We start from the raw sequence: 51,310 nt of genomic DNA, 5'->3' as shown, positions 1-51,310 counted from the left end.
TGAATCTTTCCCACAAAGAACATTGTATGTTTCTCCATTCATTTATCCAAGTGGTAGAGACAGAATGAAGGGACAAAATAGGTGATTAAACAGTTAATCCCACTAGGGGTTTGTAAGTAGAAAAATATGGGAGACTTCCATAAGCTAATGATTATTCGAGAAAGCAGGTTTGCTTAACAACAGAACCACGCAACAGAAGCACGGGACATGCCCCAAAACAATAAAACAATGGTTGCATAAGACCTACTTAGTGAGTGCCCAGTGAACTCAGTCAGTTAATGATCTCTAGTACATGTTCTCTGAATGTACAAAAAACAATAATTTGTAGGCCTAGCTTGACCACACAGGGACAGGGCAACTCCCCTGCTCAACCAGGAGGAGGAGCTGATGATGGAAGCATGACGTCTACTCAAGAAAGACAAAGAAGGGTTCTCCCTTCCACTACTTTCCCTTTGATTAAAAAACTGCAGCCCACTAAGTTTTCAGGGTGCAGCATTTCTCGCCTACCCACTTCTAGGCCCCTAAGTATCCTAGTCTAATAAATAGCTTATCTACCACTTTGATCTTGCTGAATTCTTCTCTGCACCAAGACATAAAGGACTACGATACTGGAGCTCTTTGGAGCCTGCCTGACACCAATTGGTTTCACAAGTATTTACCCACCCATTTAAAAATATTTATTGGGTGTTAATAAAAGAAAGTGTCATATATGGAGGTATGGGAAAGTAATTCTGGCTTTTTCATGAGCTAATTTGAATTTTATGCCAAGTTATGACAGTGTGTTTGTGAACTATCAAATACATTGTGCATTCACTTTAATTATTTACAGGGAAGAACACACTGACCAGAAGTAAAGAATGTCCATGTCAAAAATAAAGATGAAATTCTCCTTTTCCTGGGATGCCAATGCTGTTCCTCCTTTGACCATAAGAATCCCTTCCCAGGTGCCAAAGCCATGCTTACTGTGTATGTTTTGGTCTGGTTGTTTTTAAAATCTGGAAGAAACATATTTCTGAATTATTTAATGTTCTAACACAATAGAAAACTGTGCTGAAACTCCGGACCAGATAATTTCTCAGAGAAATCTGAGAAGTTGGCTTCAGGGCTATAGTCCTCAGATGGGCTCAAACAGAATTCTTTTCTATTCTTATTATGGTTTATTGATTATTTTCATCAACAGTGTCTACAATATGTCAGGCCCCCTCCTTCAGAAGAGACATCCTGCAGAAGTAAACAAACAGATAAGAAAGGACCTGGTCACAGAGCTTATATTCTAGTGGGTAGCAGATAAACAGAATAAGTGAGTAAAACACATATAATGTCACACAGTGATAAATGCTAAGGAAGACAATATAGCAAGGAGGTGGGTACAATAAGGTCAATTTTTAACAGGCTGTCAAGACTAGGATGTCAAGAACAACCTAACTGAGGGACTTCCCTGGTGGTCCAATGGTTAAGAATCCACCTTCCAAGGCAGGGAACACGGGTTCAATCCCTGGTGGGGGAACTAAGATCCCACATGCCTTGGGGGGGCAGCTAAGCCAGCAGCAACAAACCATCCCGATGCAATAAAACATAATTTTTTTTTTTCTTTCAAAAGAATAATCTTAGTGAGAAGTTTATATCCGAGCAAAAGCCCAAAGGAGGTAAGGGAGAAGTAGATGAGACTCGGCTAGGAAACCTGGAGCTCCAACTCTTCAGGGCCTGTAGGCTATTGTCACAGATTTGACTTAGAGGGGCAGGCTTTGTGGGGGTGAGAGCAGAGGAGTAAGTGAGCTGATTTACATTTTAACTGTGACAATGTGACTCTTGCGAATTTTGTGAAAAGGGACCAGAGTCGGGTGGGGAGGGGAGAGATGAGAGATAAATTAGGAGCTTGGGACAAGCATATATACACACTGCTACATAGTGGCTCAGCTGGTAAAGAATCTGCCTCCAATGTGGGAGACCTGGATTCGATCCCTGGGTTGGGAGGATCCCCTGGAGAAGGAAAAGGATACCCACTCCGATATTCTGACCTGGAGAATTCCATGGACTGTATAGACCATGGGGGTTGCAAAGAGCTGGACACAACTGAGCGACTTTCATTTTCACATATAAAATAGATAACTAAAAAGAACTTCCAGTGTCACACAGGAAACTACTCAACATTCTGTAATAACCTATATGGGTAACAAATCTGAAAAAGAATGAATATATATACAGTATATGTATGATTGAATCACTTCTCTGTATACCTGAAACTAACACAACATAAATCAACTAGACTGCAATAAAATTAAGAAAAAACTATTGTAATATCTGGGTGAGAGATGATGGTGGTTTGTGCATGGTGCTGGTGAAAAACATTTTGATTCTGAACACATTGTGAAGGTAGAATTGATGGGATTTTTTTGCTGATAAACTGTATGTGGATATCACACACACATGAAACTGTTCTCCTTCTATGCCTCTAAATAAATGAAACTTTGAGCATTTTCCATAAGTTGCTAACTCTCTAGGAAAAACAATTTTCCCCCTGGCTATGCAATGCTGATGTCTTAAGATCTGTCATGACATTTTGTGAATAGGATAATCATTGAGAGAAGTTCTGTTCTGCCATCAGGAGCAGACTGATAAAAATTTGCTAAATCTGGTAATTGTGCAGAATTTTTCTTTGGATATGTGGTGTGATTTACTTGATAAAATTGTCCTACCAAAGTCTGATTCCCTTACAATTTTTTTTTTTTTTTTTAGTTTCAGCACAGCAGTTTAATTTACTGCTCATTCCTTGAGTAAGTAAATGAGTAATTTACTTACTCATTCCTTGTAAATATATTTATTATCCACATTGCTATTTAATTTTTCTCAAAAACTGTTACACAGAGGCTTGTATTGTTTACATATCAATCATGACACAGGTCTGAAACAGACACTTGTCTCTGTCCTCCTGGGAACCCACACATAAAAGAATCAACAAATGAGAACTTAGTCAAATATGCTGTTGAAACTGTTTACCTCAGACTGGGACTCAAACCCAGCCAAAACCCAGTCTGGGACTCAAACCCACGTGGCTGGGACTCAAGCCCAGCCAAAACTCTGCTTGAGACTTGAACCCATATGGCTGGACTCAAACATAGCCAAAATCCACGGTACCTGGTTTCAGGACCTAATGAAGCTTGGGTTCTTGATGTCTCACCATAGAAAGAATTCAGTGAGAGACAAAGTGATAGGTAATAAGTGGATTTATTCAGATACAGAGAGAAGCACACTCCACAGAGTGCGGGCCATCCCAGAGGGCGAGTGCGGTGAGGAAATGCAGCATGGTTAGTTTTTATAGGCTGGGTAATTTCATATGCTAATGAGCCAATCCTAGATCAGATCAGATCAGATCAGTCGCTCAGTCGTGTCCGACTCTTTGCGACCCCATGAATCGCAGCACGCCAGGCCTCCCTGTCCATCACCAACTCCCGGAGTTCACCCAGACTCACGTCCATCGAGTCAGTGATGCCATCCAGCCATCTCATCCTCTGTCATCCCCTTCTCCCCTTGCCCCCAATCCCTCCCAGCATCAGAGTCTTTTCCAATGAGTCAGCTCTTCACATGAGGTGGCCAAAGTACTGGAGTTTCAGCTTTAGCATCATTCCTTCCAAAGAAATCCCAGGGATGATCTCCTTCAGAACGGACTGGTTGGATCTCCTTGCAGTCCAAGGGACTCTCAAGAGTCTTCTCCAACACCACAGTTCAAAAGCATCAATTCTTCGGCACTCAGCCTTCTTCACAGTCCAACTCTCACATCCATACATGACCACAGGAAAAACCATAGCCTTGACTAGACGAACCTTTGTTGGGAAAGTAATGTCTCTGCTTTTGAATATGCTATCTAGGTTGGTCATAACTTTCCTTCCAAGGAGTAAGCGTCTTTTAATTTCATGGCTGCAATCACCATCTGCAGTGATTTTGGAGCCGAGAAAAATAAACTCTGACACTGTTTCCACTGTTTCCCCATCTATTTCCCATGAAGTGATGGGACTGGATGCCATGATCTTCATTTTCTGAATGTTGAGCTTTAAGCCAACTTTTTCACTCTCCTCTTTCACTTTCATCAAGAGGATTTTGAGTTCCTCTTCACTTTCTGCCATAATGGTGGTGTCATCTGCATATCTGAGGTTATTGAGATTTCTCCTGGCAATCTTGATTCCAGCTTGTGTTTCTTCCAGTCCAGCGTTTCTCATGATGTACTCTGCATATAAGTTAAATAAACAGGGTGACAATATACAGCCTTGAAGTACTCCTTTTCCTATTTGGAACCAGTCTGTTGTTCCATGTCCAGTTCTAACTGTTGCTTCCTGACCTGCATACAAATTTCTCAAGAGGCAGATCAGGTGGTCTGGTATTCCCATCTCTTTCAGAATTTTCCACAGTTGATTGTGATCCACACAGTCACAGGCTTTGGCATAGTCAATAAAGCAGAAATAGAAGCTTTTCTGAAACTCTCTTGCTTTTTCCATGATCCAGCAGATGTTGGCAATTTGATCTCTGGTTCCTCTGCCTTTTCTAAAACCACCTTGAACATCAGGAAGTTCACGGTTCACATATTGCTGAAGCCTGGCTTGAAGAATTTTGAGCATTACTTTACTAGCATGTGAGATGAGTGCAATTGTGTGGTAGTTTGAGCATTCTTTGGCATTGCCTTTCTTTGGGATTGGAATGAAAACTGACCTTTTCCAGTCCTGTGGCCACTGCTGAGTTTTTCAAATTTGCTGGCATATTGAGCGCAGCACTTTCACAGCATCCTCTTTCAGGATTTGTAATAGCTCAACTGGAATTCCATCACCTCCACTAGCTTTGTTCGTAGTGATGCTTTCTAAGGCCCACTTGACTTCACATTCCAAGATGTCTGGCTCTAGGTCAGTGATGACACCATCGTGATTATCTGGGTCATGAAGATCTTTTTTGTACAGTTCTTCTGTGTATTCTTGCCACCTCTTCTTGATATCTTCTGCTTCTGTTAGGTCCATACCATTTCTGTCCTTTATCAAGCCCATCTTCGCATGAAATGTGCCTTTGGTATCTCTGATTTTCTTGAAGAGATCCCTAGTCTTTCCCATTCTGTTGTTTTCCTCTATTTCTTTGCATTGATCGCTGAGAAAGGCTTTCTTATCTCTTCTTGCTATTCTTTGGAACTCTGCATCCAGATGTTTATATCTTTCCTTTTCTCCTTTGCTTTTTGCTTCTCTTCTTTTCGCAGCTATTTGTAAGGCCTCCCCAGACAGCCATTTTGCTTTTTGCATTTCTTTTCCATGGGGATGGCCTTGATCCCTGTCTCCTGTACAGTGTCACGAACCTCATTCCATAGTTCATCAGGCACTCTATCTATCAGATCTAGGCCCTTAAATCTATTTCTCACTTCCACTGTATAATCATAAGGGATTTGATTTAGGTCATACCTGAATGGTCTAGTGGTTTTCTCTACTTTCTTCAATTTAAGTCTGAATTTGGCAATAAGGAGTTCATGGTCTGAGCCACAGTCAGCTCCTGGTCTTGTTTTTGCTGACTGTATAGAGCTTCTCCATCTTTGGCTGCAAAGGAAATAATCAATCTGATTTCGGTGTTGACCATCTGGTGATGTCCATGTGTAGAGTCTTCTCTTGTGTTGTTGGAAGAGGGTGTTTGTTATAACCAGTGCATTTTCTTGGCAAAACTCTATTAGTCTCTGCCCTGCTTCATTCCGTATTCCAAGGCCAAACTTGCCTGTTACTCCAGGTGTTTCTTGACTTCCTACTTTTGCATTCCAGTCCCCTATGATGAAAAGGACATCTTTTTTGGGTGTTAGTTCTAAAAGGTCTTGTAGGTCTTCATAGAACCGTTCAACTTCAGCTTCTTCAGCATTACTGGTTGGGGCATAGACTTGGATTACTGTGATATTGAATGGTTTGCCTTGGAAACGAACAGAGATCATTCCGTCATTTTTGAGATTGCATCCAAGTACTGCATTTCGGACTCTTTTGTTGACCATGATGGCCACTCCATTTCTTCTGAGGGATTCCTGCCCTCAGTAGTAGATATAATGGTCATCTGAGTTAAATTCACCCATTCCAGTCCATTTCAGTTCGCTGATTCCTAGAATGTCGACATTCACTCTTGCCATCTCTTGTTTGGCCACTTCCAATTTGCCTTGATTCATGGACCTGACATTCCAGGTTCCTATGCAATATTGCTCTTTACAGCGTCGGACCTTGCTTCTATCACCAGTCACATCCACAGCTGGGTATTCTTTTTGCTTTGGCTCCATCCCTTCATTCTTTCTGGAGTTATTTCTCCACTCATCTCTAGTAGCATATTGGGCACCTACTGACCTGGGGAGTTTCTCTTTCAGTATCCTATCATTTTGGCTTTTCATACTGTTCATGGGGTTCTCAAGGCAAGAATACTGAAGTGGTTTGCCATTCCCTTCTCCAGTGGACCACATTCTGTCAGATCTCTCCACCATGACCCGCCCGTCTTGGGTTGCCCCACGGGCATGGCTTAGTTTCATTGAGTTAGACAAGGCTGTGGTCCTAGTGTGATTAGATTGACTAGCTTTCTGTGAATATGGTTTCAGTGTGTTTGCCCTCTGATGCCCTCTTGCAACACCTACCGTCTTACTTGGGTTTCTCTTACCTTGGGCGTGGGGTATCTCTTCAGGGCTGCTCCAGCAAAGCGCAGCCATTGCTCCTTACCTTGGACGAGGGTTATCTCCTCACCGGCGCCCTTCCTGACCTTCAACGTGGGATAGCTCCTCTAGGCCCTCCTGCGCCCGCGTCAATTGATAAGGAAATCAGTCCTGACTATTCATTGGAAGGACTGATGCTAAAGCTGAAATCCCAATACTTTGGCCACCTGATTCGTAGAACTGACTCATTGGAAAAGACCCTGATGCTGAGAAAGATTGAAGGTGGGAGGAGAAGGGGACCACAGAGGATGAGATGGTTGGATGGCATCACCGACTTGATGGATATGAGTGTGAGTAAACTCCAGTAGTTGGTGATGGACAGGGATGCTTGGTGTGCTGCAGTCCATGGGGTCTCAGAGAGTCGGACATGACTGAGTGATTGAACTGAATGAGTGGGAGGATTATTCCAACTATTTTGGGGAAGGGGTGGAGATTTCCAGGATTTGGGCCACTGACCACTCCTTGGTCTTTTAACAGTGGTCAGGGGACCTCTGAGTGTGTCATTTCACTTGCTGATTGAGGATCAAGGTCTAGTCTTATCTGCCATCTTGATCCCATTTGATTCTAATCAGTTTATGTTGTGTCCTTGGTCTATGTCATTCTTTCAAAAGTTGTGCCCTGCCCCTTTCCCTCCTGTTACACTTTCAGTTATCTAGATAATGTTCTTTCTTTGATCTGAGGTGGGATTTAATTTTTTTAGAGTAAGAAAAGATTAAGTATAGGGACTTCCTTGGTAGTCCAGTGGCTAAGACTTTTCTCACAATGCAGGGGGGATGAATATGATTCCTGATCAGGGAACTAGACCCCACGTGGCACAATTAAGAGTTCGACAGCCACAACTAAAGACCCCACATATTGCGATGTTAGGCAAGTTAAGAGGGAGGAAGTCTTGTCCAGGCTTCAGAAACAGGAGAGCAGGCCCTTGACCTTGCTTCTGATCTGCCTGGACACTGTCCAGATACTGCCTGGATTCCATGCCTTCCCTCAAGCGCGGCACTTGAGATAAGAAAAGGAGTGGGTCTTGGAATTCTAGGGCTCCTGGAGTCTGGCCAGCCGCTCAGGGTTTAATGAAATCCTAAGACTCACAAGATAAAACACACCGCATTGTAACAAGGTTAAAGTGAAACCAGTACTACATTTTTGCGCACAAACTGCTGATGATACCAGTTTGCGGCCTGGGATTACAAGCGGGAGCCCCTGAAACTGCAATCTGAAGTCTCAACCCATGGAGTGGACGCACTGCCTGGGACCTTTTCCCAATTAGGATTCCAGATTGCTGTTACTCGGGACTTCTCAGAGCTGTTACTCCGAAATTTGAAATTCATAAGAGCACATCCACAGCCTCCCTGCAATTTTCTTGCCTCCCTCAAATAGCACTCCAGGATCCCAACAAAGTTTGCAGCTTAACTATGGGCTTCCCAGGTGGCTCAGTGGTAAAGAACCTGTTTGCAGTGCAGGAGACGCAGGAGACTTGGGTTCAGACTCTGGGTTAGGAAAATCCCCTGGAGAAGGAAATGGCAATCCATTCCAGTATTCTTGCCAGGAATATCCCATGGACAAAGGAGCCTGACAGGCTACCATCCATGGGGTTGCAAAGAGTTGGACATGACTGAAGCAACTGAGCACATTGGGCTAAGAGGAGGTGAAGAAACAGTCTTCTCCCCTGTATGACTGTCTGGCTACATGCATGAATTCCCTCGAAATCATCTCAACTCCCTACTTTTCACTTACAGAGTCTGGGAAAGAGAATGGTTTCTTTTTTATCACCTCTTAGTAAGTCCTGCGGAGAAGGCAATGGCACCCCATTCCAGTACTCTTGCCTGGAAAATCCCATGGATGGAGGACCCTGGTAGGCTGCAGTCCATGGGGTCGCTAAGAGTCAGACACAACTGAGCGACTTCACTTTCACTTTTCACTTTCATGCATTGGAGAAGGAAATGGCAACCCACTCCAGTATTCTTGCCTGGAGGATCCCAGGGACGGGGGAGCCTGTTGGGCTGCCGTCTATGGGGTTGCACAGAGATGGACACGACTGAAGAGACTTAGCAGCAGCAGCAGTAAGTCCTGACTCCATGTCTCCTGCTCCTCTCTGAGTTTCTTCTCCAGGTTTATTGAGATATAATTGACATGTAACATTTGTAAGTTTAAGGCATACAATGTGTTGATTTGATATATTTATAAGTTGTAAAATGACTGTCTCCACAGTATTACCTACCACTTCCAGCTCATTTCATATTTACCATTTCTTTTTTTTTTGGTGGTGAGAATATTTAAGAACTCCTCTATTAGCAACATTCAGGTATATGAATAAAATATCGTTAGATATGATTGCCATGCTGTACATTAGATTCCCCAAACTTGTGAATCTTATCATGGAAGTTTGTGCCCTTTGCCTATATCTCCCCATTTCCCCCATTCCTCAGTTCTTCTTGGCTTTAAATGTATTAATTGAAGCATTTGTCAACAATCATTCTCACTTTGCAGAATTCAACCAAAGTTCTATCAAAACAGGAAAAGCATCACTTAACTTCCTATTTCAAATGGCCTTGCCATGTCTCTCATTTCCTTAATTGGGCTTGGCAAATTTTTATTTATCCCATTAGTCTTTTCAGAAGTGAGATTTTGGGAATTACCTGGTGGTCCAGTGGCTAAGACTCTGCACTCCTAATAACGGGGACCTGGGTTCGATCTCTGGTCAGGGAACTAGATCCCACGTGCCACAACTAAGACCCTATGCAGCCAAAAAAAAAGCCTTCATCAAGAGGCTTTTTAGTTCCTCTTCACTTTCTGCCATAAGGGTGGTGTCATCTGCATATCTGAGGTTATTGAGATTTCTCCTGGCAATCTTGATTCTAGCTTGTGCTTCTTCCAGCCCAGTGTTTCTCATGATGTACTCTGCATATAAGTTAAATAAGCAGGGTGACAATATACAGCCTTGACATACTCCTTTTTCTATTTGGAACCAGTCTGTTGTTCCATGTCCAGTTCTAACTGTTGCTTCCTGACCTGCATACAAATTTCTCAAGAGGCAGATCAGGTGGTCTGGTATTCCCATCTCTTTCAGAATTTTCTAGTTTATTGTAACCCACACAGTCACAGGCTTTGGCATAGTCAATAAAGCAGAAATAGATGTTTTTCTGGAACTCACTTCCTTTTTCCATGATCCAGCAGATGTTGGCAATTTGATCTCTGGTTCCTCTGCCTTTTCTAAAACTACCTTGAACATCAGGAAGTTCACAGTTCACATATTGCTGAAGCCTGGCTTGAAGAATTTTGAGCATTACTTTACTAGCATGTGAGATGAGTGCAATTGTGTGGTAGTTTGAGCATTCTTTGGCATTGCCTTTCTTTGAGATTGGAATGAAAACTGACCTTTTCCAGTCCTGTGGCCACTGCTGAGTTTTCCAAATTTGCTGGCATATTGAGTGCAGCACTTTCACAGCATCATCTTCCAGGATTTGAAATAGCTCAACTGGAATTCCATCACCTCCACTAGCTTTGTTCATAGTGATGGTTTCTAAGGCCCACTTGACTTCACATTCCAGGATGCCTGGCTCTAGGAGAGTGATGACACCAGCGTGATTATCTGGGTCATGAAGATTTTTTTGTACAGTTCTTCTGTGTATTCTTGCCACCTCTTCTTGATATCTTCTGCTTCTGTTAGGTCCCTACCATTTCTGTCCTTTATCGAGCCCATCTTTGCATGAAATGTTCCCTTGGTATCTCTAGTTTTCTTGACAAGATCTCTAGTCTTTCCCATTCTGTTGTTTTCCTCTATTTCTTTGCATTCATCGCTGAAGAAGGCTTTCTTATCTCTTCTTGCTATTCTTTGGAACTGAGTTCAGATGCTTATATCTTTCCTTTTCTCCTTTGCTTTTCGCCTCTCTTCTTTTCACATCTATTTGTAAGGCCTCCCCAGACAGCCATTTTGCTTTTTGCATTTCTTTTCCATGGGGATGGTCTTGATCCCTGTCTCCTGTACAATGTCACGAACCTCATTCCATAGTTCATCAGGCACTCTATCTATCAGATCTAGTCCCTTTAAATCTATTTCTCACTTCCACTGTATAATCATAAGGAATTTGATTTAGGTCATACCTGAATGGTCATACCTAAAGTGGTTTTCCCTACTTTCTTCAATTTAAGTCTGAATTTGGCAATAAGGAGTTCATGGTCTGAGCCACAGTCAGCTCCTGGTCTTGTTTTTGCTGACTGAATAGAGATTCTCCATCTTTGACTACAAAGAATATAATCAATCTGATTTCGGTGTTGACCATTTCGTGATGTCCATGTGTCGAGTCTTCTCTTGTGTTGTTGGAAGTGGGTGTTTGCTATGACCAGTGCATTCTCGTGAAAAAACTCTATTAGCCTTTGCCCTGCTTCATTCTGTATTCCAAGGCCAAATTTGCCTGTTACCCCAGGTGTTCCTTGACTTCCTACTTTTGAATTCTAGTCCCCTATAATGAAATTAGCCATCAGAGAATTGCAAATTAAAACCACAGTAATATATTACCTCACACCTATCAGAATGGTTAAAATTCTTTTTAAAAATAGTGTGTGCATGCTAAGTTACTTCAGTTGTGTCTGACTGTGTGACCCCATGGATTGTAGCTCATGAGGCTCCTCTGTCTATGGGATTCTCCAGGCAAGAATATTGGATTGGGTTGCCATTTCCTTCTTCAGGGGATCTTCCAGACCCCAGGATCGAATCCACATCTTTTAAATCTCCTGCATTGGCAGACAGGTTCTTTACCACTAGCACCACCTGGAAAGCTCAAAGCAATGAACACCTCTGGAGGTACCACTGGGATTAAAAAATAGTGATAGCAACCAAATGCAGGTGGGGATGTGGACAAACCTCTCTGGAGGTTTCCATAGGAACCCCAAGGGCAATGGGCAAGGCAGAACACAGCATGGGACACAGGAGCAGAACTCGAGCAAATAGCATCAGTACCTTCATGATGGCCCCAAGGACCACCAAGCGCCTGGCTCTCAGCCACGCATCCCTTACACCATATCTTTCCTCCCTCCCAGATGAAAGAAGCCTGGAGAGAGCTAAGTGTAATGACTGTGAGCCCCCCAACTGAGGCTTCAGTGGTGATTTTCAGACCTGTGAGATAAAGGGAACATCACAAAGTTGGGGAGGAATTTCCTGTCCAAGAGATCAGGCCTAGAATAGGGTCAGCTCTCGCTGCAGCTCATTGCAAATGGAAAACGTGGGAAATGGTGACAGATCATTTTCAACCTAGAATTCCATATTTCCACAAATGATCAATCCTTCTATCCCAAAAGAGTCCATTCCTTTCCCAGGAAGCTACTGGAGGGGATGCTTCAACAGAATGAAGGAATAAACCAAGAAAGAACACATGGATCCAGGGAAGAGAGGATCCAGCCCAAAAGAAAGAGGTGGTCCAGGGATTTCTCAGGAGGAGTGGGAAGTCCCAAGAAAACTGCTGGCAGGGGGAGGGGAGCGGAAGGGGGAGCCAAAGTTACAGAAGTGGATCAACAGGAAGTCTATGGGAGCTTGAATTCAAGGGGCCAGCTATAGGCCCCTTACAACGTCTCTGAGGTCATGATTACAATTTTTTTTTATATAATTATGAAAACAACTAACTGACTATTGACTTAGCCACTGAACAACCACAACAACATATATAATAGTCAGTTCTTTGCAACCCCATGGACTACAGCACACCAGGCTTCCCTGTCCTTCATTATCTCCCAGAGTTTGCTCAAACTCATGTCCATTGAGTCAGTGATGCTATCCAACCATCTCATCCTCTGTTGCCCCCTTTTCCTCTTGCCCTCAATCTTTCCCAACATCAGGGTCTTTTCCAGTGAGTCAACTCTTTGCATCAGGTGGCCAAAGGATTGGAGCTTCAGCTTCAGCATCCATCCTTCCAATGAAGATTCAGGGTTGATTTCCTTTAGGATTGACTGGTTTGATCTCCTTGCTGTCCAAAGGACAATATAATATATATAATAATGTATATTATATATATAATATAATTGGTTAGGATGACCACCATCACTTTCCACTTCAGTTTCCCCTCCTTCACATCTTCCTCTGTGTCAGGTGGCATTTTTTTTAATCCAACCAAGAAATTGGGTTGGAAAAACAGGTTTGGCTTGAAAGGAGAGGGACCCTGTTATTTGCTTTAGAGTCAATTTATCCTTAGGGTTGGCCCACCTACCCAGTCATGGCTTTTGGGGGTACTGTTGGCACCCATTGTGTAGACTCCCTTAGGGGTGAATGAAAGTGGGCCATGAGCCTCCCTCAAGCACTGGCATCAGTAGTAAAGAAGAAATATGCTGGAGGAAACCCTCAATGATCTTTCTCTTCTGAAAGTCTTACAATACCTTTGTCACAGGCAGAAGGAAATAATAAGTATGCAGCCAAAAAGCAGGGGAGGGGGGGGAGAATGGATTTCACAGGTGTATTGGAAGGTTATTAAAAATGTTATATCAGTTGTCTGGATTTTGTGATGTTTGTAGTAGCTTTCAGCTTTTGGGCCTTCTTTTCTTTATGCTTAATTTTGTATCCACAATTTTGCATCTTTTCCTAAGGAGGGCGCCCCAAATCGTGTACATTTCATGCCCTGTAAAACTTGGATTCACCCTGATGGCTCTTGGAAAAGAGTACAACGGAAGTGCTGGTGACGTGACCAGATCACATGTGCAGAATATTACATTGTCAGGCTTTTTACAGTTAAGGAAGACTTAGTAATTGATTCACAGAATCTGATGCAAAATTTTCAAGTATTCACTTCAGAAGAAACAAAAGTTGTTCAAAAAAGGAAATGTAAGCATATTATACTACTTGGCTCAGCAATTAACAATATTGCCACAGCCCTAACCAGCACAGATTCTGAATTAGGATTCAAGTAAAAACTGTTACAGACTAAAGTGGAAAATTATACCCATCTACAAGATAAAAAGTGATTGAATAATGTCTACAATTGATAAATAAAGAGATATCAATTTGTGTGTGTGTTTTGAAAGTACAAATGTCTAAGGGAAATAGCTAAAATACTGAAAGTGGTGTCCCAGAACAGCAGGAATGGCTGAAGGAAAAAAACAGGGTTTGCTAACTGCTTCTAGCCCTATAAGACTTTAAATTGTATGTATTATTTGTGTCATAAGTGTTTAAATTCAATGCCAATTATATACATTTTGAAGGAGAAGTCCTAGAAAAATTTGCAACTGAAAACTGGGAAGTCTTGACCCAAAACAAGCTTAGACGCAAAAATTGCTTGAAGTATTAGATGTGAAAACAAAAACAGCAACTACTTGCCCACCACAGAGGATGATTTAATAACATCTGGCACATCTATTGGAGAACGCAATGGCACCCCACTCCAGTACTCTTGCCTGGAAAATCCCATGGACGGAGGAGCCTGGTGGGCTGCAGTCCATGGGGTCACTAAGAGTCGGATACGACTGAGTGACTTCACTTTCACTTTTCACTTTCATGCATTGGAGAAGGAAATGGCAACCCACTCCAGTGTTCTTGCCTGGAGAATCCCAGGGACGGGGGAGCCTGGTGGGCTGCCGTCTATGGGGTTGCACAGGGTCGGACACTACTGAAGTGACTTAGCAGCAGCAGCAGCGGAACATCTATATTTTGGAATTCTCTACTCCGGCTAAATTCAATGAATTAAAACCTCTCAGGCAACAGCATAGACTGGATCAATGTCCATAGGACATGGGAAAGTGAAAAAAGCTAACTACATCATGATACACGGTATTGCATATGGGCACATACACAGGAAACTTCCTACAGAAACCCTGAAATGGTTCATTTTTATGTGTCAGCTTGACTGGGACACAGATGGTGGGTCCAACATTATTCTGGGTGTGTCTGTGAGGGTGTTTGGGGATGAGATGAACATTTGAATTGGGAAAGCAGATTGCTCTCCCTAACATGGGCTGGCCTCCTCCACACCATTGAAGCCCTGAATAGATCCAGAAGGCCGGTCCTCTTAAGGTAAGAGAGAGTTCTTCCTGCCTGGCCCTCTCCAAACTGGGACAACGGTTGTTTTCCTACCTGCAGACTCAGGTGGAGACATTGACTCTTCCTGGGTCTGGAGCCTTTAGACTCAGACTGCATCTTACTCTGATGGATTTTGGGGGTTTCCAGATCACCGACTCATCTGTGGAACTTATCCATACTCCCATGAGCCAATATATCTCCTATTGATACACACAGATCCCATTGGTTCTGTTTCTGTGGAGACCCTTGACTAATACAATATCCATGAAATGGTTAACTCTGGGTAAAAGTAGGAGTGGTGAGGGGAGGACACGCAGTGTGTGTGTGCGTGTGTGCAAAACATTTTTTACTATTAGTTTATACTACTTTTGTAAATAAAAATAAAACCAAAAAACCTAATTGCTTCAAGACTCGTTTAAGGTTGGTCGTAGTGATCTTGGAAGGTGCAGTTTACCCACTGTGGAGGCTATTGGAGACACCCTTTACTGGAGAGCTGTCTAGGTCAGTCTGGGGTCTTTTTAATCCTGCTTCTCTTAGCAAACTTTTTCACTGGCCTTTGCCAGCCCAGTTCACAGTTCACAGACTGACAGGGTGTTCTTTGGAACAGGGATGTTCAGTGGAGCAGGGGTGTTCTTTGAAACCTCTTTTGCAGTGAAGCCCTCAGGGCAGACTCTGTGGCCCCAGCCACGCTGGCTCCACCCCCACCCCATGCCAGCCCACCAGTGCCATCCAGGGGCCCCTCTGTGCCCATCTCTGGCCTGTGTGCTTTAAGATTAGGTGTTAAACACAGAGCGCTGGTTACCAGGGGTTGGCGGGGGAGGGGGTGACGATGATCAAAGGGTACATGCTTCCAGTTTTAAGAGGAATAAGTTCTGGGAATCTAATGTAGAGCACGATTATTATAGTTAATAATACTATATATGTAGTTGAAGGTTGCTAAGACAGTAACTGTTAAATGTCCACACTGCAATAAATGGTAACTGTTTAACATGAAGGAGGTGTTAAATAAAGCTATGGTGGTTAAAAAAAAAAAAAAGATAGGTATCAAGCCTTATTTTATATCCCTGGATACATTCCAGTGTCTCCTGGTCTACAGCCTATGGGAACTTGAATGGAATTTGCATACTACTGTTGCGTGAAAACTGTATAAATATTAATTATGTTAAATTGGTTCATAGTGCTTTTCAGGTCTGCTAGAGCCTTTTACTTTTCTGTCTATTCAGTTTATTAATTTTTGAGAGTTTGATATTGAAACTCCAATTAAAAATCTTTAAATACTTAAAAAAATAATTTGTAATATATAGTGAAACTATATATAACTTTGTTCTGTATTTTCCAAGTCTCTTATAAATGTGTTATCATACTTCCATAATTCAAAAAATAAAATATTAAAAAAAAAAACAGCAAATTACCAAGCAAATAAGCAAATAAAAATATAAAACTTCATAGGTAGGGGAATATAAAAAAAAAGATTAAGTGTCAGGGACAGCTGTCCAACGCTTGAGCTCTCTCTTCGAGACCCTCTCCCTCCCTCTTCTTTGAATCCTACACTTCCCAGTTCCAAATAACCAGTCCACACAAAGTTTCAAGTATTTGTCCTTTTCCTACTCCCTGATGGCTCAGCAGGTAAAGAATCTGCCTTCCATGCAGGAGACACAGGAAATGTGGGATCGATCCTTGGGTTGGGGAGAACCCCCTGGAGAAGGAAATGGCAAACCACTCCAGTATTCTTGCCTGGGAAATCCGATGGACAGAAGAGCCTGCCAGGCTACCGTCCAATGGGTCGTAAAGAGTCGCACATGACTAAGTGACTAAGCACAAGTTACACACTACTCCACTGAGGAAGCTGAAAATTATAATAATAATAATTACAGTGAATTTCAGAAGAAGGCAGGAGCTGTCTCCCCAGGGTCAGAGCTTCTTCAGCCCCTCGCTTCTATCCCTCTTCAAGCTTTCCCCATGCTTCTGAAGACTCTCCTCTCCTTCCTTTCTTCAAAATGCCCAGGCAGGAGGGTTTGCGGATCAGAGGTCTGCTGGAGGCTGGGGGAGGTGGGCGGCTACATGGTGATGTTCCGCTTTGTCTCACACACCCAGCGTTTCACTTGCTGGCAGAAATCGTCATTCCAGCGCCCATCCCATCTGATCTCTGCACAGTCCTCGCTGGCCCCCAGTTCGTGCCCCCGCCAGTCATCAGGCTGAGCGGGATCCCAGTTCCTAGGAAGGCAGGACAAAGCTCCGCTCCAGATGGCCCCCCCATCCCAACAACCCTCACCCCCTACCTCAGAAATGCATGGCTTTTGGGGGTTCAGGGAGCCATGACTGCAGTCTTGGGAGCTGAGAATCTGGGTGAGGGGGGAGATGGTGGGAGAATTTGGTCCCTGAGGGACGAGTGGGAGTGTACCGGGAGCAGAGACCAGATGGCCATCCCCAGGACAAATTAATGGGGAGAGACAAGGAGAAGCCACTTACTTGTAGCTGTGCTTGTAGTCTGTGCCGTCCACCCATTTCCAGGAGCCATCGCTGTCGGTGAGACCTATCCAGACTCTAAAGGGGTTTGTGTGTTGTACAATGAACTTCTGGAAAACAGGTGGAGGGAAGTTTCTAGTCCCTTGTGCCTCCATGCAGGCCTTAGCTGTGGCTCCCTCACCCCACCCCCAGTCTGATCTGTCCCCACCTTGAAGCAACAGCTCCCAATACAAGTTCCTGGCTTTTTCTTCTGCAACCATATCTATTATTTAGTGAACATTACTGGGCTAAACATTGTACTAATTGCTTTACAAGATTATCTTATTTCATCCCCATAACGCTCTGTAAATTGGACACCCTAATGGTTTACACTTTACACGTGAGATTAAGGAACTGAGGGTATCTGTGGAGCTCAGGGTAACAACCCAGGGCCTGAGTTGGTGACCCTTGTCCCCTGACCTGGCCTCCCACTTCATTCCTAACTCACGGCTGCTAGACCCCTATTCTAATTTTTTCCCTGTCTTCTGCCCACAACCTCAAACTCTGGGATCCTGACCCCTGCCACCCTCAGGGTGACCCAGTGACCCAGTAAAGATCTGGGTTTCACTTGCCTCTCACGTACATTTATCTGCTCCTACTTCTACATACAGGTTTCCCTGGTGGCTCAGATGGTAAAGAATCTGCCTGTAATGTGGGAGACCTGGGTTAAATCCCTGTCTTGGAATCATCCCCTGGAGAAAGCAACAGCTACCCACTTCAGTATTCTTGCCTGGAGAATCCCATGGACAGAGGAGCATAGCAGGCTACAGTCCACAGGGTTGCAAAGAGTCAGACGCAACCGAGCAACTTTCACTTTCACTTCACTTCTACATACAGCTGTCATGTCTGTTGTTCTCCAGGCCCTACAGCTTCTAAGCTCGGACCCACTGCTCAGAGCTCTGTTATGACTTGGCTACAGGGGCTCTGGCAGTCTGGCTGAAAATAAGAAGATGCCCTATATGTGAGGGGCAGCCAAGCTGTCCAGCTGGTGGGGGTGGGACAAAAGTGGTCTTTGAGATAGCTTCCCAGGATCCATGCATACCTCCTAAGAGGAAGTGGCTTTCTCTTAAGAGATATGGCTCTTTCTGAGGCCTTAAGAGGGAGGCGTGGCATGCTGCAATTCATGGGGTCGCAAAGAGTGGGACACGACTGAGCAACTGAACTAAACTGAGGCCTTAAGCCCCCTGGCTTGGGAGGGCAGCAGCATAGAGTGTGGTCACCTTGTTTTATGAAGGAAGCAGAGGGGGTCGGTTCACCAACATGCATATGTAGCAGTTTCCTTTGATAGCATATGAAGGGTCTCCAACTGCATCTGGAGGAAAATTTCCTAATTCCACTCTCCCTTCCTAGACACCTAACTAAAACTGCAGTTAGTCACTTCATCTGAAGGCAGATACAGTAGCATTCTTGAATTCTAGACTCCTGCAAATAGGTCGATATCCTGTGCATGAAGGGACAGCTCTCAAGGCCTCCTAGGGCTATTCCCCAAATTCAGGAGGGTCAATGAAGCTGGAGGGAAAATGCCTGGAGGCAAGATATTATCTTTGCTGCTGCCCACTGCCCCAGTCCCCTCTTCCCATCACCACAAGAAGTTGAATAACTGAATGAACAATACAAAGCATCAATATCCAGCCCCCTGTGTTGAAGACTGAGTGTGTGTGCGCATGTGTCTGCTCAGTCATGTCCGACTCTTGGTGACCTCATGGTCTGTAACCCACTAGGCTCCTCTGTCCATGGAATTTTCCAGGCAAGAGTACTGGAGTAGGTTGCCATTTCCTACTCCAGAAGATCTTCCCAACCCAGGGATTGAACCCACATCTCCTGTATTGTCAGGCAGATTCTTTACCACTGTGCCACCTGGGAAACCCAGGTGAAGACTGAGGGGAGGGATGAAATAGTGTCAGATGATCAGAAAAGACAGTCCATGAGAACACGTCTGCCCTATTCATGAGTAAATAACAGGCAAGAAAGAATTCAGCCCATTCAAAGAAGGAGCATGGGGGAGTTTTATCATGGAAACTGAGAAAAAATAAAGAGGATGGAAAGGAAGAGGAGGAAGAAAAAAGCACTGTGGTATCAAGAAGAGAAGTGAAAAATATACTTTGTAAAGAAAGCATGTTTCTAAACCTAAGAAGCTATTGGAGAATAGCTTATATCCTCAGAAACATTAAAGAGGAGATGAATGACATAAAACTACAAAAGAAGAATCAAAGAAGAAAGATAACAATGATAAATAAAGAGAAGAAAGGGAAAATTTTGAGCTACATTAAAAAAAAAAAAAACTCAACAAAAAATCAAGTCTGAGATACAAAAGACAGTCATGAAAAAAGAGCCCAGAAAACTAAGGAAAAGAGAGAAAGAAGGTGAAGTGAAGTCACTCAGTCGTGTCCGACTCTTTTTGTGATCCCATGGGCTGTAGCCTACCAGGCTCCTCAGTCCATGGAATTTTCCAGGCAAGAGTACTGGAGTGGATTGCCATTTCCTTCTCCAGGGGATCTTCCCAACCCAGGGATCGAACCCGGGTCTCCTGTACTGCAGGCAGACGCTTTACCATCTGAGCCACCAGGGAAGCCCAATATTTCTTTGAGCCCCTTTTTTGGGGCAGGGGAGGCAAGAATACTGGAGTGGGTTGCTCCCTTCTCCAGGAGACCTTCCCAACCCAGGGTTTGAACCCAGGTCTCCCGCATTGTAGGCAGATGCTTTTAAACATAACGAGATGAAGGCTATGGAGGGTAGACAATGGAGATCATTTTGAATGGTGTGCTCCAGAGGAAAAGAGAACAAATGGGCAAGAAAAACTATTCAAATAAATGGCTTAAGAAAAATTTCCAAAACATATGAAAATCTAACTTTATGTGTTAAAAGAACTCTCCTAGCCTCAGAGCAAAAGTATAGAGAATGTATAACACTGAAATATATCTGAGATTAATGAAATTCAAAGAAAAACTATTTGCACACACATGTAAGGAATGTGAGAGAGATATGAATGAGGCGTTATAAACTTCAAAGTTGCTAAGAGACTAGATCTGAATTGTTCTCAGTGAAAAAGAAATGATAATGGTGTGACATGGTAAAGGTAAGAGCTAACACTACTTTATTCATCATATTGCAATATATAAATATATCAAACCAGGGTGTTGTGCACCTCAAACTTACAGTGTTACATGTCAATGATATCTCAATTTTATTTTATTTTATTTATTTATTTATTTTTGTGTGTGTAATAAAGTTTTATTAAAAATATGGAATGCTTCATGAATTTGCGTGTCATCCTTGCGCAGGGGCCATGCTAATCTTCTCTGTAATCGTTCCAATTTTAGTATATGTGCTGCCGAAGCGAGCACGATATCTCAATTTTAAAACAGAGAAAAGATTGAGGCATGAGAAGAAGTGTACTGGTTTCCTCATCTTTTATATGAAAGTTATATAAATTCTTTTATTTTTTAAAGCCAAGAAGTTTCAGCCCATTATTTAAAGTTATGACAGTAATTACTAGTGTAGCTAAAAACAAGCCACATTTAGTCCAAAATAACACAGTGGAGAAACCAAAAAGAATACATCTCACATAGCAAATGGGAGAAAATAAAAGAAGCATATAAAACAGAAAAGAAGTAGACTGATTAAAGATATGTATTTTAAAATAAATGCAAGTGCGAGAGCCCAGAAATAAACCCACACACCTACGGTCAATTAATCTACGACAAAGGCGGCAAAAATATACAATGGAGAAAAGACAGTCTCTTCAACACGGTGGTGTTGGGAAAACTGGACAGCTACATGTAAATCAATGAAATTAGAACACTCCCCCACACCATATACAAAAATAAACTCAAAATGGTTTAAAAACCTAAATATAAGACATGACACCCTAAAACTCCTAGAAAAGAACATAGGCAAAATATTCTGGGACATAAATCACAGCAGTATTTTCTTAGACCAGTCTCTCAAGGCAAAAGAAATAAAAGCAAAAATAAACAAATGGGACCTAATCAAACTTAAAAGCTTTTGCACAGCAAAGAAAACTATCAACAGAACAAAAAGACCACTTATGGAATGGAAGAAAATATTTGCAAATGATGCAATTGACAAGGGGTTAATATTCAAAATATAAAAACACCTCATACAACTCAACATCAAAAAAACAACTCAACAAAAAAATTGGCAGAAGACCTAAACAGACATTTCTCCAAAGAAGACATACAGATAGCCAGCAGGCACGTGAAAAGATGCTCAATATTGCTAATTACTGCTGCTGCTGCTGCTGCTGCTAAGTCACTTCAGTCGTGTCCGACTCTGTGTGACCCCACAGACGGCAGCCCACCAGGCTTCCGCGTCCCTGGGATTCTCCAGGCAAGAACACTGGAGTGGGTTGCCATTTCCTTCTCCAATGCATGAAAGTGAAAAGTGAAAGGGAAGTCTCTCAGTCGTGTCCAACTCTTAGCGACCCCATGGACTGCAGCCCACCAGGCTCCTCCATCCATGGGATTTTCCAGGCAAGAGTAGTGGAGTGGGGTGCCATTACGTGTGGCTAAACAATAGAGTAGCATCATTTATGGGGGGTGGGGTGGGGGTGCCTAAAAAATTCTCAGTACTCAGGATTAATTAAATCAGAACCTTTGAGTGCAAGACCAAGTGTCAATGTTTTAAATTCCTCAAGAGGTTACAATACACTGCGATGGCTGAGAATCATTCATCTAAAACAGAGGCTCAAAACGGTTGGAAATAAGAGGGATGGGCAGAGATACACGAAGCAAATGTAAGTGAAAAGAAATCAAGGACCAGTCCCTTCATATCACATGAAGATGAATTCAAGGCAAAAAGCATTAATCAGGACACTGATGTTCATTTCACAATGATAAAGGTACCATCCCATCCTCCATAAAGTTGTAGGTAGCATGAACTTGTGAGTCAAATCACAGACTGAATCTTAGGTTGATTCACATGAAACTTTATAGGCCAATACTGATAGAATATTGGCAATTTCAACCTGATCAGTAAAGTAAAATATGTCTGTAATCCATATCCATATATATATCTCTACCCTCACCTCAAAGTGGGGATAACAAGAGTGCCTGCCCCATAGGGTTGTGAGGGTTAAAGCAATGGATATATGAAAGTGCCTGACACATAGTAAGGGCTCAGTAAATGTTATCTTTAATACCCTCCTTTGCCCGAACATGTCCACTTGTTCGAATGGGTTGAATCTTCCCTCTGGACTTTGGAGTTGTGATCTGGTGGCAGCAGTGGGCAGGGAGGCTTGGGGTGCTTTGGAGGGACCCAGTAACTCATGCCAGGTGCGTTCCTGTGAATCCCACCCACTCTGTCCCTTTCACCCAAAGACCCATCACGTTCCCCGGGCCAGCACAGAGCAAGCAGGGACTGTCAGCGCCTCCAGTGTTCTCCACAGAAGTCCTGGCCCTTTAGTTCATCCTGCCACTCATTCTGTCTCCTGCCCTGATCCTCATCACCTGGTCTCCTGGCTCCTATCCTTTGCCCTGGCTCCTGGATGTAATCTCCCACCTCTTAGAATCAATGGCTGCTCCATCATGAACCCCCAGAGCGGGCACAGATTTCTGCTTCTGGTTTCTTCCTCGGGTTAGAAAAAAAAAAAAAACAAGCCTGACCCAGCCTCCCAGAGTTTGCATTCCCAAGGTTTCCTTCTGCCTTTGGGAAGGTTGTGGTTTCACCTGTTCCTCTCTGGAGTTGATGACCACCAGATGGGCATTCTCCAGCTGGCAGTACTTCTCAGCCTCAAGCCAGGGCTTCCCCGAGCGAGAGAACCAGTAGCAGCTGCCCTCATGGTCCACCCAGTTCACTGGGCAGCATTCTGTGCCTGAGGGGGTTGGAGGGACAGAGGGAGATAAGATCCAGCTGGAGGGGACAGGCAGAGGGACTGGAGACGCTCACCCCCCAACCCCGCCCCACCACATCCCTACCATTGCTCTGGAAGTGTGCCATCTGACAAGTCAGTGTGCGCATATCCATGGGGAAGTGCTTCAGATGGAGCCGCAAAGTGGCATGATCTAAGGGTCAGAGTGTGGCAAGGGTGTGGTAGGCCGTGTGCATGGCCCACAGACCAGGACTCCAGCGTCTGGCTGGGGAGATACAACGCTAGCACACACACGCACACTCAGGAGAGAGTCTCTGACCTGCTTTCAGGTCTTGCTGCTGTTTTCCCAGCTTGGCTTCCAGAAGTCTCACCTTGTCACCGGCGAAGCCTCCTGCAACAGAGGAAAGCTAACCTGTCTCCCTTACGCTCTGCCTCCCCAACATTTCTCCATCCTCATGCCACTGACACGTCAGTCCGGGCCACCATCACCTTGACCTAGGATGTTGCATGCTCTGCTCTCTGTTGCATGCTCCCAACCCCACCACTCTTCTCTTGGCTGCACGCTGGTGTTCTGAAGCACAACCTGCTCAGGCTACTCCCGTAGCTCCCTATGTTCTCAAAGTAAAGCCCCACAAGTTAACACAGCTTGCCTGCATGGCCTGGCCCCGACCCACCTCTCTAGCCCACCCTTGGCCCACCCCTCCAGCCACACTGGAAATGTTGAGAGTCTAGGACATGCAGTGGTCTTCCTCACGTCCTGGTCATCAGACTCTGCTCTCTACCTGGTTCCCACCTCCATCCTCTACTCTAACCCTTACTCATCCTTCAGGGACCCTCGGCTCAGGAAGCAGCATCCTTGGAACCCTTGCCTGGCTTCTCAGGTTGGGTTATCCGCCCTAGTCTGTGCTTCCTTCCCAGTGCCCCTAAACACTCCCCTATTGCACCCAGCATGCATGCGTGTGTGTTTAGTCACTCAGTCATGTCTGACTTTTTGCAACTCCATGGACTGTAGTCTGCCGGGCTCCTCCATCTTTGGGATTCTCCAGGCAAGGGTACTGGAGTGGGTAGCCATCCCCTTCTCCAGGGAATCTTTCTGAACCAGGGATCGAACCCAGCTGTCATGTATTGCAAGCAGACTCTTTACTGTCTGAGCCACCAGGGAAGCCAGCAAGGAACCCAGCCAACCCTCGCTGCTAAACCAACCCCTTAACCACCCAGCACATCCCAGTCTCTCCCCTCGGGGCTTGCCCATTCACCGTGGGAGCTGAGATTCAGGATGTCCATCAGGGTGCCCGACGAGAAGTTGCTGAAAGCTTCCTGTAGGGTCTGCAGCTCCCCTTGCAGCTGTGCTCCTTGTCAGGAGACAAAACAGGACAAAGTGGATCGCACCCTGTCCCACCTGACAGCCCTCATCGCCGTCTGTGGGATGGTCTCCTTCTCTGCCCCAGCACTGCCTCCATCTCTTCCCTATCGTGGCCCTCACTGGCCCCAGCACTGCCCGAATCCGCGCCCCCATCGCTGCCCCACCCCTGCGACCCTCACTTTGGGACCCTGTCACACAGATGGCCACCAGCAGCAGGACGTTGAAGACCAGGACAAGCAGACTGAGGCGGAACTTGGAGCAGAGACGCTGCAGCACAAGAGGCTGGGGAGGAGGCATCCCTGTAAGAGAAGGGGTGTCAGGACAAGGGGCATCAGCCAACCTCATGGAGCATCAGAGGAGCAGAGCCTGAGGAAGTACAGCCTTGCTGGGCGAGGGCAGGCGGAGAAAGTAGATTCCGAGATGAAAAACACTCTGGATAAAATTAATAGATGAGACAGGTATATGTCTCAATGAACTTGGAAGCATAGCAACAACAACTGTATAAAAAGAAACGCCAGGAAAGAAAAGAATCCCACACTCCTCCATAAAATAGAAAGAGCACCAATGAGCTGTGGGATCATTAATATATGCGTAATTGATGGAAAGGGGAGCTGGAGAGGCAGAAAGAAATTTTTTTGAGGAAAGAATAGCCAGTGTATCTCCAAATCTTCTGAAAACTCTAGGCCTATAAAAGGCTGGGAAGAGTGGAAGCTGCTCCCAGGTGAGCAGGTGCCAGCTGTCAACCCACTTTCAGGCGGCAGAGGCTGCTAGAAGCTGGCTGATGGTTGCACCCCTCAGGCATGCTTTGCCAGGCTGTCCATCCCTCCTCTTTCGGGCGAGGCCCCTGTCCCGTGAAATCCAAAACCGCTGGACTCTCTCCAAGCCTCCTGCTGAAACACGAATCCTCTCATTCTCAGAAGATCCAACAATATCCAAAGTTACTTTTGTGTGTTCACTACCTACCAGGCAGCTTGTGGGACCTGAAGGGGCAGAGGGGTGTAGGTGGGTGTGGCCTCTGCCCCACGCAGCCTGTTGAAAAGGCTTGTGAATCTGCTGCCGGGGAAAGGAGAAGCCTGGTGGGACAGCAGCCTTCTCCCCTGCCCAGCTCCCACCCGCAGCTGCAACAGGGGCAGTTCTTCCAGCGTCAGGCAGGAAGGGGTCCCTCTTCCCAGCCCAGGCTAACCAGTCCCCCTCCTTGAGCTTCAACCCCCAACCCCTCCTGGTCACCACCACCCACACCTGACACCCCCTCCCGCATCCCGGCTCCTGCCCTTCACCTTGGAAATGGCTCAGCTCTTCCTCGCCTGAAAACTTTCTCCTAGACACTTAGGGACTTTGGTCAAGATTTGCTAGAGAAAGATTCAGGCAGGGGGCTTGGAGGGGAGTGGGGATCTTCCAGAATTTCTCTGTGCCCTTTCCCTCCAACACACCCTTCCCCTATCCCCCACCACACACAGCACATACTGGTCAGGTTGGAAGGAAGAGGGGAGACCCCTTTCCTGGGATTCTGGGGGTGGAGAAGGGGGTGAGGTCAGAGGACAGTCCCTGGTCACAGGGTGAATGTGACAAAGGCCTCGGAGGGACAGAGAGTGACCGGGAGCTAGACTAGGGTGGACCAGAGACCCAGATACCGGACACTTGCCTTTCCAGAATGGTTCTCTCCTGGGGCTGTGCCCACAAGTGCCTGGGCCCTCGCCTCTGCCGAGCTGGTGGTCATTCTCCTCGGAGTCCAGCTGCTGGATGTCCTGGAAGTCCCTGGCCATGCTGGGTCCTGTGTGTGGCTGGACCCTGCCTGGGCTCAGGGCTGCTTTAGGGCTGGGACTGAGCTGGGGTTGATGCTCGTGCTAAGATGCTAATTGAGGTGGAGGCTGATGGATGTAGGCTCAGAGTGGGTCTAGGCGATGGCTTGGGTTGGATCTGAGGTTGGAGGGGAGATGGAAGCTGAAATGCTGCTGGGTCCCATCCCCTCTCAGGAGACCGCTTGGGCCTCGAACCTCCCCTCCACACTTGCCAATCACCCCACAACTTCCCATCGACTCTCTCCCACTGTCTCTGAACCAGGGTCTGTCTAATCCCAGACATCCCCAGGCCCGCCTGCCTCCCCAGTGACCTCAGTTTACCTGTTCAAGGTCTAGAAGGCCACCCAGGCCCCAGGATGCAGGAGGGCTTGAACCAGGAGAACTGGGGGCCAGGTGGTGCTGGAGGAGAGGAGGGAAGGGGTGAGCACCAGTTCAGGCGAGGGCCCTGAACCCGTGTGCCTGAGCGTCCAAGCGCTTCTAACTTGGCATCTCCTGCCCCTGGGACTTTGGACAGTAAACAGAGTGAAAACTGAGTTGGAAACTCAGTCAATATGTGGTGGGGGCAGAGGGCAGGACTGTGTCTCTGTCCTTCACAGAGAAGGGGTCTCCTGGCCTGACCCTTCTACCCTCGGAAGCTAGTCACCTCACTCTTCACGGGACATTTGGGAGGGGGGCCAGCCAGGAGGAACCAGGGTGCAATTGGCTATTTCCTCTGTACCCCACTCCCCTTTCACTTCCTGCCTCAGATTCCTGGAATTGTTAGTCAGACAACCCTGACCAGGATTGGAGGGGCCGCTTCTGTGCTCTTGCCCAATCTGGCCTCTGAGCCAAGGCCCCACATCCTGTAGGCCCAGCCATCAGGCTTCCCAGCTTTGGGCCAACTGGCTTCACTCTCCATGGGAGTAAAGCCCCTCAGAGACCGGAAATTCAGGGAGGGCGGAGAAGAGGGAAGAGCATCCAGAAAGCAGTGGATAGGAGAGTTTCAACCTTGTAAATAAGCCCCTTCTGTGGCCCTGGCTGGGCTTCCCTGGTGGCTCAGTGGCAAAGAATCTGCCTGCGATGCAGGAGACACAAGTACGATCCCCGGGTCAGGAAGATCCCTTGGAGGAGGAAAGGGCAATCCACCCCAGTATTCTTGCCTGAGAAATCCCATGGACAGAGGAGCCTGGTGGGCCACAGTCCATGGAGTCACAAAGAGTCGGACATGACTGAGCGACTGAGAGGCCCTCTCGTGGCCCTAGTTCCAGAAGCCTTGGGCCTCACATCCAGGCATGGTGCTAAATGACCCACAGACATGCTCTCTGGTAACTCTCACAACATGTCGCAACAGATCACTTCACTTCTGCTGATCCCACTTCACAGAGGAGGGAACAACCTGGAGGAGATTAAGTGACTTGACTGTGTAGCAGGGGACGGGGCGGGGCAGGGGGTGGACAGTGGGAGGCAAAACGGATGGAGGGAAAATGCCATCCCATCAGACTGGGGGGTCTTCACAGTCCTGTGAGGAAGACAGGGCTTCACGAACTGAAAAATCAGAGCTCAGTTGGTAAAGAATCCGCCTGCTGTGCGGGAGACCTGGGTTTGATCCCTGGGTTGGGAAGATCCCCTGGAGAAGGGAAAGGCTAGCCACTCCAGTATTCTGGCCTGGAGAATACCATGGACTGTATGGGGTTGCAAAGAGTCGGATATGACTGAGCGACTTTCACTTTCACCATCTACACTTGGGCTAACAACAGCTTAGGAGAGAAAACCCAGTTCTCATTCCTGATTTTATATACATATATACACATCAGTTATTTGGCTGCACTGGGTCTTCATTATGGCATGAGGGCTCTTCAGTTGCAGCATGTGGGATCCAGTTCCCTGACACCATATGGAGACAGAGAGAGCACAGAGAAGAACCGAGGCCCCCCACACATGAACAAAGCCTTCTGGGAGCTTCTAGTCTAGCCAACAGCTGAATGCATCCAAGTGTATGACCCTAGCCAAGACCGCATGGTCTACCTGGCCTAGCCCTGCACGGGTTCCTGACCCAGAGAATCTTGAGAAATAAATACAATTGGCCCTTGAATGGTGCAGGGATTAGGGGCACTGACCCTCTTCCTGCAGTTGAAAACTTGAGTATGACTTTACAGTACCCTTTGTATCCCCTGATCTGCATCTGCAGATGATGTAACACATTTTTTGTGGGAAAAAATCTGCTTATAAAGTGAAACTGTGCAGTTCAAACCCGTTGTGTTCAAAGGTCAACTGTAGTTGTTTGTTTTAAGCCACTGGAGCTTTGGGTTAGACTGTTATGTATCAATAGGTAACTGAAATAAAATATATCCTTAAGTATGAATCCTTATCAAATATGTAGCATAGTTTGCGTGCCTATTTTTTAGATAGATAAGTGAAGCTTTCATACATCTCATTTGTTCCTGACTTTTTCACACAAGAATAAATGTTTAAGATCTATCTGTGTTGCTATTTGTACATCTGGTTTGTTGCTATGAACCTCTGCACAATATTCAATGGTGCGTATTCGTCATTGTATATTTACCCAGGCCCCAAATGAGGAACACCCAACTACTGCAATGGACACAGCATGTCCCATGAGGACCTAGGTGAGACTCTCTCAGGACTATATCCAAGACTGAAATTGCCAAGTCACAGAATATTCTCACAATTTAATGCATACACACACACCATTTTTTTTTCCCATCAGTGAGATCCTATTCACAATACTCTTTTTCAGTACAGTTTTTATTCCCTTTCATTTCTCACTTGCCTCATGCTCCTCATCCACTCACTGCATCCTCCATCCTTGCCCCTCCTGTGATATTAATGGTCTTCTGTTTTATCTCTGCTATTAATGCTTCATCAAGTTCCCACGTGGAGCTTGGTGAGAATTTTCCTGTGAACCATATCCGGGAGTGAAAGTGTCATGTCACAAAGGATTCTCAAGCTTAATTTCACCTGAGTCCAGCCAGGCTATACCTCTTCCAGAACGGCCGTGCCTGTTGACACTCCCATCACCAGCATATGAGGGCTCCCTCTTTTGCGTCATCCTTCTCAACACTTGTTACTATTCAGCTTCCCACCACCCTGATGACATCTCACTGCTCTTCTATGCTACATTTCTGGTTAATAGAGGGTTTGAACATTTCTCCATCTATTTTCTATTTGCACAGATTTCCTCTGCTATGGGCAGCTTTTCCACATCCTATATCCATTTTTCTATTGGGTTTCCTGGATTCACTTTGCTGACTGGAGGCATATCCTGTATATTCTAGATACATGTTCAGAAAACAAGAAAGGTCTTTTGAAAATTAAAAACAATTTTTTTGTTGTTAAAGCCAAAACAGTTAATAGAAGTTCTGGAAGATAAAAATCAGGAAATCGTTCCAAAAAAGGGACAAAGCTGTTTTTTGTTTTTTTTAAATGAGGAAACAGCTAAATTGAGGGCATTTTTTACCCCCTGGCCTCATGTTTCCATGTATACTTCCTGCTAGGGAACTCTCCAGGCCTTTCTCAGACATGCCCACCACACCTCCCCAGGAGAGGAAGCTTGCCTGTGGGCTCTCTTTGGTTTTCTCTCTTCTCAGCCAGTGATCTGTGTTCTGCCAGGTGACATTGAGCCCGCCCCTGCAGAGAAAACCTGCTTTGCCCAGCTCTGCCTGTGACTAGGTAAATATGTCTGTCTAATTCTTGGATGAAATATTAACAAGTCCTTTTGATTTAAGGGGCTTCCCTGTAGCTCAGCTGATAAAGAATCTGCCTGCAATGCAGTAGACCCCAGTTCGATTCCTGGGTCGGGAAGATCCACTGGAGAAGGGAAAGGCTACCCACTCCAGTATTCTGGCCTGGAGAATTTACAGTCCATGGTCTCGCAAAGAGTCGGGCATGACTGAGCGACTTTCACTTTCACTTGATTTAAGGTTTGACACCAAGTCCACCTTAACTGTATATCAGCAAGAAAGCTAGCAGCTTGACATCATTTATCTGTCTACTGTGTCTTGGTTCTCAATTGGTTTCAAACTTGAGAGGAAAATAAAGCACCCCGCTCTTTTTTCACCAGCCTTGTTAAATCTCCAAGAATAATATAAAAGATCAATTGATCCCAAACATTCAATTAATAGTTCTAGAAGATACAGAAGGAAGTAAAAGGAAATAATACAAGATTGTTACTTAGAATTAAAAGCATGAGGCTCCAAATTTAAATAACCTACTAACTGCCCATCTTTTCATTAAAGAATGACCAAAGGACATAACTGTGAAATTTCAGAATACCAGCAATAAAGATTCTAAAAGCTACTGGAGGCAGGGGGGAAAATCACCTATAAAGAAACAAGAACTGGAACAGATTCTGCTTTCCAGTTGTTACACTCAACATCAGGAGACAGGACAATGCCTTCAAATTTGCAAGGGAAATTTTTTTCAACCTAGATTTGTCAGTGCAAATGATCATTGACATGAAAAAATAGGGGGGAAAAAAGAGTTTTCAAGGACTTCCCTGGTGGTTAAGACTCCATGCTCTCAATGCTGGGGGCCTGGGTTGAATCCCTGGTCAGGGAACTAGATCCTGAATGTAGTAACTAAGACCCAGCACAGCCAAATAAATAAATTAAATAAATAAATACAATTTTTAAAAACTTAAAGAACTTTCAGACATTCCAAGGCTCAGAATATTTATATCATATTTCTACTATGTTTACAAGTACCCTAGAAAGTGAAGAAATAATCCAGAAACAAGATACATAAAGGAATATCTCAGTATGGGACTTTCTGTTATTATTAAATAAAATTTTATTAAACTCTTTCTGTATTTCTGTCTACAAGTTGACTTTTTGTCTTAGAATGCTAACTAGTGAAATTTGAGAGCCTGGCCTTAAAAGTGCAAGTCATAATAATAAATTTAAGAGATCTAAGGAAGAGATGGAGGGCTTCCCAGGAGGCTTAGTGGTAAAGAATCCACCTGCCAATGCAGGAAACACGGGTTCAATCCCTGGTCAGAGAGGATACTACATGCAACTAAGCCCTGTGCACCACACGATTGAGCCTGTGCTCTAGAGCTGGGGAACCTCAACTACTGAAGCCCTTGCATCCTAGCGCCCGGCCTGTAAAGAGGGAAGCCATCCCAATGAGAAGCCGGAGCATCGCAACTAGAGAGTAACCCCCACAAGCCACAACTAGAGAAAAACACACAGCAACGAAGACCCAGCACAGCCAAAAATAAATAAATAAATGTGGTCAGTCTTATTAAAAAAAAAAAATACTATAACAGGCTTTCAAAGTCACTTCGTATTTTGGTTTACTCTTTCTTAAGCAGCTAGGTTTTTCTTTCTTTTTGCTATTATATTCCTAACATCCAGGATAGTAGCGCCACCTTGTGGTCATACCTGCATGATGCACGTGTCTTCGAGGAGGGAGACTGCCAGCGACCTGCGCCTTAATATTCTTTTAACTTCTTCAGTTCGGTTCAGTTCAGTCGCTCAGTCATGTCCGACTCTTTGCGACCCCATGAATCGCAGCACGCCAGGCCTCCCTGTCCATCACCAACTCCCGGAGTTCACTCAGACTCACGTCCATCGAGTCAGTGATGCCTTCCAGCCATCTCATCCTCTGGCGTCGTCCCCTTCTCCTCCTGCCCTCAATCCCTCCCAGCATTAGTCTTTTCCAATGAGTCAGCTCTTCGCATGAGGTGGCCAAAGTACTGGAGTCTCAGCTTCAGCATCATTCCTTCCAAAGAAATCCCAGGGATGATCTCCTTCAGAATGGACTGGTTGGATTTCCTTGCAGTCCAAGAGACTCGCAAGAGTCTTCTCCAACACCACAGTTCAAAAGCATCAATTCTTCGGTGCTCAGCCTTCTTCACAGTCCAACTCTCACATCCATACATGACCACAGGAAAAACCATAGCCTTGACTAGACGGACCTTTGTTGGCAAAGTAATGTCTCTGCTTTTCAATATGCTATCTAGGTTGGTCATAACCTTCCTTCCAAGGAGTAAGCGTCTTTTAATTTCATGGCTGCAATCACCATCTGCAGTGATTTTGGAGCCGAGAAAAATAAAGTCTGACGCTGTTTCCACTGTTTCCCCATCTATTTCCCATGAAATGATGGGACCAGATTCCATGATCTTAGTTTTCTGAATGTTGAGCTTTAAGCCAACTTTTTCACTCTCCACTTTCACTTTCATCAAGAGGCTTTTTAGTTCCTCTTCACTTTCTGCCATAATGGTGGTGTCATCTGCATATCTGAGGTTATTGATATTTCTCCTGGCAATCTTAATTCCAGCTTGTGTTTCTTCCAGTCCAGCGTTTCTCATGATGTACTCTGCATATAAGTTAAATAAACAGGGTGACAATATACAGCCTTGACATACTCCTTTTCCTATTTGGAACCAGTCTGTTGTTCCATGTCCAGTTCTAACTGTTGCTTCCTGACCTGCATACATATTTCTCAAGAGGCAGATCAGGTGGTCTGGTATTCCCATCTCTTTCAGAATTTTCCACAGTTTATGAAAGCCTTCCTCAGTGATCAATGCAAAGAAATAGAGGAAAACAACAGAATGGGAAAGACTAGAGATCTCTTCAAGAAAATTAGAGATACCAAGGGAACATTTCATGCGAAGATGGGCTCGATAAAGGACAGAAATGGTATGGACCTAACAGAAGCAGAAGATATCAAGAAGAGGTGGCAAGAATACACAGAAGAACTGTACAAAAAAGATCTTCATGACCCAGATAATCACAATGGTGTGATCACTGACCTAGAGCCAGACATCCTGGAATGTGAAGTCAAGTGGGCGTTAGAAAGCATCACTACGAACAAAGCTAGTGGAGGTGATGGAATTCCAGTTGAGCTATTTCAAATCCTGAAAGAAGATGCTGTGAAAGTGCTGCACTCAATATGCCAGCAAATTTGGAAAACTCAGCAGTGGCCACAGGACTGGAAAAGGGCAGTTTTCATTCCAATCCCAAAGAAAGGCAATGCCAAAGAATGCTCAAACTACTGCACAATTGCACTCATCTCACACGCTGGTAAAGTAATGCTCAAAATTCTCCAAGCCAGGCTTCAGCAATACGTGAACCGTGAACTTCCTGATGTTCAAGCTGGTTTTAGAAAAGGCAGAGCAACCAGAGATTAAATTGCCAACATCCGCTAGATCATGGAAAAAGGAAGTGAGTTCCAGAAAAACATCTATTTCTGCTTTATTGACTATGCCAAAGCCTTTGACTGTGTGGATCACAATAAACTGTGGAAAATTCCCAGCATCAGAGTCTTTTCCAATGAGTCAACTCTTTGCATGAGGTGGCCAAAGTACTGGAGTTTCAGCTTCAGCATCAGTCTTTCCAAAGAACACCCAGGACTGATATCCTTTAGAATGGACTGGTTGGATCTCCTTGCAGTCCAAGGGACTCGCAAGAGTCTTCTCCAACACCACAGTTCAAAAGCATCAATTCTTCGGCGCTCAGCTTTCTTCACAGTCCAACTTTCACATCCATACATGATACTGGAAAAACCAAAGCCTTGACTAGACGGACCTTTGTTGGCAAAGTAATGTCTCTGCTTTTGAATATGCTATCTAGGTTGGTCATAACTTTCCTTCCAAGGAGTAAGCATCTTTTAATTTCATGGCTGCAATCACCATCTGCAGTGATTTTGGAGCCCAGAAAAATAAAGTCTGACACTGTCTCCACTGTTTCCCCATCTATTTCCCATGAAGTGATGGGACCGGATGCCATGATCTTCGTTTTCTGAATGTTGAGCTTTAAGCCAACTTTTTCACTCTCCTCTTTCACTTTCATCAAGAGGCTTTTTAGTTTCTCTTCACTTTCTGCCATTATGGTGGTGTCATCTGCATATCTGAGGTTATTGATATTTCTCCTAGCAATCTTGATTCCAGCTTGTGCTTCTTCCAGTCCAGCGTTTCTCATGATGTACTCTGCATAGATGTTAAATAAGCAGGGTGACAATATACAGCCTTGAAGTACTCCTTTTCCTATTTGGAACCAGTCTTTTGTTCCATGTCCAATTCTAACTATTTCTTCCTGACCTGCATATAGGTTTCTCAAGAGGCAGGTCAGGTGGTCTGGTATCTCCATCTCTTTCAGAATTTTCCACAGTTTATTTTAACTTCTTACCTCTCTCCAAATAGCTGAAGCTAACATGAAACATCAAAAGGGATCATTCTGATAGCTAAAAATTTCCCACAAATCAATTCCTGGGGGCAATGTGGCAACTTCTTCCTCTGATCAATTTCTCTTTTATTAACTTTCATTCACTTAGTTCCAGTCCTATACACTTTCTGGTTACTTTGAGTTAGAGTCAGTAAAGGTTTGCAAAGACCCTGAAGGTGTCGCAGGGGCATGAGAAGATGATAGTTTCTGTGTAATGACCAGATCCAATGAACTCAAGTTCAGAAACCAGAATGACTGAGTTTATAAGCCCCAGGTTTATAAGAAAGGCCTTCCCAGGTGGCTCAGTGGTAAAGAATCTGCCTGCCAATGCAGGAGACATAGAAGATGAAGCTTCAATCTCTGGGTAGGGAAGATCCCCTGAATGAGGAAATGGCAACCCACTGCAGTATATTGCCTGGAGAATCCCATGGACAGAGGAGCCTGATGGGCTACAGTCCATGGGGTTGCAGAGTTGGACACCACTTAACGACTGAGCATGTGCGCGCGCACACACACACACACGCACACACACAGGTTTACAAGAACTGGAGTGGGGAGGGGTTCTTGAGTTCTACTTTTGTCAACTACAAACGTGCTTGCCAAGGGCATTTGGCATCTGCCTCTATAGAGACTGAACCCTGTGCTGCTGCAGCTATTGACCTTCAACATCCCCTGAAGCAAGTCCAGGGTGGAGAGTGAGGCTCTCTGTGCTCCAGGGAAACTGGTGGAACAGGTATTTAGGTAGTTAGGTATTTTCAGGAACTGATTTCATGATCCCAATCCTTGCATCTCCTCATATCTAGAAAAGCACGAAATCCCTTCATGGTGACATCAGCTCCTCGTGACTAGCAGAAAATCTTTTGTAAAGTAAGTGCTTGATTGCACTGAACTCTCCCTTTCACCCAAATCATGTACATTGACCTTGCCCCACTACCTCTTTCTCAGAGCTATCTGAGATGCCGTCTCCTGGGCTGCAGTCCTCAATTTGCTCCCAAATAAAACTTAATTCGCAACTCTCACCTTGTGCATCTTTTGAGTCCACACTTTCCACAAAAGGACTTAATTACTGGGCAGCTTCTATCAGATCTTTGCTTCCCTTCTGTCTCTTAGTCAAATTAGGAAAGTGGAGGGACCTACACAGAGCAACTCCACTCTCCTCCTGTCTTCGTTCTTCAGGAAGGAGAGCCTCTTGGCTTTTGTGGGAGAAAGATGGGCCACTCCTGCCAAGCAAGATCAACAAACACCTCCAAGGCCAAGGCATCTCTGCCAGCATCACCCTGCAGATGACTCAGCAGCCTGGCAGCTTGACAACTGGCCTCAGCGAACCCTCGAGCTATTGCCTTCGGGGTAAGACGTAAGCATATCTTTGTTGTTGTTTTTCAGTCTCCAAGTCGTCTCCGAACTTGAGACCCCATGGACTGCACCCGCCAGGCTTCCCTGTCCCTCACCATCTCCTGGAGTTTGCCCAAGCTCATGTCCATAAGCATATCTTTACCCATCATCCTTTTAGCATCCCCCTTGGCAAGTTTCTGACAGGGAAAGTCCATGTGGTTTTGCAATATGCAGATCTGCCTGAGAGCACCTGAGCAGAGGCTGAGGAGGCCAGTGTGCTGGGAGGCCAGCGGGACCCAGCAGCCTTCGCCCACGTTGGAATCTCCCCGTTTCCCAAAGTCGGTGCTGGAGGCGGAGGTGGGGGTGCCCTTGTCACCAGCTCCGTCCAGAAAGCGTGATGAAGGGCATCTGCCAGGCCTCGGGGTGAGGGTAAGGGGTGGGTGGAGGTGGGGATCCGTGGCCCACTCCCTGCTCTACCACCCTCGGCCTCCACTAGGGACCCTCTGTTCCCCCACCCCCATCTGGAGAGTACCCTCCGTCCTCTCCAGGCCCAGGCTCGACTCAGACTCGGTCTTGGGCCTCCTCCTGGGCTGGTTCTGAATGTAAACCGCCATCCGGGTCTTCAACTGGTCAGCAGGTGGCGGTGGGTGAGTTCTACACTTCCTGGTTCCATCTTGGATTCATCTCCCAGGTTGCTCCCCACGCCTTCACACCACACAGGCCTCTGGGGTCTGTCCACTGACGCTCCCAGTCCAGCCCCCTGCCTCGAGCCCCCGTTCAGGGCCACCTGGCTGCCTGTGACCCTTCTAGGCAATAGCTTTTCTTCTAATTAACTTTTTTTTTTTCTTTTTGAGAAAAAAATAAAACCTTTATTGGACTCTGTTACACTTATTTTACAGTTTAGTATTGCTTTGCTTTTAAGGTAGGGGAGGGGTGGTACACGGTGATGTTTTTAAAGTTCAGGACCCTTAAAAAGTCTTAATCTGGCTGGCTCTTCTTTAAGGAAAATGGGGTGACTGCTTTATACGGGCAGAGTAAGGGGCTATACCTTCCCTAACTGTCCCCCACATCCCTGGCAATTTTCTCTCTGAGCCATGGTATAAAGAACTGGTTTAAATGGTGGCAGTTCCAACAGTTCCTATCAAGCCCTGCTTCCTGACCCCGCACCTACAGCTCAGCTGAGACTGTCCCCTCTAGGCCCTGTCTAATTCTGTAAGAACCCTCAAATCTCACCTCCATTAGATTATGGCTGAACATCTCTGACCTCTGACTATTGACCAGTCTCATTTTAGCCCATGTGGAGATGAGCAGCTACCACCAGCATGCTTACAATGGTTAAGCACTTTGCAAAGTAATTTTACTCTCTAAATGCTCTTCCGTACCAAGATAAACTTTCAAACAAAGGAGACACTGAGGTTCAGATGGCTTGTCATTTGCCTAAGGTTGTAAAGCATAGTATATACTCAGTAAATATTTACTGACCAGCCTGACAGAAAATAACAAAGCATACTTCCAAACCCAAACAGCCATCTTCAGAGACCACCTCCATCTTTCTTCTAGCGCAGGCTGTTCCTCCCCTTCTGGTTTTTCTCACCATATAAACAGAACCACCAGAGATTTCAGGTGGCTAAACTAGCATCGCTCAGGAATCGACCTCTCTCCCACAGCTAATCAACTGCCAAGTTAAAACGTTTAATTACTGAGGAGCTCTCAGCTGTCGATTTCTGTTCTCACTTGACTTCTCTGTTTCAGATCTCGTAAGGACTGCCCCGGTCTCATTCTCTAGATCCCTTCTCCATACATCAGCCGCAGTGACTGATGAGACCATCTGCCCACGGCACTCTGTGTTCCCTGCTGCCCCTGCACAAGGTCCAAACTCTTCAGTGTGGTTTACAAAGCCCTTCGTGGCCTGGTCCCAGACCATTTCTCCCCATTAAAGCTCCACTGAACACGATGTATTTTTTTTAAATCTCCCTACCCTTAACATACAGTTTAGTCTATCCTTCAGCAATGCCACTCCACTCCTCTATTCTTCTCATTAGTGAACTCCTAACATTTCTGGGCTTAGATATCACTTTCCTCAGGAAGCCTACCATGACACTCCCCACCCAGGGGAGTCATTAACTTTTTGTTTTGTTTTAATGTGGACCACTTTTAAAGTCTTTATTGAATTTGTCACAATAGGATTTCTTTTTTATGTTTTGGTTTTTTGACCATGAGCCATGAAGAATCTTAGCTTCCCAACCAGGGATGGAACAAACACCCCCTGCATTGAAAGGTGAAGACTTAGCCACTGAACCTCCAAGGAAGTCCCTATAATTAACTGTTTATGATGAAACACGATGTCTGATTAGAGGAACAGAAGCTTGTTCTGTTTGCCCAAGCTAACAGGTAAAACTTGCTAACAAATCCTCTGTCAGCAAATGACCTTGCAAGGGATGGTGCTCTGCTAGAAGCCCTGCAGTCCCTCCTCAACTGTTTAAGTCGGGAGCCCAGTGCCCTGCCAGGGGAGGGAACGCAGGATCTGGCCCCAGGTTCGGCCAAGACCACTCCTCTCCGGAGGCCTTGGTGCAGAGAGGCTGCTGAGAGGACGCGGGGACATTCCACTCACCACTGCGTATACCCTACGTCTGGCAAACACCAGTCTGTTCTCTGGATCTGTGATTTCAATTTCTGTTTGGGGAGGTTTTTTTTCTTACAATTCCACATGTGAGTGAGATCATGCGATATTTATCTTTGTCTTATTTCACTCAGCATGATGTCCTTGCTGTTGTCAAAAATGACAGGATCAAAAGTCTTCTTTACTTGAGGAAATGACTTAAAAAAAAAAAAAAACCCAGTTAGGCTCTCCCTAGTGCATCCCTGCATGCTAAGTCACTTCAGTCAGGTCCGATTCTGTGCAATCCCATGGACCATAGCCCTCCAGGCTCCTCTGTCCATGGGATTCTCCAAGCAAGCATACTGGAGTGGGTTGCCATGACCTCCTCCAGGGGACCTCCCCAACCCAGGGGTCAAACCCGTGTCTCTTACGTCTCCTGCATTGGCAGGCGGGTTCTTTACTACTAGTGCCATCTGGGAAGCCCAAACCCAGAAAGGGCTGATGACAAAAGAGTTTATTTGCTTCTAAAACAAACCTAAGTTATTATTTCCCTCATGGGAACATGACTCTCTTTTTCTTTTTGAGGTCCTTGATTGTTTGCAATAAAAATACAGTTAAACGTTTGTTTAAGGACTGAGCCTCTCCCTTGAACCACAAACCTTGTGGTTGGAACACCATCCTGTTGTTAGGGGAGGTTAGAATATCTTTATTATGTTTCTGAACAGTATCCAAGACAAAGAATACCAGTTGGACTGTTGTTGTCGAACTGGAGTTGTAAGATCAAAAAATATTATTTATACGTTGAATTGAATTGCAAATAACTAATTTTGTATTTTAGTTTGTGAGTTGTTCTCTTTTTCTCCCTAAGAGCAGAAAACACAGCCCTGCTTTGGGAGTGGGTGGGAGGGCAGAATGGTTTCCCCACGTGATAAAGCCGCCAACCGCAGGAGAGAGAGAAGGAGCTGGCTGAGAAGGATGACAAAATGCAAACCGAAGTTCAAAGCTGCCTGTTGAACTTTTGCTCCTTTCACTCCAGAAATTTCTCCACAGCAAAACAAACTGCTGAAAATACAAGGCTGGCTTGTTTGATAGCAAAGCCCCTACTCCACTTTATGGATGATAGAATGCCAGTCGCTATGACGATGAGGGTTTAGATTGGAGGAAAGAAGGCTTTTCCTCTGCTGCATGGCCTAGAAACCTCAGAGGGGATAGGGTGGGGGCATGTGCCTAAAAGGCCACAGGGAGCTAACCTCTTGATAGAGCTCCCAGTGTGCATCTGTGTTCAAAGCAGTGCTATCTTGGGACTTGCCTGGTGGTCCAGTGGTCAAGACTCCATGCTCCCAAAGCAGGTGGAGCAGGTTCAATCCTGGTTAGGGAACTAAGATCCCATATGTTACAGCGTGGCCTAAAAAAAAGAAAAAAAGACAGTGCTATTCTTTCACGTCGGCCTTCTCTGCCCACACTGACTTCATGCAAAGGAGACATGCCATCAATCAATTGGGATTCCAAAACAGGAATACATTAGTACAAATCTTGCTGAGTGCTTTCCTCCCTGTAGGGTTTTATTCCTTAATAATCCTAAATGCTTTGGAGAGAGATTTTTTATTGGTAGATTTGGTTCTTTGGTAGCATCACAGGTTTTCAGAGGTGACTGAATTTTACAAGCATCCATCCAGGAAGGAAGCTGCTTTTGTTTGCTAGCGCTGCTCTGACAAAGTACCGCAGACTGGAGGGTTTAAACAACAGAAATTCATTTTCTTGGAACTTCCCTGGTGGTCCAGTGACTAAGACTCTGTGCTCCCAACAGAGAGGCAGGGGACCCGGGGTTTGACCCCTGGTCAGAGAAGCTGACCCCACATGCTGCTAAGATTCACTTGCCACAGTTTAAGATCCCTCACGCCACAAAAGAGAAGATCCCACGTGCTGCAGCTAAGACCTGCACAGCCAAATAAATAAATTTTTAAAAAAGAAAGTTGGAGACAAAGGTTTGGACAGGGTTGATTCCTTCTGAGCGCTTCTTGCCCTGGCTTGTAGACCGCCATCTCCTCCTCTGTCTTCATGGCATCTTCACTATGTGTGTCTGTGTCTAAATTTCCCCTTCTCAGTCATATGGATGGCATCACCGACTCAACAGACGTGAGTTTGAGCAAATTCTGGGAGATGGTGAAGGACAGGGAAGCCTGCCGTGTTGTAGTCCATGGGGTGGCAAAGAACTGGATACTACTGAGCAACTGAACCACAAGGATGTCATGTGGATTAGCGCCCACCCTAATTACCTCTCTTTAACTTGATTATCTATTTAAAGTTCCTGTCTCTCAATACATTCACATTCTGAGGTACTGGAGGTTAGGACTTATGTATGCATATGAGGGGGACACGACACAGCTCATACATAGTAAGAGTATAATACAAAGTTTATGCACCTAGTCTCTGATGGCTAACTTTAAGATTTGCTTTCTGGACAAGCAAAGGCTGCATTTGAGGACTGCTTCTGTATTTGTACACAGGTAATGAATGGCCTCTGAATATAGCTCTTTCTGTGGCTTTCAGTTCAGTTCAGTTGCTCAGTCGTGTCCGACTCTTTGCGACCCCATGAATCGCAGCACACCAGGCCTCCCTGTCCATCACCAACTCCCAGAGTTCACTCAGACTCACGTCCATCGAGTCAGTGATGCCATCCAGCCATCTCATCCTCTGTTGTCCCCTTCTCCTCCTGCCCCCAATCCCTCCCAGCATCAGAGTCTTTTCCAATGATTCAACTCTTCGCATGAGGTGGCCAAAGTACTGGAGTTTCAGCTTTAGTATCATTCCTTCCAAAGAAATCCCAGGACTGATCTTCTTCAGAATGGACTGGTTGGATCTCCTTGCAGTGGCTTTACCCCCCACCAAAAAAAAAAGAAAAGAAACTGACTTTCACTGACTGCTGTAATATTGACCTTTGGTCTCTTGGGCTCAGGGAGACCAGTCCTAAAGTCTTTGGTCGTAAATGTCAAGAGTGAGACAGAAGGACTCTGCAGTCCAGAGGAGTCCTCCTGACTCCCCCTGAGAGATGCCCGCCTGCCCTTCCCACCTGTCCAGGGCTCTCCTCCAACTGTGGAGGTCTGCCTGTGACCACCTTGAGGCACCCTGGGGTGACCCACAGCCAATGAAGATTTGACTAGGAAGCTGTTCCTGATCTGATTAAGCACAAGCTTCCATGGTCACGACATGGCCAGGCTGCCGTCGGTGACACAGAGGAGACTTTCACCATTGCCCATTTCAAGCCATAGGATTAAAGAGACAAGTCTGTGTGACACCAGTTATCCCAGGTATTTTATTGTTACAAATGTACTTTTGAGGGATTCTGGCTTCACTGAGTTAGTCAAAGGAGCTGAGAGCCACTCTAACAATTTGGTTGATTGAAATCTGGTGGAGCTTGTTGTTTGTTGTTCAGTCACTAAGTCCTGTCTGACTCTTTACAACCCCATGGACTGCAGCAAGTCAGGCTCCTCTGTCCTCCACTGTCTCCTGGAGTTTGCTCAAATTCACGTTCATTGAGTTGGTGATGCTATCTAACCATCTCAATTGTCTGCCACCCCCTTCTCCTGTTGCCTTCAGTCTTCTTTCCCAGCATCAGGGTCTTTTCCAATGAATCGACTCTTCACATCGGGTGGCCAAAGTATTGGGTCTTCAGCTTCAGCAAGTGTCCCTGGTATCATGCAGGGGGAAGAATACAAAAGCTGGACCTCATGCTGGGGCTGTTTCCCCTGGTTGGAAACCAGCCAGTCACCCACCTAGTAGCCCTTTAGCAGGTTAATGGTGTTAGACATCGTGGAGGGGGCAACATATATATCAGGTTGTAATTCAGCATATAGATTTGCCTTCACTGCCTACAATGGTTCTGCCAGCACCACCATCCATGCCCAGACTTTCAGAAAGCCTTACAGAATGATGGATCGTGGTTTCAAGGTAGAATGGGATTGCTGCTACACAATGGGTGCAGGAAAGAGTATATCTAGAATTTAAGGGATTTGTGGGCAGCCCTTGGTCCATCCATACCTTGTAGTAAAACTTACTAGAAGACTACAACAATCTAATAAAGGCAGAAAAACCAGAGACTCAGACTCTTCAGGAATGAAGGTTTGTGTTTCCCACAGAGAAAGGAGCCCTGTCTGCCTGCTACAGTGCTTGCAGAGGGCAGAGGGAACAGGGGATGGGTGAGTGGAAGAATGACATTATAAAAATGAAGTACGGGAGACTTCCCTGGTGATCCAGTGGTTGAGATGCCATGCTTTCAGTGCCAGGGGCGTGGGCTCAATCCCTATTCAGAGAACTTGGATCCCACATGCTGCCTGATGTGGCCAAAAAAAATTTTTAATACAAATAAAATAAATAAAAATGAATTACAGCTCTGTACCCACAACAGAAATAAGGACTGTAGCAGATATGTATTTCTTCTTCCTTGCTTGTTACAAATTTCAATACGTTAACCAAGTCTTTCCTTTTCCGCCTCCCCACCCCCTCCTCCCATTTCATATAAAGAGTAGTGTTGGTGGTTAAGCTTAAGTATTATTTTCCAGATCACATAATATCCAAATGTGTTTGTGACAGAGCTAGGACAGAAACTGGCAGCCAGTGATGGATAAAGGGGCTACTGAGACTTTCTGTCTCCTTTTCTTTGGGCATCTTTACTGGGATGAAAAATAGCTGTCCCATGTTGGGCAGAAGTGTGATACTGTTATTATTGTATGGAAATTAAACATGAGCAGAAGGGCGATAATACTGAACCGTCGTTGCATTTCCTAAATCAAGTCTATTTGGTCATAATGGTCCCAATTCTTTTTTCCAAACAATTTTTTAAACTGAAGTATAGCTAACTTACGGAGAAGGCAATGGCACCCCACTCCAGTACGCTTGCCTGGAAAATCCCATGGATGGAGGAGCCTGGTGGGCTGCAGTCCATGGGGTCTCGAAGATTCAGACATGACTGAGCGACTTCACTTTCACGCATTGGAGAAGGAAATGGCAACCTGCTCCAGCGTTCTTGCCTGGAGGATCCCAGGGATAGGGGAGCCTGTTGGGCTGCCGTCTATGGGGTCGCACAGAGTCGGACATGACTGAAGCAACTTAGCAACAGCAGCAGCAGCATAGCTAATTTACAATGTTGTGTTGGTTTCAGGTATCCTGCAATGTGTTTGTGTGTGTATATGTATTCTTTTTCAGGTTCTTTTCCATTACATATGGACAAGATAATGAATATAGTTCCCTGTGCTATACAGTAGGTCCTGTTGTTTATCTATTGTATACATAGATATTGAGTCCCAGTTCTTTTCATGTGTTTCTGGATTCCATTTGCTAATATATTATTTATCAGTAGTATTTTGTATCAATATTTATAAGTAAAATAGGTAAATAATAGTTAAATAGGTAAATTCTTATAAAACTTTGGAATTAATGATGTATCACCTTAATTAAAATAATTTGGAGATTTTTTTTTCCCCCTCTTTTTCTGCGCCCTGGAACAGTATTCAAATAATCTCTAAAGGTTTGTTCAAATGTTTTGCAAAACCACCTGAGTCTGATCCTTTAGGGAAAGCTGTTGGCTCTTGAAAAACTCTCTTTTATTAGAAATGTGTTTAAATTTCCTCTCTTCTGGGATATTTGTGATGAATAATTTTTAGAAAATGATGCAGCTTTTCAAATGTATTTTTTGCGAACAATGAATAAATTAGCTTACAGTCTCATCTTCCCTCCTTCCCTCTCTCAACTCTACCACCAACTTTTTGTTTTAGTCTTAGTTCTGTGTTAATTATATTCAACATTCATTCCCCTCCTCTTGCTAAAATTTACTCAGTTATCCCTTGGTTGACTCCAGTTCATCCTCTAGTAATTTCTTCAAGAGCTAATGAGAACAACATTCCTAAGATTGTACATCTTCAAAACTGCCGATGATTTAGAGAATAAAAAGACAAACCACAGTCTGGGAAAAAAGTATTTGCAAAATATATATCTGATAAAGAACTTGTGTCCAAAATTTACAAAGAACTCTTAAAATCAACAATAAAAAAATAAACAGGGACTTCCCTGGTGGTCTAGTAGTTAAGAATTCACTTTGCAATGCAGGGGATGTGGGTTCGATACCTGGCTGGGGAACTAAGATCCCGTATGCCATGGAGCAACTAAACCCACGAACCACAAGTAGAGAAGTCATACACCGAAACAAAAAATTCCACATGACACAACCAAGATCCCACAAAGCTAAGACTAACTAAGAGTTGATTCAGCCAAATAAATAAAACATTTTTTTGAAAAAAGAAAAGAAAATGAACAGGAATTTTCTTTGTGGTCCAATGCTTGATTGTGCTCCTAGTGCAGAGGGAGTATCGATCCCTGCTCAGGGAACTAGATCCCCCATGCCTCAGCTAAGACCCAGTGTGGCTACATAAATATTTAAAAAGAAAGAAAGAAAACAATTCAAAAATTAGCAAAAGATCTGAACAGCCATCTCACCGAAGAAGACACATGGATGGCAAAGAAGTGTCTGGAAAGATGCTCCACATTATTTTTCACTAAGGAATTCTGTATGAAGAAAACGGTGGGTGCCATGTCACACTTATTAGATGGCTAAAATCCAAAACACTGGCAGTGAATATTGGCAAAAAGGTGGAGCAACAGGAACTCTTATCATCTCTGGTGAGAATGCAAAACAGCACAGCTTCTTTGGAGGATAATTTGGCAGTTTCTTACAAAACTAAACGTAGGCTTACCTTACGTTTAGGTAAATGCCCTGGGTGTTTACCTAAACAAAGTGAAAACATAAGTCCATGTATGTCTACAGTAGTTTTATTCATAATTGCCAAAAATTGGAAGCAACCATGAGTAAGTGAACTGTGGCACTTCCCTGCGATGTAATATTATTCAGTGCTAAAAAGAAATGAACTATCCAGACACATAGGAAATTTAAACACATATTACTAAATGGAATAAGCCAATCTCCAGAATTCCTTGGTGGTCCACTGGTTAGGACTCTGCACTTCCAAGGCAGGGGACACAGGTTCAATCCTTGGTCATGGAACTAAGATCCCACGATCCTCTCAGCCCAGCCAAAAAAGAAGCAGCAGCAGCTAGTCTATAAAGGCTATATGCTATATGTTTCCAACTCTGTGAAGTTTAGGGGAAAGAAAAACTATTGAGACAGTAAAAAGATCAATGGTTGCCAGGAAGAGTGGGAGGTGAAGGAGAGAAAAAGTGGCCTTTTTATAAAACTCCTGACTCATATTTTCTTTCCCTGAATATTTTGTGCCATCTCTTCTGGCATTTGATCTGGGTCTGCAGACATCCAAGCATAGCCTGTTTTTTTATCCCCTTATAAGTGACTTGACCTTTTTTCCTGGCTGCTCAAAAAATTCTGTATTTTTTAAAATTCAATAACTTGATCAGTTTTTCCTGGCACTTACCTTTTCTCTTTCACTGGATAGAGTCAAGTCCCCTGTATCTCAGAAACACTTTTCTTGAATCATATATTCAAATGTGTATTCCCCACAGTGTGTTTCTTTTCTCTAATGTTTGTGTGTTTTTCTTCCATTGCTTCCTATAATCCAGTCAGCCCTCATTCCATATGCCACTGTTGTCCCGTGATCTCTTTTCCGAGCAATTGTATTTCTGCCTTCTCATCTTTCTTCATCAGAATGATTGCTTAATGATTTTTTTTTTAATTCCTAGCAAAATGTTCAGTCATTGCTTTCAACTGCTACCTGGCAAAATTTTTCCTGGTGAGTACTCTTCACCTGTTTGTGAATTTTACGCCTATTTCTCACATTTTGCCCCCTTTGGTATATCTGCTCGACGCTGTGCTAGTTATCTTTTTGGACTCATCATTGAATGAGTTGGGTTTTCCTAGATTAATATTTGCAGTGTCCTGTCCTGCATCACAGCCCGAGTCCTCTCTCTCTCGGACTGCTTCCTCTAAACATGACTTCACTATGGGAGTCTATGCGGAGCCCCAACTCCTCTGCTTCACAGAACAGAGAGTGAACAGAATAACGGCTCCCGCCTCACTCCCTCTAGTTTCTGCTTCCTGCTCTACCACAAGGATACACTAGAACTGTCATCGCGAGACTTCCCTGAAGGTCCAGTGGTTGGGACTTCACCTTCCAATGCAGGCGGGGGCAGGCTCAATCCCTGGTCTGGGAGTTGGGATCCCACATGCCTTGTAGCCAAAAAGCCAAAACATAAAACAGAAACAACGTTGTAACAAATTCAATAAAGACTGTAAGAATGGTCCACATCAAATCGAAAAAAAAAAAAAAAGGAATGGTCCTCTCACCTTCTGAAAGCTTATTTTTGTTCAGACTCTCAGAAAAACGCAGCCCCCCTCCATTTGCTTGCCTTGTTCCTACCTTCCCTTTCTCCTAATCACCGTCTCTGCCTTTTCACAGCTGGAATTTTGGTGTCTGTGAATAGGTCTATTTTCTCATTTTGTTGAAAATGGAATTTTCCATTTTCTTTATTCCTTTTACATGATCTTCAAGAAAAGCATCTAAAAAGCTGACTTCTGCGGCCATGTTTGGATTGGAAGTCCTTTCTGGAGATTTGAGGACGCTAAAACAGAATGGTCAGCAGCTGTGGTTGTGGCCTCATGGTGAAGTGGGTCTGTCAGAAAGACGCCACCATGAGGAAAAAGAGTGTCCTAACAGCATTTGGGTTCCTTCCAGGAGCCTCAAAGATCAGCTCCACCTCTGTCCTTCACAAGGTTTGGTTTTATGAGTCAATAAATTCTCCTTTTGGTTTCCGTCACTTTCAAAAAGGGAGTTCTGGCTAATACAGGAAGTAGCTGCGCCCCCTGGTCATCTTTCCCTGTTTGCTTGGTTCCTCCATGGCCCGCTGCCCCAGGCTGACACATAACACAAAGCGGCTGTTGATCCCCAGTAGGCGTATAAAATAGGTCCCCTCCTATAAACCAGCATCAAACAAGCCAGGATGTCAGAAACAGCCAACCACTGGGAGCCCTACATCCTTCTACCTCGTCCAGCATGTCACATCCACCCTCCACGCCACGTTTCCTGCATCGTCACCACATTCTCTCTGTCCCGTGTTCCCTTTCCACCTTGGACATCATTTCTAGGCTTGGCTGTTGCTCCCAAGGCTACCTCCAAGCTCTCAAAAGGATGTGTTGGCTAGCGGTCTTGGGCCCACAGAAAAGGCATTTCAGAGTTAGAGAGGCTTGTTATAAATGATCAAAGATTCATGAAAGATATAACAACTGTAAGATCTTATGTACTCAATGAAATCACCTCAACAAATATAAAAGGAACACTTACTAGACTACAAAAGAGAAACTGACAAATCCACCATTGCAGTGGAAGATTTCAACATGCTTCTTGCAATTATAGCAAAGACATGGAAGCTCTGGAAAACCCAATTTAAAACTCAATTTGATAACATATATAAAGTCCAACGGAGAAGGCAATGGCAACCCACTCCAGTACTCTTGCCTGGAAAATCCCATGGATGGAGGAGCCTGGTGGGCTGCAGTCCTTGGGGTCGTGAAGAGTCGGGCACGGCTGAGCGACTTCACTCTCACTTTTCACTTTCATGCATTGGAGAAGGAAATGGCAACCCACTCCAGTGTTCTTGCCTGGAGAATCCCAGGGACAGAGGAGCCTGGTAGGAAGCCGATAAAGTCCAAAGAATTAAAGATTACACAGTTTACTTGACACCTGGAATCTATACTAAATTGGCTAAGTAAACAGGCTGGAGGCAGATCTCAACAAGTCTCAAGGAAGGAACATCATATAGATCTCTCACCGAAACTCAGTCAGAAGAGTCAGAAGTCATTAACAAGTAGAGAAATTGAAACATTCTTGTACAGTTGGAAATTTTTTTCTGACTGCACTCGAGGCATGCGGAATCTTAGTTCTGACCTCTGTGAGACGATGGAGTTTTTATTTTTAATTGAGAATCACTTGAGTTGGTTGGTTTTCCCTGCTGCCAGGAAACATCACAGCAACCTTTACACAGCATGGAACAGAGCTGGGGCCGTCTGCCCCGTGGTTCTTGGGTAGGGTTCCAGGGTTCAATCCCTGGGTCAGGAAGATCCCCTGGAGAAGGCTCTTTCCAGAGGGAAAGTCCTCTCAGGGGACAAACAGGGCGGGGGGTGGCGGGAAAGGCTAACTTGAGCTCTCTTCTGACTCCCCTTTCCAGTATGCACGTGTGTGTGTGTGTGCACATATACACACATACACAAAGAGACATGCACACTTACACACAGACACATATATACACATACATACACACACTACACAAACATACAGACCTACACACAGACACATAAACACACACGTAACACAGTGACTCAAATATTCTTGAGTTTTCCAGCCTCCTGTGCCTTACAATCTCTTTTAATGCTTCTGACAAGTCTATGACTCCTCAGTCCTGCAACGCCCCTGCAAGCCTGCCTCCCTCAAATCCAGCCACGGCCCCTCCCTTTACTCTGAAAAGCAAGGTTAGCCCAAGGCCATAAAGAGGAAGATAAGACAATGACTGCAGAGGGAACAGGAGGTCAGATGGGGAATTTTTGATGAAAAAGCCTTTGACTGTGGAGAGCATCCATGGAGAGGGAAAGATGAAAACATTGAGAAAAGCAACAATCAGTGGACTGATTTAAGAAAATATAGAGCAACTGGAGGGATTTTTAAGAATCTGCCTGGAATGCAGGTGATCCGGGGTTCAACCCTTGGGTGGGGAAGAGCCCCTGGAGAATGAATGGCAGCCCACTCCAGTATCTTTGCCTGGAGAAGTCCATGGACAGAGGAGCCTGACAGGCTACAGTCCATGGGATCTCAAAGAGTCAGAGACGACAGAGCAACTACTCACTTTTCACTTTATTATACATAGATGGGATTATATTGTACATATTATCTTGCAACCTGGAATTTTTTTTTTACTTAATTTCTTTCTTTTTTTTTTTAAGATTCTTTTTTTAACCTGGACCTGATTTTCTAGTCTTTACTGAATTTGTTACAATATTGCTTCTGTTTTATGTTTTGGTTTTTTGGCCAGTAGGAATGTGGGATTTAGCTCCCCTACCAAGGATCGAACCTGCACCCCCTGCATTAGAAGGCAAAGTCTTAACCACTGGACTGCCAGGGAAGTCCCTCTCTGCTCCAACTACTCCCATAAATTTGCATCTTGCATTCCAGACTCTGTGCTCTAGGGAATGGGTCCAGTGGGCAATACCTAACATACAAGACCATCCCAACTACATCACGGAGGCAAGGGGGCAGATATGGTCCCCCTTGGTTTCTTGTGCCCTCAAGCATGCACAGAATGAGGGATTCCCTAAAACTGATGACAAGTGTTTACTACAATATCCTGCCCTCTCTGTTGGCTTTTTTTCCTTCTTGTTTATTGTAGGAGTTCTTTATACTCTGAATATTAATTACTTGTTATAAATGTCGCAATTATTTCTCCAACTCTACTGCTTGTTTCCAATTTTAGTGAAGTCAAATCTGTCCATATTTTCTGGAGAAGTAAAATATCATTTCCCCATATTGCACTTGTAAAAAATTCTACAATGTCCTGTATTTCTGTTAAATCATATCTGCAGATCTGCATTTTCTGTTTCAACTGTAGTGAATAAAACACATACAAAAGAGAGAGAATAGTACGATGAACACCCAAGTACTGTTGCTCCCCTCAACAATCATCAACATAGGACAGGTTTGTTTCTTCTACACCCATCCCAACGTGCCCCCCGACCCCGCTGAACTGTTTTCAGAGCACATCCCAGACATGTGATTTCACCTGTAAAGATTTCAGCATGCATATCTAAAATAGAGAATCTTCTGGTGTTTTGGCTGTGCCCTGTGGCATGCGGGATCTCAATTCTCGACAACGGGATTGAACACTTGCCACCTGTGCTAGGAGAGCGAGTCAGCGGCTGAAACGTCAGGGAAGTCCCGATTCTGTTTTTAACTTAACCAAAACACATCCTGTTATTCCAAAAATAACTGACGATAATGCCTTATCCAGGTAGTATTTTCAAAATTACCTGGTATTCCCATTATGTCTTTTTTCAAAAAAGTTCTTTTTTTATTTTAACTTAATTTTTATTGGCATATAGTTGATTTAGTGCATGCGTGCTTAGTCGTGTCTGACTCTTTGTGACCCCATGGACTATAGCCCAACAGGCTACTCTTCATGGATTCTCCAGACAAGAATACTGGAATGGAAAAAAAAAAAAAAAAGAATAATATTGGAGAGGATAGCCATTCCCTTCTCCAGAGGATTTTCCTGACCCAGGGATAGAACCCAGAGCCTGGAAGATTATAGCCCACAGGGTTGCAAAGAATCAGATGTGAATGAAACACTACACACACTCACATGTTTTTTGTTTTTTGTTCTTTTCCTGGGCTTCCCGGTAGCTCAGATGGTAAAGAATCTGCCTGCCATGTATATATACAGTATGTGTATATATCAATCTCAATCTGCCAGTTTATCCCTCTCCCCCTTCCCGCCTTGTACCATAATTTTAGAAATTTTCTACATTCTAGAAAATAAAGTTTAGAAAATAAACATAAGTTTATTTTCTACATCTATGGCTTCCCTTGTTAAAGAATCCACCTGCAATATGGAGACCTGGGTTTGATCCCTGGGTTGGGAAGATCCCTTGGAGAAGGGAAAGGCTACCCACTCCAGTATTCTGGTCTGGAGAATTCCATGGACTGCATAGTCCATGGGGCTGCAAAGAGTCAGACATGACTGAGAGACTTTCACTTTCAACTTTCACTATGACTCTACTTCTGCTTTGTAATAAAGTTCATTTGTGCCATTTTTTTTTAGATTCAACATATAAATAATGTCATATATTTGCCTTTCTCTGCCTGACTTACTTCACTTAGTATGACAATCTTTAGGTCCATCCATGTTGCTGCAAATGGCATTATTTCATTCTTTTTTATGGTTGAGTAATATTCCATTGTATGTATATGTGCTGATGTGCTCAGTCGTGGCCAGCTCTTTGCCACCCCTTGGACTGTAGCCCACCAGG

General features: G+C 44.7%; 1 protein-coding gene and 1 non-coding gene across 2 annotated transcripts; both read right to left on the bottom strand.

Moving 5' to 3' along the window:
• Positions 1-16,520: 16,520 nt before the first annotated feature.
• Positions 16,521-26,246, bottom strand: LOC129649372 (asialoglycoprotein receptor 2-like). The gene is made up of 8 exons (XM_055576718.1): positions 26,028-26,246; positions 24,565-24,684; positions 24,279-24,374; positions 23,342-23,413; positions 23,129-23,215; positions 22,880-23,025; positions 17,157-17,263; positions 16,521-16,901 (listed from the first exon to the last, which is right to left on the bottom strand). Exons 1-8 carry the CDS (start codon positions 26,146-26,148, stop codon positions 16,745-16,747), a joined length of 906 nt encoding a protein of 301 aa, XP_055432693.1. The 5' UTR covers positions 26,149-26,246; the 3' UTR covers positions 16,521-16,744.
• On the bottom strand, positions 20,429-20,536 carry LOC129651851 (U6 spliceosomal RNA). Its single transcript, XR_008714358.1, has one exon. It is a non-coding gene; the product is annotated as a U6 spliceosomal RNA (small nuclear RNA).
• Positions 26,247-51,310: the final 25,064 nt, after the last annotated feature.

This window comes from Bubalus kerabau, chromosome 4 (assembly GCF_029407905.1).
Source record: "Bubalus kerabau isolate K-KA32 ecotype Philippines breed swamp buffalo chromosome 4, PCC_UOA_SB_1v2, whole genome shotgun sequence".
NCBI classification, from domain to species: Eukaryota; Metazoa; Chordata; class Mammalia; order Artiodactyla; family Bovidae; genus Bubalus; species Bubalus kerabau.
This window is presented reverse-complemented; position numbering and strand designations above follow the sequence as displayed.

Coding starts and splice junctions, on each gene's coding strand:
- LOC129649372 (XM_055576718.1), bottom strand. CDS start 26,148: ATGGCCAGGGACTTCCAGGACATCCAGCAGCTGGACTCCGAGGAGAAT. Junction 24,375..24,564: donor CTGTGTGACAGGGTCCCAAA/GTGAGGGTCGCA, acceptor TCTCCTGACAAG/GAGCACAGCTGCAAGGGGAG. Junction 23,414..24,278: donor CCTGAATCTCAGCTCCCACG/GTGAATGGGCAA, acceptor CCTCTGTTGCAG/GAGGCTTCGCCGGTGACAAG.